The sequence below is a fragment of the Protomyctophum bolini genome (genome assembly GCF_963924005.1).
Source record: "Protomyctophum bolini genome assembly, chromosome: 3".
In the NCBI taxonomy this organism is placed as follows: Eukaryota; Metazoa; Chordata; class Actinopteri; order Myctophiformes; family Myctophidae; genus Protomyctophum; species Protomyctophum bolini.
Genome location: NC_137864.1, coordinates 47,912,292 through 47,983,614, shown reverse-complemented (window position 1 = coordinate 47,983,614; position 71,323 = coordinate 47,912,292). Strand labels below are relative to the sequence as shown.

Below are 71,323 nucleotides of genomic sequence, written 5' to 3'. Positions count from 1 at the left end.
AAATGACAAAAACGATGGGTTATAGCCCATGTTTTTTGAAATTTTGAAAAAAAAAGTTAGCCTCGTTTCTCATCATTTTGGACCGTGGGCTATAGCCCATATCGTACGGCATACTATAGCGCGCAGTTTTTCATCATTTTTGAGGATTTGAAAAAAATGACGAAATGACAAAAACAAAAGGTTATAGCCCATGTTTTTTGAAATTTTGAAAAAAAAAGTTAGCCTCGTTTCTCATCATTTTGGACCGTGGGCTATAGCCCATATCGTACGGCATACTATAGCGCGCAGTTTTTCATCATTTTTGAGGATTTGAAAAAAATGACGAAATGACAAAAACGATGGGTTATAGCCCATGTTTTTTGAAATTTTGAAAAAAAAAGTTATCCTCGTTTCTCATCATTTTGGACCGTGGGCTATAGCCCATATCGTACGGCATACTATAGCGCGCAGTTTTTCATCATTTTTGAAGATTTGAAAAAAATGACGAAATGACAAAAACAAAAGGTTATAGCCCATGTTTTTTGAAATTTTGGAAAAAAAAGTTAGCCTCGTTTCTCATCATTTTGGACCGTGGGCTATAGCCCATATCGTACGGCATACTATAGCGTGCCGTTTTTCATCATTTTTGAGGATTTGAAAAAAATGACGAAATGACAAAAACGATGGGTTATAGCCCATGTTTTTTGAAATTTTGAAAAAAAAAGTTAGCCTCGTTTCTCATCATTTTGGACCATGGGCTATAGCCCATATCGTACGGCATACTATAGCGTGCCGTTTTTCATCATTTTTGAGGATTTGAAAAAAATGACGAAATGACAAAAACGATGGGTTATAGCCCATGTTTTTTGAAATTTTGAAAAAAAAAGTTAGCCTCGTTTCTCATCATTTTGGACCGTGGGCTATAGCCCATATCGTACGGCATACTATAGCGCGCAGTTTTTCATCATTTTTGAAGATTTGAAAAAAATGACGAAATGACAAAAACGATGGGTTATAGCCCATGTTTTTTGAAATTTTGAAAAAAAAAGTTATCCTCGTTTCTCATCATTTTGGACCATGGGCTATAGCCCATATCGTACGGCATACTATAGCGTGCCATTTCATCATTTTTGAGGATTTGAAAAAAATGACGAAATGACAAAAACGATGGGTTATAGCCCATGTTTTTTGAAATTTTGAAAAAAAAAGTTAGCCTCGTTTCTCATCATTTTGGACCATGGGCTATAGCCCATATCGTACGGCATACTATAGCGTGCCGTTTTTCATCATTTTTGAGGATTTGAAAAAAATGACGAAATGACAAAAACGATGGGTTATAGCCCATGTTTTTTGAAATTTTGAAAAAAAAAGTTAGCCTCGTTTCTCATCATTTTGGACCGTGGGCTATAGCCCATATCGTACGGCATACTATAGCGCGCAGTTTTTCATCATTTTTGAAGATTTGAAAAAAATGACGAAATGACAAAAACGATGGGTTATAGCCCATGTTTTTTGAAATTTTGAAAAAAAAAGTTATCCTCGTTTCTCATCATTTTGGACCATGGGCTATAGCCCATATCGTACGGCATACTATAGCGTGCCGTTTTTCATCATTTTTGAGGATTTGAAAAAAATGACGAAATGACAAAAACAAAAGGTTATAGCCCATGTTTTTTGAAATTTTGAAAAAAAAAGTTAGCCTCGTTTCTCATCATTTTGGACCGTGGGCTATAGCCCATATCGTACGGCATACTATAGCGCGCAGTTTTTCATCATTTTTGAGGATTTGAAAAAAATTACGAAATGACAAAAACGATGGGTTATAGCCCATGTTTTTTGAAATTTTGAAAAAAAAAGTTATCCTCGTTTCTCATCATTTTGGACCATGGGCTATAGCCCATATCGTACGGCATACTATAGCGTGCCGTTTTTCATCATTTTTGAGGATTTGAAAAAAATGATGAAATGACAAAAACGATGGGTTATAGCCCATGTTTTTTGAAATTTTGAAAAAAAAAGTTAGCCTCGTTTCTCATCATTTTGGACCGTGGGCTATAGCCCATATCGTACGGCATACTATAGCGCGCAGTTTTTCATCATTTTTGAGGATTTGAAAAAAATGACGAAATGACAAAAACGATGGGTTATAGCCCATGTTTTTTGAAATTTTGGAAAAAAAAGTTATCCTCGTTTCTCATCATTTTGGACCATGGGCTATAGCCCATATCGTACGGCATACTATAGCGTGCCGTTTTTCATCATTTTTGAGGATTTGAAAAAAATGACGAAATGACAAAAACGATGGGTTATAGCCCATGTTTTTTGAAATTTTGAAAAAAAAAGTTAGCCTCGTTTCTCATCATTTTGGACCGTGGGCCATAGCCCATATCGTACGGCATACTATAGCGCGCAGTTTTTCATAATTTTTGAAGATTTGAAAAAAATGACGAAATGACAAAAACAAAAGGTTATAGCCCATGTTTTTTGAAATTTTGAAAAAAAAAGTTATCCTCGTTTCTCATCATTTTGGACCGTGGGCTATAGCCCATATCGTACGGCATACTATAGCGCGCAGTTTTTCATCATTTTTGAGGATTTGAAAAAAATGACGAAATGACAAAAACAAAAGGTTATAGCCCATGTTTTTTGAAATTTTGAAAAAAAAAGTTAGCCTCGTTTCTCATCATTTTGGACCGTGGGCTATAGCCCATATCGTACGGCATACTATAGCGCGCAGTTTTTCATCATTTTTGAGGATTTGAAAAAAATTACGAAATGACAAAAACGATGGGTTATAGCCCATGTTTTTTGAAATTTTGAAAAAAAAAGTTATCCTCGTTTCTCATCATTTTGGACCATGGGCTATAGCCCATATCGTACGGCATACTATAGCGTGCCGTTTTTCATCATTTTTGAGGATTTGAAAAAAATGATGAAATGACAAAAACGATGGGTTATAGCCCATGTTTTTTGAAATTTTGAAAAAAAAAGTTAGCCTCGTTTCTCATCATTTTGGACCGTGGGCTATAGCCCATATCGTACGGCATACTATAGCGCGCAGTTTTTCATCATTTTTGAGGATTTGAAAAAAATGACGAAATGACAAAAACGATGGGTTATAGCCCATGTTTTTTGAAATTTTGAAAAAAAAAGTTATCCTCGTTTCTCATCATTTTGGACCATGGGCTATAGCCCATATCGTACGGCATACTATAGCGTGCCGTTTTTCATCATTTTTGAGGATTTGAAAAAAATGACGAAATGACAAAAACGATGGGTTATAGCCCATGTTTTTTGAAATTTTGAAAAAAAAAGTTAGCCTCGTTTCTCATCATTTTGGACCGTGGGCCATAGCCCATATCGTACGGCATACTATAGCGCGCAGTTTTTCATCATTTTTGAAGATTTGAAAAAAATGACGAAATGACAAAAACAAACGGTTATAGCCCATGTTTTTTGAAATTTTGAAAAAAAAAGTTATCCTCGTTTCTCATCATTTTGGACCGTGGGCTATAGCCCATATCGTACGGCATACTATAGCGCGCAGTTTTTCATCATTTTTGAGGATTTGAAAAAAATGACGAAATGACAAAAACGATGGGTTATAGCCCATGTTTTTTGAAATTTTGAAAAAAAAAGTTATCCTCGTTTCTCATCATTTTGGACCGTGGGCTATAGCCCATATCGTACGGCATACTATAGCGCGCAGTTTTTCATCATTTTTGAAGATTTGAAAAAAATGACGAAATGACAAAAACAAAAGGTTATAGCCCATGTTTTTTGAAATTTTGGAAAAAAAAGTTAGCCTCGTTTCTCATCATTTTGGACCGTGGGCTATAGCCCATATCGTACGGCATACTATAGCGTGCCGTTTTTCATCATTTTTGAGGATTTGAAAAAAATGACGAAATGACAAAAACGATGGGTTATAGCCCATGTTTTTTGAAATTTTGAAAAAAAAAGTTAGCCTCGTTTCTCATCATTTTGGACCATGGGCTATAGCCCATATCGTACGGCATACTATAGCGTGCCGTTTTTCATCATTTTTGAGGATTTGAAAAAAATGACGAAATGACAAAAACGATGGGTTATAGCCCATGTTTTTTGAAATTTTGAAAAAAAAAGTTAGCCTCGTTTCTCATCATTTTGGACCGTGGGCTATAGCCCATATCGTACGGCATACTATAGCACGCAGTTTTTCATCATTTTTGAAGATTTGAAAAAAATGACGAAATGACAAAAACGATGGGTTATAGCCCATGTTTTTTGAAATTTTGAAAAAAAAAGTTATCCTCGTTTCTCATCATTTTGGACCATGGGCTATAGCCCATATCGTACGGCATACTATAGCGTGCCGTTTTTCATCATTTTTGAGGATTTGAAAAAAATGACGAAATGACAAAAACGATGGGTTATAGCCCATGTTTTTTGAAATTTTGAAAAAAAAAGTTAGCCTCGTTTCTCATCATTTTGGACCATGGGCTATAGCCCATATCGTACGGCATACTATAGCGTGCCGTTTTTCATCATTTTTGAGGATTTGAAAAAAATGACGAAATGACAAAAACGATGGGTTATAGCCCATGTTTTTTGAAATTTTGAAAAAAAAAGTTAGCCTCGTTTCTCATCATTTTGGACCGTGGGCTATAGCCCATATCGTACGGCATACTATAGCGCGCAGTTTTTCATCATTTTTGAAGATTTGAAAAAAATGACGAAATGACAAAAACGATGGGTTATAGCCCATGTTTTTTGAAATTTTGAAAAAAAAAGTTATCCTCGTTTCTCATCATTTTGGACCATGGGCTATAGCCCATATCGTACGGCATACTATAGCGTGCCGTTTTTCATCATTTTTGAGGATTTGAAAAAAATGACGAAATGACAAAAACAAAAGGTTATAGCCCATGTTTTTTGAAATTTTGAAAAAAAAAGTTAGCCTCGTTTCTCATAATTTTGGACCGTGGGCTATAGCCCATATCGTACGGCATACTATAGCGCGCAGTTTTTCATCATTTTTGAGGATTTGAAAAAAATGACGAAATGACAAAAACAAAAGGTTATAGCCCATGTTTTTTGAAATTTTGAAAAAAAAAGTTAGCCTCGTTTCTCATCATTTTGGACCGTGGGCTATAGCCCATATCGTACGGCATACTATAGCGCGCAGTTTTTCATCATTTTTGAGGATTTGAAAAAAATTACGAAATGACAAAAACGATGGGTTATAGCCCATGTTTTTTGAAATTTTGAAAAAAAAAGTTATCCTCGTTTCTCATCATTTTGGACCATGGGCTATAGCCCATATCGTACGGCATACTATAGCGTGCCGTTTTTCATCATTTTTGAGGATTTGAAAAAAATGATGAAATGACAAAAACGATGGGTTATAGCCCATGTTTTTTGAAATTTTGAAAAAAAAAGTTAGCCTCGTTTCTCATCATTTTGGACCGTGGGCTATAGCCCATATCGTACGGCATACTATAGCGCGCAGTTTTTCATCATTTTTGAGGATTTGAAAAAAATGACGAAATGACAAAAACGATGGGTTATAGCCCATGTTTTTTGAAATTTTGAAAAAAAAAGTTAGCCTCGTTTCTCATCATTTTGGACCGTGGGCCATAGCCCATATCGTACGGCATACTATAGCGCGCAGTTTTTCATCATTTTTGAAGATTTGAAAAAAATGACGAAATGACAAAAACAAAAGGTTATAGCCCATGTTTTTTGAAATTTTGAAAAAAAAAGTTATCCTCGTTTCTCATCATTTTGGACCGTGGGCTATAGCCCATATCGTACGGCATACTATAGCGCGCAGTTTTTCATCATTTTTGAGGATTTGAAAAAAATGACGAAATGACAAAAACAAAAGGTTATAGCCCATGTTTTTTGAAATTTTGAAAAAAAAAGTTAGCCTCGTTTCTCATCATTTTGGACCGTGGGCTATAGCCCATATCGTACGGCATACTATAGCGCGCAGTTTTTCATCATTTTTGAGGATTTGAAAAAAATTACGAAATGACAAAAACGATGGGTTATAGCCCATGTTTTTTGAAATTTTGAAAAAAAAAGTTATCCTCGTTTCTCATCATTTTGGACCATGGGCTATAGCCCATATCGTACGGCATACTATAGCGTGCCGTTTTTCATCATTTTTGAGGATTTGAAAAAAATGATGAAATGACAAAAACGATGGGTTATAGCCCATGTTTTTTGAAATTTTGAAAAAAAAAGTTAGCCTCGTTTCTCATCATTTTGGACCGTGGGCTATAGCCCATATCGTACGGCATACTATAGCGCGCAGTTTTTCATCATTTTTGAGGATTTGAAAAAAATTACGAAATGACAAAAACGATGGGTTATAGCCCATGTTTTTTGAAATTTTGAAAAAAAAAGTTATCCTCGTTTCTCATCATTTTGGACCATGGGCTATAGCCCATATCGTACGGCATACTATAGCGTGCCGTTTTTCATCATTTTTGAGGATTTGAAAAAAATGATGAAATGACAAAAACGATGGGTTATAGCCCATGTTTTTTGAAATTTTGAAAAAAAAAGTTAGCCTCGTTTCTCATCATTTTGGACCGTGGGCTATAGCCCATATCGTACGGCATACTATAGCGCGCAGTTTTTCATCATTTTTGAGGATTTGAAAAAAATGACGAAATGACAAAAACGATGGGTTATAGCCCATGTTTTTTGAAATTTTGAAAAAAAAAGTTATCCTCGTTTCTCATCATTTTGGACCATGGGCTATAGCCCATATCGTACGGCATACTATAGCGTGCCGTTTTTCATCATTTTTGAGGATTTGAAAAAAATGACGAAATGACAAAAACGATGGGTTATAGCCCATGTTTTTTGAAATTTTGAAAAAAAAAGTTAGCCTCGTTTCTCATCATTTTGGACCGTGGGCCATAGCCCATATCGTACGGCATACTATAGCGCGCAGTTTTTCATCATTTTTGAAGATTTGAAAAAAATGACGAAATGACAAAAACAAAAGGTTATAGCCCATGTTTTTTGAAATTTTGAAAAAAAAAGTTATCCTCGTTTCTCATCATTTTGGACCGTGGGCTATAGCCCATATCGTACGGCATACTATAGCGCGCAGTTTTTCATCATTTTTGAGGATTTGAAAAAAATGACGAAATGACAAAAACAAAAGGTTATAGCCCATGTTTTTTGAAATTTTGAAAAAAAAAGTTAGCCTCGTTTCTCATCATTTTGGACCGTGGGCTATAGCCCATATCGTACGGCATACTATAGCGCGCAGTTTTTCATCATTTTTGAGGATTTGAAAAAAATGACGAAATTACAAAAACGATGGGTTATAGCCCATGTTTTTTGAAATTTTGAAAAAAAAAGTTATCCTCGTTTCTCATCATTTTGGACCGTGGGCTATAGCCCATATCGTACGGCATACTATAGCGCGCAGTTTTTCATCATTTTTGAAGATTTGAAAAAAATGACGAAATGACAAAAACAAAAGGTTATAGCCCATGTTTTTTGAAATTTTGAAAAAAAAAGTTAGCCTCGTTTCTCATCATTTTGGACCGTGGGCTATAGCCCATATCGTACGGCATACTATAGCGTGCCGTTTTTCATCATTTTTGAGGATTTGAAAAAAATGACGAAATTACAAAAACGATGGGTTATAGCCCATGTTTTTTGAAATTTTGAAAAAAAAAGTTATCCTCGTTTCTCATCATTTTGGACCGTGGGCTATAGCCCATATCGTACGGCATACTATAGCGCGCAGTTTTTCATCATTTTTTAAGATTTGAAAAAAATGACGAAATGACAAAAACAAAAGGTTATAGCCCATGTTTTTTGAAATTTTGAAAAAAAAAGTTAGCCTCGTTTCTCATCATTTTGGACCGTGGGCTATAGCCCATATCGTACGGCATACTATAGCGTGCCGTTTTTCATCATTTTTGAGGATTTGAAAAAAATGACGAAATGACAAAAACGATGGGTTATAGCCCATGTTTTTTGAAATTTTGAAAAAAAAAGTTAGCCTCGTTTCTCATCATTTTGGACCATGGGCTATAGCCCATATCGTACGGCATACTATAGCGTGCCGTTTTTCATCATTTTTGAGGATTTGAAAAAAATGACGAAATGACAAAAACGATGGGTTATAGCCCATGTTTTTTGAAATTTTGAAAAAATAAGTTAGCCTTGTTTCTCATCATTTTGGACCGTGGGCTATAGCCCATATCGTACGGCATACTATAGCGCGCAGTTTTTCATCATTTTTGAAGATTTGAAAAAAATGACGAAATGACAAAAACGATGGGTTATAGCCCATTTTTTTTTAAATTTTGAAAAAAAAAGTTATCCTCGTTTCTCATCATTTTGGACCATGGGCTATAGCCCATATCGTACGGCATACTATAGCGCGCAGTTTTTCATCATTTTTGAAGATTTGAAAAAAATTACGAAATGACAAAAACAAAAGGTTATAGCCCATGTTTTTTGAAATTTTGAAAAAAAAAGTTAGCCTCGTTTCTCATAATTTTGGACCGTGGGCTATAGCCCATATCGTACGGCATACTATAGCGCGCAGTTTTTCATCATTTTTGAGGATTTGAAAAAAATGACGACATGACAAAAACAAAAGGTTATAGCCCATGTTTTTTGAAATTTTGAAAAAAAAAGTTAGCCTCGTTTCTCATCATTTTGGACCGTGGGCTATAGCCCATATCGTACGGCATACTATAGCGTGCCGTTTTTCATCATTTTTGAGGATTTGAAAAAAATGATGAAATGACAAAAACGATGGGTTATAGCCCATGTTTTTTGAAATTTTGAAAAAAAAAGTTAGCCTCGTTTCTCATCATTTTGGACCGTGGGCTATAGCCCATATCGTACGGCATACTATAGCGCGCAGTTTTTCATCATTTGAAAAAAATGACAAAATGACAAAAACGATGGGTTATAGCCCATGTTTTTTGAAATTTTGAAAAAAAAAGTTATCCTCGTTTCTCATCATTTTGGACCATGGGCTATAGCCCATATCGTACGGCATACTATAGCGTGCCGTTTTTCATCATTTTTGAGGATTTAAAAAAAATGACGAAATGACAAAAACGATGGGTTATAGCCCATGTTTTTTGAAATTTTGAAAAAAAAAGTTAGCCTCGTTTCTCATCATTTTGGACCGTGGGCCATAGCCCATATCGTACGGCATACTATAGCGCGCAGTTTTTCATCATTTTTGAAGATTTGAAAAAAATGACGAAATGACAAAAACAAAAGGTTATAGCCCATGTTTTTTGAAATTTTGAAAAAAATAGTTATCCTCGTTTCTCATCATTTTGGACCGTGGGCTATAGCCCATATCGTACGGCATACTATAGCGCGCCGTTTTTCATCATTTTTGAGGATTTGAAAAAAATGACGAAATGACAAAAACAAAAGGTTATAGCCCATGTTTTTTGAAATTTTGGAAAAAAAAGTTAGCCTCGTTTCTCATCATTTTGGACCGTGGGCTATAGCCCATATCGTACGGCATACTATAGCGTGCCGTTTTTCATCATTTTTGAGGATTTGAAAAAAATGACGAAATGACAAAAACGATGGGTTATAGCCCATGTTTTTTGAAATTTTGAAAAAAAAAGTTAGCCTCGTTTCTCATCATTTTGGACCGTGGGCTATAGCCCATATCGTACGGCATACTATAGCACGCAGTTTTTCATCATTTTTGAAGATTTGAAAAAAATGACGAAATGACAAAAACGATGGGTTATAGCCCATGTTTTTTGAAATTTTGAAAAAAAAAGTTATCCTCGTTTCTCATCATTTTGGACCATGGGCTATAGCCCATATCGTACGGCATACTATAGCGTGCCGTTTTTCATCATTTTTGAGGATTTGAAAAAAATGACGAAATGACAAAAACGATGGGTTATAGCCCATGTTTTTTGAAATTTTGAAAAAAAAAGTTAGCCTCGTTTCTCATCATTTTGGACCATGGGCTATAGCCCATATCGTACGGCATACTATAGCGTGCCGTTTTTCATCATTTTTGAGGATTTGAAAAAAATGACGAAATGACAAAAACGATGGGTTATAGCCCATGTTTTTTGAAATTTTGAAAAAAAAAGTTAGCCTCGTTTCTCATCATTTTGGACCGTGGGCTATAGCCCATATCGTACGGCATACTATAGCGCGCAGTTTTTCATCATTTTTGAAGATTTGAAAAAAATGACGAAATGACAAAAACGATGGGTTATAGCCCATGTTTTTTGAAATTTTGAAAAAAAAAGTTATCCTCGTTTCTCATCATTTTGGACCATGGGCTATAGCCCATATCGTACGGCATACTATAGCGTGCCGTTTTTCATCATTTTTGAGGATTTGAAAAAAATGACGAAATGACAAAAACAAAAGGTTATAGCCCATGTTTTTTGAAATTTTGAAAAAAAAAGTTAGCCTCGTTTCTCATAATTTTGGACCGTGGGCTATAGCCCATATCGTACGGCATACTATAGCGCGCAGTTTTTCATCATTTTTGAGGATTTGAAAAAAATGACGAAATGACAAAAACAAAAGGTTATAGCCCATGTTTTTTGAAATTTTGAAAAAAAAAGTTAGCCTCGTTTCTCATCATTTTGGACCGTGGGCTATAGCCCATATCGTACGGCATACTATAGCGCGCAGTTTTTCATCATTTTTGAGGATTTGAAAAAAATTACGAAATGACAAAAACGATGGGTTATAGCCCATGTTTTTTGAAATTTTGAAAAAAAAAGTTATCCTCGTTTCTCATCATTTTGGACCATGGGCTATAGCCCATATCGTACGGCATACTATAGCGTGCCGTTTTTCATCATTTTTGAGGATTTGAAAAAAATGATGAAATGACAAAAACGATGGGTTATAGCCCATGTTTTTTGAAATTTTGAAAAAAAAAGTTAGCCTCGTTTCTCATCATTTTGGACCGTGGGCTATAGCCCATATCGTACGGCATACTATAGCGCGCAGTTTTTCATCATTTTTGAGGATTTGAAAAAAATGACGAAATGACAAAAACGATGGGTTATAGCCCATGTTTTTTGAAATTTTGGAAAAAAAAGTTATCCTCGTTTCTCATCATTTTGGACCATGGGCTATAGCCCATATCGTACGGCATACTATAGCGTGCCGTTTTTCATCATTTTTGAGGATTTGAAAAAAATGACGAAATGACAAAAACGATGGGTTATAGCCCATGTTTTTTGAAATTTTGAAAAAAAAAGTTAGCCTCGTTTCTCATCATTTTGGACCGTGGGCCATAGCCCATATCGTACGGCATACTATAGCGCGCAGTTTTTCATCATTTTTGAAGATTTGAAAAAAATGACGAAATGACAAAAACAAAAGGTTATAGCCCATGTTTTTTGAAATTTTGAAAAAAAAAGTTATCCTCGTTTCTCATCATTTTGGACCGTGGGCTATAGCCCATATCGTACGGCATACTATAGCGCGCAGTTTTTCATCATTTTTGAGGATTTGAAAAAAATGACGAAATGACAAAAACAAAAGGTTATAGCCCATGTTTTTTGAAATTTTGAAAAAAAAAGTTAGCCTCGTTTCTCATCATTTTGGACCGTGGGCTATAGCCCATATCGTACGGCATACTATAGCGCGCAGTTTTTCATCATTTTTGAGGATTTGAAAAAAATTACGAAATGACAAAAACGATGGGTTATAGCCCATGTTTTTTGAAATTTTGAAAAAAAAAGTTATCCTCGTTTCTCATCATTTTGGACCATGGGCTATAGCCCATATCGTACGGCATACTATAGCGTGCCGTTTTTCATCATTTTTGAGGATTTGAAAAAAATGATGAAATGACAAAAACGATGGGTTATAGCCCATGTTTTTTGAAATTTTGAAAAAAAAAGTTAGCCTCGTTTCTCATCATTTTGGACCGTGGGCTATAGCCCATATCGTACGGCATACTATAGCGCGCAGTTTTTCATCATTTTTGAGGATTTGAAAAAAATTACGAAATGACAAAAACGATGGGTTATAGCCCATGTTTTTTGAAATTTTGAAAAAAAAAGTTATCCTCGTTTCTCATCATTTTGGACCATGGGCTATAGCCCATATCGTACGGCATACTATAGCGTGCCGTTTTTCATCATTTTTGAGGATTTGAAAAAAATGATGAAATGACAAAAACGATGGGTTATAGCCCATGTTTTTTGAAATTTTGAAAAAAAAAGTTAGCCTCGTTTCTCATCATTTTGGACCGTGGGCTATAGCCCATATCGTACGGCATACTATAGCGCGCAGTTTTTCATCATTTTTGAGGATTTGAAAAAAATGACGAAATGACAAAAACGATGGGTTATAGCCCATGTTTTTTGAAATTTTGAAAAAAAAAGTTATCCTCGTTTCTCATCATTTTGGACCATGGGCTATAGCCCATATCGTACGGCATACTATAGCGTGCCGTTTTTCATCATTTTTGAGGATTTGAAAAAAATGACGAAATGACAAAAACGATGGGTTATAGCCCATGTTTTTTGAAATTTTGAAAAAAAAAGTTAGCCTCGTTTCTCATCATTTTGGACCGTGGGCCATAGCCCATATCGTACGGCATACTATAGCGCGCAGTTTTTCATCATTTTTGAAGATTTGAAAAAAATGACGAAATGACAAAAACAAAAGGTTATAGCCCATGTTTTTTGAAATTTTGAAAAAAAAAGTTATCCTCGTTTCTCATCATTTTGGACCGTGGGCTATAGCCCATATCGTACGGCATACTATAGCGCGCAGTTTTTCATCATTTTTGAGGATTTGAAAAAAATGACGAAATGACAAAAACAAAAGGTTATAGCCCATGTTTTTTGAAATTTTGAAAAAAAAAGTTAGCCTCGTTTCTCATCATTTTGGACCGTGGGCTATAGCCCATATCGTACGGCATACTATAGCGCGCAGTTTTTCATCATTTTTGAGGATTTGAAAAAAATGACGAAATTACAAAAACGATGGGTTATAGCCCATGTTTTTTGAAATTTTGAAAAAAAAAGTTATCCTCGTTTCTCATCATTTTGGACCGTGGGCTATAGCCCATATCGTACGGCATACTATAGCGCGCAGTTTTTCATCATTTTTGAAGATTTGAAAAAAATGACGAAATGACAAAAACAAAAGGTTATAGCCCATGTTTTTTGAAATTTTGAAAAAAAAAGTTAGCCTCGTTTCTCATCATTTTGGACCGTGGGCTATAGCCCATATCGTACGGCATACTATAGCGTGCCGTTTTTCATCATTTTTGAGGATTTGAAAAAAATGACAAAATGACAAAAACAAAAGGTTATAGCCCATGTTTTTTGAAATTTTGAAAAAAAAAGTTATCCTCGTTTCTCATCATTTTGGACCGTGGGCTATAGCCCATATCGTACGGCATACTATAGCGCGCAGTTTTTCATCATTTTTGAGGATTTGAAAAAAATGACGAAATGACAAAAACAAAAGGTTATAGCCCATGTTTTTTGAAATTTTGAAAAAAAAAGTTAGCCTCGTTTCTCATCATTTTGGACCGTGGGCTATAGCCCATATCGTACGGCATACTATAGCGCGCAGTTTTTCATCATTTTTGAGGATTTGAAAAAAATGACGAAATTACAAAAACGATGGGTTATAGCCCATGTTTTTTGAAATTTTGAAAAAAAAAGTTATCCTCGTTTCTCATCATTTTGGACCGTGGGCTATAGCCCATATCGTACGGCATACTATAGCGCGCAGTTTTTCATCATTTTTGAAGATTTGAAAAAAATGACGAAATGACAAAAACAAAAGGTTATAGCCCATGTTTTTTGAAATTTTGAAAAAAAAAGTTAGCCTCGTTTCTCATCATTTTGGACCGTGGGCTATAGCCCATATCGTACGGCATACTATAGCGTGCCGTTTTTCATCATTTTTGAGGATTTGAAAAAAATGACGAAATGACAAAAACGATGGGTTATAGCCCATGTTTTTTGAAATTTTGAAAAAAAAAGTTAGCCTCGTTTCTCATCATTTTGGACCATGGGCTATAGCCCATATCGTACGGCATACTATAGCGTGCCGTTTTTCATCATTTTTGAGGATTTGAAAAAAATGACGAAATGACAAAAACGATGGGTTATAGCCCATGTTTTTTGAAATTTTGAAAAAATAAGTTAGCCTTGTTTCTCATCATTTTGGACCGTGGGCTATAGCCCATATCGTACGGCATACTATAGCGCGCAGTTTTTCATCATTTTTGAAGATTTGAAAAAAATGACGAAATGACAAAAACGATGGGTTATAGCCCATTTTTTTTGAAATTTTGAAAAAAAAAGTTATCCTCGTTTCTCATCATTTTGGACCATGGGCTATAGCCCATATCGTACGGCATACTATAGCGCGCAGTTTTTCATCATTTTTGAAGATTTGAAAAAAATTACGAAATGACAAAAACAAAAGGTTATAGCCCATGTTTTTTGAAATTTTGAAAAAAAAAGTTAGCCTCGTTTCTCATAATTTTGGACCGTGGGCTATAGCCCATATCGTACGGCATACTATAGCGCGCAGTTTTTCATCATTTTTGAGGATTTGAAAAAAATGACGAAATGACAAAAACAAAAGGTTATAGCCCATGTTTTTTGAAATTTTGAAAAAAAAAGTTAGCCTCGTTTCTCATCATTTTGGACCGTGGGCTATAGCCCATATCGTACGGCATACTATAGCGTGCCGTTTTTCATCATTTTTGAGGATTTGAAAAAAATGATGAAATGACAAAAACGATGGGTTATAGCCCATGTTTTTTGAAATTTTGAAAAAAAAAGTTAGCCTCGTTTCTCATCATTTTGGACCGTGGGCTATAGCCCATATCGTACGGCATACTATAGCGCGCAGTTTTTCATCATTTGAAAAAAATGACAAAATGACAAAAACGATGGGTTATAGCCCATGTTTTTTGAAATTTTGAAAAAAAAAGTTATCCTCGTTTCTCATCATTTTGGACCATGGGCTATAGCCCATATCGTACGGCATACTATAGCGTGCCGTTTTTCATCATTTTTGAGGATTTAAAAAAAATGACGAAATGACAAAAACGATGGGTTATAGCCCATGTTTTTTGAAATTTTGAAAAAAAAAGTTAGCCTCGTTTCTCATCATTTTGGACCGTGGGCCATAGCCCATATCGTACGGCATACTATAGCGCGCAGTTTTTCATCATTTTTGAAGATTTGAAAAAAATGACGAAATGACAAAAACAAAAGGTTATAGCCCATGTTTTTTGAAATTTTGAAAAAAATAGTTATCCTCGTTTCTCATCATTTTTGACCGTGGGCTATAGCCCATATCGTACGGCATACTATAGCGCGCCGTTTTTCATCATTTTTGAGGATTTGAAAAAAATGACGAAATGACAAAAACGATGGGTTATAGCCCATGTTTTTTGAAATTTTGAAAAAAAAAGTTATCCTCGTTTCTCATCATTTTGGACCATGGGCTATAGCCCATATCGTACGGCATACTATAGCGTGCCGTTTTTCATCATTTTTGAAGATTTGAAAAAAATGATGAAATGACAAAAACGATGGGTTATAGCCCATGTTTTTTGAAATTTTGAAAAAAAAAGTTATCCTCGTTTCTCATCATTTTGGACCATGGGCTATAGCCCATATCGTACGGCATACTATAGCGTGCCGTTTTTCATCATTTTTGAGGATTTGAAAAAAATGACGAAATGACAAAAACGATGGGTTATAGCCCATGTTTTTTGAAATTTTGGAAAAAAAAGTTAGCCTCGTTTCTCATCATTTTGGACCGTGGGCTATAGCCCATATCGTACGGCATACTATAGCGCGCAGTTTTTCATCATTTTTGAGGATTTGAAAAAAATGACGAAATGACAAAAACGATGGGTTATAGCCCATGTTTTTTGAAATTTTGAAAAAAAACGTTATCCTCGTTTCTTATCATTTTGGACCGTGGGCTATAGCCCATATCGTACGGCATACTATAGCGCGCAGTTTTTCATCATTTTTGAGGATTTGAAAAAAATGACGAAATGACAAAAACAAAAGGTTATAGCCCATGTTTTTTGAAATTTTGAAAAAAAAAAGTTATCCTCGTTTCTCATCATTTTGGACGGTGGGCTATAGCCCATATCGTACGGCATACTATAGAGCGCCGTTTTTCATAATTTTTGAGGATTTGAAAAAAATGACAAAATGACAAAAACAAAAGGTTATAGCCCATGTTTTTTGAAATTTTGAAAAAAAAGGTTATCCTCGTTTCTCATCATTTTGGACCATGGGCTATAGCCCACATCGTACGGCATACTATAGCGTGCCGTTTTTCATCATTTTTGAGGATTTGAAAAAAATGACGAAATGACAAAAACGATGGGTTATATCCCATGTTTTTTGAAATTTTGAAAAAAAAAAGTTATCCTAACACTGATCAATTGTACAGAACATCAGACAGTGCAGACAATGCAACATTCAAAAATTAAAACCTCAAAATACACAATTTACAAAAAGAAAATCCTTTTACTTTTATATTGCAGAACAATAAAACCAGCATTCAGCTATCACAGATCCAAATTACAACTTTGCCTCATCATTGAAGTAATATTTTAAAACTCATTCATTCTATACGTTCTCTTTCCTCATAGTCATTTCCCACCGTGTTTCAGGCCATAGCAGCTGTAGCAGCTCCTCGTTTCCTTCCTCTCGCCCCCCCTCTAGCTGCTCCTCTCGCCCCCTGGCCCCTGGCCCGCCTCCGGGTGGGTTTGGAGCGGCCGGGTTTGGCCGTGGTAAAGGTGATGCACTGGGAGTCCAGGTAGTCCAGAAGCTTGGCGGCACCCAGGCGGATGCCGGCAGCCTTGAGCTGGGCCTGGAGCTGAGACAGGACCAGGGGCCGGTACTGCAGGATCTGGCTGTACAACGCCGGGTCAGACAGGATGAAGGAGCGCACTGCCTGGAGACTGTCTTGGTGGCGGGAGGAAGCCTGCGAGGCCGTCACATCGCTGTCCGAGTCGCCATCAGACGAGACACACAGCTCTGGGTTGGACCTGCAGAGCACAGAGGATATTGTCGCTATCAGCCCGGAAAACCTCCCATCTCCAAATTCTAACTTTGTTTTTTGCATACTTGATCATACTAACTTTTTCACAGGTAGCACTGGTGATACCTACCTTTTCAGTTGGTAGCGCCACCACAAATTAGGTAGCACCAACCTTTTTTTGTATAGCGCCGCAGCGCTGTATTAATACATGACCTTATCACCAAGGCTAGCAAAGGTTTTCTTGGCTGAAGCATAAATGCCTTAAATTAAGCACATAACATGTTATATTTCTCACTCACACATTCTATAGGAAATTATTATAATGAATTAACCTATAGTGCATTTTTCCATATCGTTATTATCATTTGGCTACTGTATATGAAACAGAATTAAATGACACACACCCCTTACCTTCTGCATGGGCATGTTCAACCTAATGGCCAATAAGGATATTTAACACTGAGGTGCCCACGTGCCCACTCTTCCTGCACCCTTTTGCAATGTGAAATGCCACCGAATTCATAATCTTTGCCCACTTTCCTCCTGTCTTTTCTTTATATGGAATGAACATTTGAAAGCTGATGTGCTTTTATTGTGAAGGGGAAAGTTTCTAAACGTCTCAGCCTGCATATTTCCATGTGCTGATCTACAAGCTCACAACGTGTGGTGGACGCGACGCGTTGTAAATCTGCTATTTTCAGCATGCAACACCACGTCGTACGACGAAGAATATACCAGGTTTCACGTGGGAGATGTATTTTGTTCGAGGCGACCATGTATGTAGCCTGGCCTGCATACAGTCTATGGCCTGCACACAGCGCTACTCGACGCAAAATAACAAGCTATTGGAAGCTATTTTTCAACAACAAGTTTACCGTGTTTGGGGTCGGAGACGAGGCGCAGTCCCCCATATTATGTTGTGTCTGCTGTCTCCGTGGATTCAGCGACAGCAATGCACAGCATGCATCATCATCACAGTTGTAAAAAAAAGTGTGCGCTCCAGGGAAACGTATGTAGCCTACAGCCGATGCTGAAATCAGTTTCGTTTTTTTCGGGGTTGATCAGTGAGCGCGCCGCCGCCGTTGAACTCATGCGTGTCGTGTGCAGACCGGTGCAGACAGACCGGCAGAGAGAGAGAGGGGGAGCGAGAAAGAGAGAGAGGAGGCGCGGAATGAGCGAGAATAAAGTAATATTTTATTATCGCGCTAACGCCCGTGCTTCATGGTTGAGGCTGGGAGTGAAAGCAATAAGTAGCACCGGTGCGACCTCGTTCAAATTTAACTCGCACATTAAGACATTAAGTCGCATATGCGACCTAATAGGTCGCACCTGGAGCCCTGCTACAGAACAAACACAAAATAATCAGAAATAGCAGATCTACAAGCTCGAAACACACCACGAAGCAATGCGTTAATGAGCTCATAAACTTGTGTGAATCCTGAAAATTAACAGTTTTGGACATATGAAGTTTCTACCTGGCAGGCGATAATGATACCGTCACTATGGGGGATAATGGGGCTGAGACCTTAGGTCCAATACGATAACCTTTCAGTCATGCCATTATCGGCAAAAACCTTCAGAAATTCAAAACGTTTAAAAAATAGCTGTTCTACAAGCTCACAACGGACATAGCTATTGTTAGCTACTTAATACTGTCACACAACAAAGTAGGGCATTAAGCTATCCATATAATTTTATATAAAACGTATATATATAGTCACAGCACAATCATGTGATCAACGTGTACTGTCTAACGATCATTTAGGTATAGCAATGAGACAACACGTGCATGCTCCAGTATAAAGCTTACCTCTCAGAATCTTCACTGGCAGCAGTTGAGGAGGTATTGGAACCTTGTGAGGCAGAGAGGGGTTCTGCATCTTCCTCATCATGAGAGACAGAGGGCTGTTTGAACGTCACTGCCTTGGCACTGCAGGAGCCAGGCCGAGTGCTGAGGCCAGCGCTGGTGGTGGCGACGCTGGGGAGGGACTTTGAGGGTGCTTCGTCTTCGGACTCTGAGCCAGCTATTTGGTGTGTGTACCGATGAATCTCCTTCAGCTTGAGGACCATCTGGCGTTTGGGTAAAGGACGCACACCAAACCTAATTGGAAGGGGAAGGAAAAAAGAAAACCCCACTTATTACACTGACAGAGAGCCAATATGAGCACATGGTGAGCACTAATTGAATGCTATATATATATATGGATATGGTCACTGTTGGGTGGAAACCTCATACGGTATGTCTAAAGCCGTTACTTTTCAGGATTAAGTTAAAACTAATTGTAGCAGATCTACAAGCTCAAAACACGTTTATTCATGCCGCGTTTTGAGCTTGTGGATCTGCTAGTTTTGAATGCTTTTGTGTGAAGCTGTAGACTAGAGTAATATGATCAGTAGGGCGTTAATTTACGAATATGGAGTTAGGAGGTTGTACTCCTGTCTTTATAGTGTCTGTCCCAACCTTGTGAACGTTACGTTAATAACGATATCCGACAATAATGAACTAATTACAAGTAGGTGGTCAGAAGTTATACCCTCCCAATTTCCCAAACATCTGTGTGCAAGGCTCATATCATCTTGTGGTATTTCCTCCAACCAGGTTTAGAGTCACTAAATGTAATCACGTAAAATTATGAATACACAGAATGAACTTGTAATTTGTCGAGATTGTTTTATGAAACCACGCCTCTGGTAAAAACCTAGCCTTGTGTAGCAATACTAATATCACTGCATGTGTATTAGTCTTTGACTTGTCCCTCTCAGTGTTCGATGTTTCTTTTCTCGCAATGTCCCACCCCATATTTGAATACTGGGCCCTGGTTGGTTATAGCCTGGTTCCAGACGAATCTGGTTGGCCGTCACCATTTCGGCCGTGAGATCCTCCCACAATTGAGAGGGGCCAGACTTCCCAGACTTCTGTCTGGGGCAATATGCATTGCAAAGGTTGAACATGGACCCACTGACGACTGACCTGTTGAGTTTGATCTTGAGGTCTGGTGTGTCCATGTCAGAGTACCCAGGCATGGGAGTGATGGGCACCAAGGAAGGTCGCTTTCTGCTGCGGGACGTCACTACAGAGGAGACAAACCACGGGAATATGTCATTAAATGTAATTAGATTTGCTTAACGTGGCAAATATGACAGAGATGCTACCTCATTGTAGTGCTGCAGTTACCTGGTGTTTTGAATGGGGATGCAGGGTTCACCCTCTGTGACAGAGTAAGCGCTTCCTCCTCTTCCTCCTCCCAGCTGTCCCATATCTTGGAATCCATGAGGCTGGCATTGACCTTGGCCGTGGTACTAGTGGCAGGGCTGATGTGTGGTGGGGGAGAAGGGGTAAAGGAAGGGCCAGCATGTGTAGGAGATGGAGATCTGGGTCTAGGGGAGCGTGTGGTGGTAGGAGTGGATGACCGCCCCAGCATTTCCCCTCCTCCTGAGCTGCGTTGAAGCGGGCTGGCACCGCCACTGTCCTCCAGCCTCAGACTGAAGCGGACGGCGGGGACGTCGTCTCCATCGGCCCCTGCATTGAGGCCCCAAGAGTCATCGAAAGCCATGGGAGGGTCGTCCATGGCCATGAAACTCTGCTGAAAACTGCATTCAGAAATGTCCGCCTGCTCCGTTTCTTCTTTCACCGACACAGCGGAATCATTCAGTCTCTCAGTGTCCACCTCTACTCCAGACACTCTCTCTCCTCCCTTGCTCCCCTCGGGTTTCTCTCCAGTCACCTCTGCTGCTTCGCTGCATTCATGGTAGTCAGACTGACTAGAGCGTCTAGTATGACTGGAGGACACACAGTCCCCGGGTGGACTTGGAGGACATCTGTGAAGGGATGAAGGTTGGGACATCGAGTTTTCAGCCCGGGAGAGATGAAGGCTCCCCAGAGCTCTCTTCTCCGGGCTCGGGGAGAGCACGCTCCATCGCCTTGCAGACGTTTCCCTGTCGTGGTCGCTGAGAAGCGGGGAGGCCACAGCGAGAGCCGAAGGCTGAGGCAGTAGATCCATACTCAGGGGTGTGCTGCTGTAAGGTGGACAGTGTTTGTGGAGAGGTGTGCCCTGTATAGAATCACCCTGCTGGAGAGGGAGGGGTTGGGAACGAGCAAAGCTGGAGTGTCTAAAGGGTGGAGAAGGAGGTACTGTACGTACAGGAGAGTTCCCGCCGCTGCCGTCTGACCGAGTAATGTGTTCAGGACCTCTGAGTGGACTGACGGAGGTACGAGGTCTGTTCTTTAACGACAGCGGACGAGAGGAGGAAGAGGACTGCGAGGACGACAAAGACGAAGAGCTGAATTTCGGGAAGAGCTGCGACCGTCGCATACTGCTGTGGGTCTGAGTAGAACTGGTGCTGGTGCTTCTGCTGCGGGGCTCTGGCGTGGCGGGGATGAGCCAGGACACTTCAGGAGAGCAGTCTATTGGACTGGGGTCCAAACCAGCAGAGCAGAGTCCGGCTTGATCCAGGTCTGGCACTGAAGATGATGGTGCGTTAGAGTTACACGACTCTTGACTGTTCTCTACGACAGATATTTTATGTTTCACATTTGACAGAGTTTTGATGTGGGTGTAGCTGTGGCCGTGTTGGCTTGGGTGAGGGGAAGGTGGAGAGGGACTCGGGGAACAGACGGCAGCAGGACCCGTCTCCATCTCCTCCTCAGAGTCAGACAAAACTACCAGTTCAGGCTCTTTACTACTTGGACGCGAAGCGGGAGTGTTGCCTGAGCGTATACTCAGACGGCCCTGGCTTTCTTGCTTTGGAGACACTCCTCCTACCCGAGGACGGACTTGATCGTTGAAGAACGCCTTGGGCACATCGAACATGTCAACATCTCTTCCTAAAGCCTCAGCTCCACTCGCTGCAGCAGGGGACAAACCAGGCACAGGAAGGTTGGACACACTGGAGGGGGGGCTCATGGATATGTCGATGAGTTCAATGGCTGAGACCGAGGACTGGAGGCAAGGTCTCTCACGTTTAGCTGCATCGTCCGAAGGGCAATGTTGTCGTTTTTGCGACGCAGCATTTTGTTTCTCGGGTTGTTGGGAGGAGTAGTCTTCCTCGTAGGCACTCCAGGATTCTGAGAAGAGACGGTTGTAGCTGCGATTAAGGCTAGTGTTCAGGTCACACTGGGGGCTTTTTCCCTGGGAATCTATTGATCCCCTTTGAGGTTCTGTGACGACTGGTCTGGTGATTTCATCATCTCTCTCCGTCTCAGAGTCCAGGTCTCCCTCCTGGCTCTCCTCCTCTCTCTTTCTCTGCGTGGCAGCAAACTCGTAGATCTCCTCGATCTCCTCCTCGTTCACGTGTTCATCTGGCATCTCTCCATCTCCAGATGTGACGCGGTCGGCGCGCCTGCCTTCGTCCAGTTCCCCATCTCCATCACTCTCTCCGTTTCCATCCTCGTGTTGGTCTTCTTCGGTCCACATGGAGCGAAGCAGATCCAGGAAGGCCTCCTCTGCCCCCGGCTGATTCTCCTGACCTGGGCCGTCTTCCCAGGACTCCCTCTCACCTGCTCCCTCGCCCTCGTTCTCCGTATGGCTCGAGTGCAGCTCGCACAGCTGTCGTAGATTCTCCAGATCAAATCTAAGAAAGGAGAACACAGATGGTGGAATGTTAACCACTTTCAACCTGGCGTCCGCATTTTGTGAATGTCACTAGGACCATATAACATTGTAAAATACCTTTGGGCATAACTGACGCCTGGGGCTCCATATAAAGACAATGACACCTCCTCAGATTAGTTCGTTCACTTACATCAACTACCTCTTAACCCATTCTGACCGGGAACCCATTTTGGTGTTTAGCATCATGTCATGCTTTAGCTATTGAAAAATAGCAGATCTACAAGCTCATAGCGCGCCACCGAGTGGCGCGCTACGAGCTTGTAGGTCTGCTATTTTTGAAAAATCGAAGAACGACTGACATTTTTAGAATCTGATCTCAGGTCAGAATGGGTTCATCAGACCCAGTGTGTGTCCAGTGGAAACCTCGTATGAATCTGATCTCAGGTCAGAATGGGTTAAGGGCCAAACCACACCAATGATTCGCCATGCAACTCCTTGCGAGTAGTTGCATGCAACGGTTTGCAACCATTATCCCCAATGGCAGTGGCAAGGACTTGGGCAGTTGTGAGTTGGTGTTGGTGTGACGCTTTTGTTGCAAGGAGTTAAGACTAGTTGCATTGGTGTGGTTTGGGACTAAGACAAGGCATCAATACCAATTCCACAGAGCCCTCTCAGCAATATTAGACATTCAACCCCAGCTATCTGACCGACTGTACAGGGGCACCTCGGTTCAAGTCCTACTTGGACACCATCTCAGTGGGTCTTGATCTAGGATCCTTAAATAGGGTAACTCGTGGCGGTATCCATAGTATGCTCCTGAAACGTTCTTTGCACTCATTAACGGCAGAGTTTCATTTTTAGAACAAGTTAGAACAATAGTGGGCTGTGCAGCTATACAGGCTCCACCTGGATGCTAGCTCCAGCACATGGGGCAGCAGGGAGGCTGTGAGCGGGCAGTGGCCAGTGTAGAGGTGTTGGAGCAGGAGGTAGACAGCCTGGCCTGGAACGTCGCCCAGCAACACCCTCTGGGCAGCGGGCGCATCCTCCTCCTTCACCCCAAATCCACTGTCATGCACCTTGGAAATTAGTGGATGGTGAAGGAACGAGAAATAAAGTTATAATGAACACCATATACATTTTGACATTAAACTATTTTTTTAAACAAATATATCAGGCCTGCGTTGGTTTCAATTCAATGTGTATTTTTCACCCAAATTCAAATACTGTACATGTTTCAGTACTTTGCCATTTTCTCAGTTTTAGTTTAGTTTATGTGATCATCTTCACAGTGCTTATAAGTAGGGTGGCCAGACGTTCGGAGTGTTGCCATGTCCGCTTAATTATAAGCGACTTTGGGCTTGTTTTATATAATAGGCTACTAAGCCTAGTCAGCCTTCTTTTGGGCTTGTTTTCATAGACATGGTTGCTTGGTTCTCTTCCAAAACCTGGCAACACTGCCAGTGGGATGGTCGGTTTGTTTGTTGAGCTCTCACAATCACTTTAGTATAGTTGATGCAGAGATAAATAAGCCAAATATGCCGAAATGAAAAACTACATTTAATGAGCAATGGAGCAAGGAACTCGACATCATAAAGAAAGGGAGGCTAAAGCACTGTGAACATATAGGCTACTGGCTTCATTCTATGTCCCACACCGATGACCATAAGACTGCATAAAAAAAACCACAAGAAAGAGATTAAACATAAAACATATCTAAACATGAAATAAAATAAATTGATTATAAAATGAAAGGCCTTTGTGGTACCCTATAATTTAAAAAGGTTAATTTAATTAGCAAATATATGTTCTCTGTGGACATAATGCTGGAGAGGATGGTGGTGAAAATCAGGTGCAATAGTAGTAGTAATAATATTAATATCTGGGGGGGGAATTAAAAGACTTCAGTGCACTGTGCCTATACATGTTGCGACCGCAGGTCGCAACATGTGTAGGCACAATGCAAGGAATAAATGCATTCGCCATGTATCCGAAGGAAGTCTGATCCAATCACTTTTAGATTTCTCCAGTTTAATCCTGAGTTTAAGTTTTGTAGTGTTCAAGATCTGATTTTAGGCATGTTTAAGCCTCCAGGAAAATCCGTGTTGAGGTTCTTAATCCACTGTTTTTCATTAAAACGTCTTTGTCCTACTGTCCAGTTAGGATTGTGTTGAAGTCCAGCGCATTTTAGAGCTTCAATGCCGTGCGCCATGAAATGTTGCACCAATCTTGTGGTTGTCTTTTTGGCATTGTTAATATTGTATCTGTGTCGTCCCAGCCTAGTACCTATTGTTTTACCTGTCTCTCCGACATATTGTAAACCACATTTTTCAAATGTGATTAAATAAATGCAGTTGCTGGTTCTGGCTGTTATTTGTTGTTTAATCTCTAAGACGCGTTTTGTGGTTCTATTTTTTACTAATTGTTTGGGTTTGAAGTATTCTGGTCCCTGGCGTGCTGGTGTGTTGATTTCTTTTAGCTTGCTGTGTACTAGATAATCTTTAAGGTTTTTATTATTTCTGTAGGCCGATATAATTTTATAATCTTTTAGAAGATCGTCCATAATCAATCCAAACAATTACCAGATTCAAAATACATAAATCAAATACCACACCCATGTTACTATAGAGATCCACCAGGATCCATAGAAGTTATTTTGCACTACAAAACCCAACCTTAAGAGTTAATAAATAAGTGAGAAGCTCTGACTTCACAATTGTCTGGTATGTCATGATAAAGTGCCGCAATGTTGTGGCTGCACTTGTCATGAGGTCTACACTACAGTATGTGCAGTGTAGGCATTTACCATTTGTACCAGCAGGGGGCAGCGAGCATAAAGCATGAATGAATGGGCAAAGTAGACCTCTCCTGTGTCAACTTGGAGCTGCACGTCACTGAGCTGAGGGTTGTTCACCATACAGTTCAGGTCTGATGCTAGTCTGGACAGAGGCTCCTGTGGAGAACAAACACAATGTATCAGTGAACAGTTCAGGTCTGATGCTAGTCTGGACAGAGGCTCCTGTGGAGAACAAACACAATGTATCAGTGAACAGTTCAGGTCTGATGCTAGTCTGGACAGAGGCTCCTGAGAAGGACAAACACAATGTATCAATGAACAGTTCAGGTCTGATGCTAGTCTGGACAGAGGCTCCTGTGGAGAACAAACACAATGTATCAGTGAACAGTTCAGGTCTGATGCTAGTCTGGACAGAGGCTCCTGTGGAGAACAAACACAATGTATCAGTGAACAGTTCAGGTCTGATGCTAGTCTGGACAGAGGCTCCTGAGAAGGACAAACACAATGCATCAGTGAACAGTTCAGGTCTGATGCTAGTCTGGACAGAGGCTCCTGTGGAGAACAAACACAATGTATCAGTGAACAGTTCAGGTCTGATGCTAGTCTGGACAGAGGCTCCTGAGAAGGACAAACACAATGTATCAGTGAACAGTTCAGGTCTGATGCTAGTCTGGACAGAGGCTCCTGTGGAGAACAAACACAATGTATCAGTGAACAGTTCAGGTCTGATGCTAGTCTGGACAGAGGCTCCTGAGAAGGACAAACACAATGTATCAGTGAACAGTTCAGGTCTGATGCTAGTCTGGACAAAGGCTCCTGTGGAGAACAAACACAATGTATCAGTGAACAGTTCAGGTCTGATGCTAGTCTGGACAGAGGCTCCTGAGAAGGACAAACACAATGTACCAGTAACAGTTCAGGTCTGATGCTAGTCTGGACAGAGGCTCCTGAGAAGGACAAACACAATGTATCAGTGAACAGTTCAGGTCTGATGCTAGTCTGGACAGAGGCTCCTGTGGAGAACAAACACAATGTATCAGTGAACAGTTCAGGTCTGATGCTAGTCTGGACAGAGGCTCCTGTGGAGAACAAACACAATGTATCAGTGAACAGTTCAGGTCTGATGCTAGTCTGGACAGAGGCTCCTGTGGAGAACAAACACAATGTATCAGTGAACAGTTCAGGTCTGATGCTAGTCTGGACAGAGGCTCCTGTGGAGAACAAACACAATGTATCAGTGAACAGTTCAGGTCTGATGCTAGTCTGGACAGAGGCTCCTGAGAAGGACAAACACAATGTATCAGTGAACAGTTCAGGTCTGATGCTAGTCTGGACAGAGGCTCCTGTGGAGAACAAACACAATGTATCAGTGAACAGTTCAGGTCTGATGCTAGTCTGGACAGAGGCTCCTGAGAAGGACAAACACAATGTATCAGTGAACAGTTCAGGTCTGATGCTAGTCTGGACAGAGGCTCCTGTGGAGAACAAACACAATGTATCAGTGAACAGTTCAGGTCTGATGCTAGTCTGGACAGAGGCTCCTGTGGAGAACAAACACAATGTATCAGTGAACAGTTCAGGTCTGATGCTAGTCTGGACAGAGGCTCCTGAGAAGGACAAACACAATGTACCAGTAACAGTTCAGGTCTGATGCTAGTCTGGACAGAGGCTCCTGTGGAGAACAAACACAATGTATCAGTGAACAGTTCAGGTCTGATGCTAGTCTGGACAGAGGCTCCTGAGAAGTATCGGTAAAGGTTCGTTCAGACTTGAATTGTTAGAGCGGTGCGATTTCATACCAAGTCAATGCAAAGACGAGAACGGGCGCAGCGCTACCTGGCGCAGTACAAACAGGACGAACAGAGGCGAATATATATATATATATATTCAGATTTCAGGTCTGAACACAGCTTAACAGTTCAGTGCACTATTATGTCTCACACATAGCCCACTGGTTGTAATGTTATTTGAGTTGGCAGCAGGTTTGGGTAGGGACTAGCGACCATAAGATACACAGTCAAGCAGGAAGTATTGACTCGTATTTCATGGTGTAAGTGTAAACAGTGTCAAAATCACACTTATAGCACATGCACATAAACAAATCAGATTTGTCAATCTGTAGATTTTTGTGATATTTCCCCACATACGCTGTTAAGTACCAGAACTTGATACACATTGGCAATAGTTTTTTACTTCAGAAAGACTGTCTTTGGCCCATGTAGTGGGGAAATCAGTTCAGTCAAAATCAAACATTCTCTAGAAGCTTTGCAGTGTTTAAAATCATCCACAATCTCTGGCTAAAATCAGAATAAATGTGTCACCATCAATAATTGCGTTGTATTATTTATTTATTACATTTGTCACATTGCTTATTTGATCTCAATGGACTGTTATATATTGTGCTGGTTTTAGTGTGTAATTTACATGTTATGTAGTTGTTTTTGTCTAACTGCCCAGGAAGGGACAACAGAGGCAAATTAGCTGCTAGATATATGGTGCCTGTATGGTCCCTGTAATAATCAAATAATAAAAACAAACAGAGGCCTTACCGATCGGCGAGTGCATTTTTCCGTCTGTCCTCCTGTCTGTCTGGCGCTCCTAGGTGCATGGCTGTGGGTGGTGGGTGGTTTTTCTGGTAAGAAACCACTGAGATGCAGGTCATCCTGCTCTTCTGGCTCTTCAGGCACAAAACCACTGACTTGAAGATCTGGCACTGGGGAAACAAATTGGGTGCGTTTAATACCTGTGGTACTGTATTTGGACACATGTTGTGGGTGGTTGTGTCACAAATGAGGGACTCGATTACAATTGTTACTTGGATGTCACTGGTGTCATCAGATCACATATGGACACTTTAAATGTGCAAAGAAAAGAAACATTCCTACAGAGATCAAAAGATGTGAAAACCATATTACTCATTGCCCTTTCCATTTCAATTTAGGTGACACTGTAACTATATATTAATAGACCGTAGGTATTCCTGAGAGTGAGAATGTTACTCGTCTTGTACTGCATATTCACATCATCATACTATAGCGGGTGGGGAAATCCCACCCCAGCTGTGGGGTGGCCTGGGTGAGGTAAGGTTTGCCACCCTCCCAGCATGACAGAAGAGCATAACGGCTGCTACTGTATGTGAATATGTTTAATTAGTTAGATAGATACTGTGTAAGTACAGGTTCCCCACCTTTTGCAGGCCTTATGGAAGTGTAGCCCCACTGGCTGAGTGTCATGCCCTCATCGGCCAAATCAATCAGATCACGGAGGACTTGGCTTCCCACCGGGAGGTGACCTGTCCCTGGGGTGGACACTGTCTGGGACGAGGAGGGGAGAGTGGAGCGCTCAGCCACGCTGAGCGAGGTTCCATCTCTAGCAGGCGGGCAGACAAACGATTCAGGGTTGTCCTTGTTGGAAAATATCTCTGTCTAGAAAGTAAAAAAAACAAAAAACAAAAGGGGGATTAGAAAGATGTCATCATGTACAAACAAACATACATACATACATACATACATACATACTTTCTTGGTTAAAAGAAAAAATAAATGGGCACTAGCATGCAAATAAGAACAATATGACAGCCATCATAGGCTTCCATGATCAATGATCATGGACGATCTACACTGCCCTACAAAGTGCAGTAACTACTGGAAAATAATTAACCAAGTTTAAAGTTGTTTCAACTTGTTAGCCAAATGAGATATCGTCATATAAATGATATTACACTAATTGTGTAACTGTTCTTGGGGTCATTGTTTATCCCCAAAAAATCACAGTCGCTGTTTCCAAAAAACAAAGTTAGTGCACTTTGGCGTTGTAGGTCTACCCCACTTGATTTCAGAAAGTGACCAATGGTCTGTATGACCACCTGTGCTCTGAAGACCATGACCATTTCGACATGAAACTATTTTGAAATACATATTGGTATACATCAAGCCTGGGTGGGTTCCCTTTCAATTCCATCATGATTCCATGTACGTAGGTGCATTTTCATCTTGTACAAACAAGAACAATGTGACAGCTATCGTAGGCTTCCATGATCATGCACAATCTACTACAGACTACCCCACTTGATTTCAGAAAAGTGATAAGTCACAGAGGTTGGTGTGTAAAAACTAAAAACAGAAAAAGCTAGCAGAGCTTTCAGAGGAATAGTGAAAACTTTGCATTTTCCTCATGGACGACTCACTCTAACCCCTGCTGCAACAATGACAACTCATCTTAACCCATTCTGGGCGGGCACCCATTTTGGTGTTAGCACTATGTTATGCTTTAGCTATTGAAAAATAGCAGATCTACAAGCTCATAGCGCGCCACCGAGTGGCGCGCTACGAGCTTGTAGGTCTGCTATTTTTGAAAAATCGAAGAACGACTGACATTTTTAGAATCTGATCTCAGGTCAGAATGGGTTAATCAGACCAGTGCGTGTCCAGTGGAAACCTCGTATGAATCTGATCTCAGGTCAGAATGGGTTAACTCGCCTCTGCGGATTTCCAAGCCACAATGAACTCCCCGAGCTCTGGTGTGTAGAACTCCGACAGACGGCCGGGCCCTTTGTCACGCAGCTGGCTCTTGTGCCACAGCGGGGCGGCATCGCTGCTCCTTGCAGACAGGCCACTGGGGCAGCGGGGAGGGGTGGGAGGAGGTGCAGAGGCCAAGCCACGCAGCAGGAGGACAGCCACACGCTCCTGGAGCTTCATCAGAGCCGTCTCAGCATCCTGAACCAGGAGCAGTGGAGGAGGGGGGCGAGGAACGCCACCCTTTCTCCTCTTCCCACGGCCTTTACCTGTGACGAGGACGAAGAGGTTGAGATGCTACCCCCCACTCATTGTTACGATATCAGTTTGTATAGTCAGCGACAGACAGCGAGAGGTGTAGTGCTCTCCTCGCTCTCCCCCACTGCAGCATTCAGTATCTAATTAAATCATCTACTTGTAGATTGCTATTTTCCAAAAACATTGCCTCTTATTTGACAAGTTTTTGCCATGTGCGTCAAAAGCAGCCTGGACTACAAATGCTACTTTTCTACTAGACCGTAAACACGACCTTATTGGACACTTTTTTATGATTTACTGCCTCTTGGCCACTGGGAGACTACGTTGCGGCGTTCAGCCATAGTCTGAACGCCGCAACGTGAAGCCACATGGTCCCCAGATGACAGAAATGTGAAAATGTAAGGACCTTTTAAATGCCTTAAAAGAAGTTGAGGGGGGGGGGGGCGCATACGTTGGTCCGACAGGCTTTAGTCTGACACATGCGTGGCCGGGCTTCCTGTGAGGTTAGGGTTTTGGGTAGGGTGTCGGACTAATGCCTGTACGTGCACCCCCAGATCAGCCCAATGTAGGCAGGGTCAGTGAGAGGTGTCATGCTCTCCTCTCCACCACTGCAGCATTCAGACAATTTATATATGAATGATAAATTATGATTCCCTCACTAAACAACTTTGAGGGCAAAACAACATGGATCTGATGCACATGAGCTTAATTATATATTTATTTATTTATCGACTAAAACTATGACGAAGAATGTTTGTCGACTACCTTTTTCCACCGACCAAAACGAAATAAAAACTAAGCCATGATGACTAAAACAGTGACTAAATAAATATACTGATAATTTCGTCAACAACTAGACTAAAATGTTAGGGAGGGACTGGAAGAGATCCAGTAGAACTAAAAGACAAGTCATTGTATGCTTGGTTGCATGCTGAAAATAGCAGATCTACAAGCTTGCAACGCATCGGGCTGTGACGCGTTGTGAGCTTGCAGATCGGCTATTTTCAGCATGCAACCAAGTTTAAAATCAGACATTGCGAGTGCGACGCCATCAAGTCCCACCAAAATAAATAAACAGTAGATTTGTAGATTTAGTCATCTGAAATCGTATGATATTTACTCAAAAACCAAAGCAGCAACTAAAGTAGCTTTACCTTTATCAGGTCTCCACCCTAGCAGTGGAGGTACTGAGGAGTGAGGAGGAGCAGCGGTCTGCCTTTGTATCTCTCTCTCCCTCTGTTCTTCCTTCATTCTCTCCATGAGGGAAGAGGAGAGAGCCAGGGCAACCATGGTCTCCTCATCCATGGGCTGGGCCTTCTTTTGGGCTTTTCTTCGCTTCTTGGCTGGCAAATCAGGATCTGTTGGTCCTTTCCTCTTAGAGCTTCCGGTCTGCCCACTAAAAGTAGAAGAACAGATCACTGTAACAGACATAGTTTGATTAAAGACAGGTCTCCACAAACCAATCACACTGTGTATACTACGGAAGGGATTCTGTAATGACTCATGAAAATAAATACAAAGATCAAGGCAAGCCGTTTACTCATTTGAGCCAAACGCATGAACCACATTTAACCTGGTGTCCCTAGTTTGGACATGTCATCATACTGTAGGTATGTAGGTAATGTTCAAAGATGATCATTCATTTTCTCCAATAATCTGCTTTCTTATAGATCCCGTTTTTGCTTTTCGTCTCGAGTAGAGGGTTCAAGTGGTTAAAAGTCCAGTCCAACGCCCAGTAATGAGGTTCATCAGTCTAGTAGGATGTGCATCAGCAGTGCTTGTGACTGTAAAAATGCACCAAGACAACAAGGGGGCAGACTCACGCTTGGTTAGCGGCACCGCCATCGATGTGATCCTCGGTGGCCTGTCTCTGCAGAACCTGCAGCAGCACGGCTGGAGACACACCCATGTCTGAGGAGCAGCGCTTCAGGTGGACGGATCGACTCTTCTGGGACTTGAACCTCTTTCCACAGATGGGACACCCTGGGACACTCGGGGCAGGGGCAGGTGCAGGTGCTGGTGCGCCGTCTTCAATTACGTCCAAACACCTTGCAGAGAAATATGGTAGCAAGAACATTCAGAGGCACAAGTTGATGGAGGAGGATGCATAATCATACATTTCACCTAAACCAACCACTGTGAGCTGGTTGGTGGGCTTTTTCGTCGCGCTACACAATCATACGATTAAGCATAAAAATAGGGCTTTAGTGGTTATCCCCTTCTCCCTCGGTCTGATCAGTTTTGTGGATATTGAAAATAAAATTATTTTAAAGCATAGGTAAATAAGGTAAATAAGGCATATAGGTAAATAAGGAAAGGACTGCATTTGCACAAAGTGTATTTGGTCTCAGTCCAGTGGATAAAACCAGCCAATAATTAAACATGATTGATTCACAAGATCAGTGATTGACCATTTAAAATGTTCATTTGTACCAGATATGTCAGTCTATTGGCTCTCAATATTATCATAGCCATGTACAGTACTACAAGGTCATCAGTCTGCTCACACATTTGGATTGAAATGAATTAATATTATCAACGTCAATTTGTCATGACTTTTAGGTTGATGCTAGAGTTGTGAAGTTTCTAAAGTCACTTTCAAACTCACACATTTTGGACTAGTTCATCGGTTAGTTTTGCAGTACAACACCATTGTATGATGAAGTAAATATATAAATATGGCTTAAGTGGTTGATCCCCAGACCTGTTGAGATGTTGTGTGCGTCCCTCTGCTGTCATGTGGGATAGATCTCTGTTACAGAGCTGACAGAAAAACAGGCCTCTGTCCTCCAGGTCCACAGCTTGAGCATCTGCTGCCTCTCTGTCCAGCTCCTGCTGCAGCCTCAGGGCCAGGGCCTCATCGCTGTCCTGGGACCCACAGGACGACGGCCCGGGCTGCAGCCTCAGGGCCTCATCGCTGTCCTGGGGCCCACAGGACGAGGTCCCGGGCTGCAGCCTCAGGGCCTCATCGCTGTCCTGGGGCGCACAGGACGAGGGCCCGGGCTGCAGCCTCAGGGCCAGGGCCTCATCGCTGTCCTGCAGCCCACAGGATGAGGGCCCGGGGGTGTCTGAACACACAGAGTACATGAAGATAAAAGTTAGTGGCACGCTGATGTTAACAATTGCGTTCATAATTAGATAACACTGAAGAGAAACAACTGTGCACAACATGATACAAGGAGAAAACAGCATGTGCAAGCTGAACTGAGAAATGCGTGTAAAAAAGATAAAACATTATCCACCTCCTGTGAATCACAAGAACCACAACCACAATAAGTGAGATCACGTTTCTCACACGATTCTCCACTTTTCCATAAAAGTATATTGTCTTTAGTCTGTAGTTGCTGAACATCACTACATTCACAATGTAGCACCTGGCGCCAACTACTATGGCTTTAACCCATTCTGACCTGAGATCAGATTCATACGAGGTTTCCACTGGACACACACTGGTCTGATTAACCCATTCTGACCCGAGATCAGATTATAAAAATGTCAGTCGTTCTTCGATTTTTCAAAAAATAGCAGACCTACAAGCTCGTAGCGCGCCACTCGGTGGAGCTTGTAGATCTGCTGTTTTTCAATAGCTAAAGCATAACATGATGCTAAACACCAAAATGGGTTCCCGTTCAGAATGGGTTGAACATCAAAGTGCTTGACTTCAACCTCTCTTAAAGTCTCTCTCATAGCAAAAGTAAATCAAATGAATTGGACGGTTCTCTCTCAAATTTAGAAATGAGATTGCATAGGTGTCTGAATCTACACCACAACCTTTTGTGATTAATTGTGCAGCACTACCTCCATTCACTATGGAGAGGCGTGACACTGTGTAGTGCAGATGTGGTCAGCGAGTGTCTGTGCACTGTAATCCTAGAATGGCTGATATAGTGACATGCACTGGACTGGATCATGTATTCTATTTACAGCCATAGTTCAATTTTGTGGAGGGATTAAACTCAGCAGCATTCTAATGTGTAGGGCTCAGTGTACTCATCCAATAATTAACTGCTGTGCTGTAACCTGGGATCAGCCTTTGTCATCTAGCATCATCAATTAGAAAGTCAGAAAACGTGTATTAAGTAGTAAGTAAAGTACACATTGCCACGTTTCCACCAGATTCACACAGATCATTGGTGAAGAGTCAGTTGTATATGTCCCTAGACCTAGAATGCCTGTGATCATTTAATTATACTTCGTAAATTTTCATGTATCTCAGGCATAGATGGCTTGCACTGGGTCCTGGTAGAACTTTAACATTATGCGGCATAAATATGATAAATGCTCCGTTTGTACTCACCCATTAAATAATTCCAAAGACGTGGTGTGAAAAATGGTCCTCTAGTTTTATATCCATGTGAAAGTTCTGTCACAAAATGCGTATTTAGTGAATTATCTCCACTTTTTCAAGAGATGCACACAGACATCTTTCTCTCTGGGCGAAGGGGGCCGGAACAATCGATGAACTGATTTTACAAATACGTCCTGTTTACCGCAGACGTCATCACCGTTTTGTGACAGAACTTTCACATGGATATAAAACTAGAGGACCATTTTTCACACCACGTCTTTGGAATTATTTAATGGGTGAGTACAAACGGAGCATTTATCACATTTAGGCCGCCCATTTTGAACCCGAACAGAAATTAACCTGGGTGTTCTATGGCTCTGTATGTGAAATACTGTACTTACTGTATGTAACAACAAGAGCCGTTCTAGGGCTAGTATGTCCCATACCCTGCCACATACAGATAATGTGGTGAATAAAAGTGGAGATATTTTACTAAATACATGTTTTCTGAATGAATTTCAAATTGATATGATACCCAAATGACAAAAGCTGACCCAAATTTATCATTGGGTCACACAGTGTCTACAAATTAAAATACCATGGAGATGCTTCCCATCATGAAAATGCATGGAGTGTTCTATGATTGTATTATAATGCATGCAATATGGTATACCATTCTAGGCTAAAGTGTACTGCAGAAGTGTGTGTTACCTTTCTGTACTGACTGACGAGGAGTGATGTCCTGCTCAGTCCCTCTTGAAGGGTCCTTCTCTTTGTGCATCATCTTCTGTGGGCTGACTCTCTTAAACTGCTGCATTCTGAGGAGCACTTTCTCTTTGGCCCCTGCAGCCTTCTTAGTAATGTCGATTGTTGCCTTGGACTCGCCAGCAGAAACAGGCAGCCCCATGGGGGCTTCTCCAGCACTTCTAGTGACATCTGGCTGTTTAGCTTCAAGTTCTTCGTTAGGAAGCGCCTTGTTGGAACTGGCAGCAGCAGATCCAGTGGAGGATTCGACATCTCTCTTAATTCTCTTTCGTTTGTTGGTGTCTCTGGGCTGAGTTGAGGTGGAGGGCTGCTGAGGCTGGGTGTTTCTCGGTGGTGCCGCCGCGGTGGTGTCGTTTGGTTTCCTGCGAACTCGTTTCAGCAGCTTGAAGTTGGAACATAGATCCACGAAGTCCTGGTCAGAGTCGTCCATGATGTTACTGTTGAATTGTTGTTGTTAGTTAGCTCATGATGCTAACCTGTAACGAGCATCTGGACGTTCTCTCCAGAGATGAAATGCATGTACCTTTCCCGTGAAGGTACAGATAATAATTCACCATCGCAGTGCTCGTTTAGCTAGCTGCTACACAAACGAGTTATTTTATCATGATATAATATTAATATAAACTGGCATGTTAGTTTGTTTACTCACAAATCAACCGCTACATCTTGAACTTCTTCCTGTCACGTGTAGTGGTGTCCTGCTTTTCCACGTGACGTGATGATGACGAAGGCTCGAATAAAGCCTATTGTGAAAGGTCAACACTAAAGTTAGTAAATATAATACAATTTGATATAAAGTATATTATGTGTTAATAACTCCCTGTCCAAATATCAACTCAGCAATAACCTCTTAAATGTAGAACTTTAAGAGGTGGTTCCCAAAGTGGGGTCCGGGGACCCCCAGGGGTCCTTGAGGGAGTTCAAGGGGGTCCCCAGCTAAATTATAGTTTGGAACCAAATGGTGTGTACAAATGTTGTCCATTTGGTTGATTATGTGCAAAGTTTCCTTCTTGTTCAAGATAGGTCTTGTCTTTGTCTTGAAATTGTATGATATAAAACATATAGCTTTATCCCTTAAGCCTGGGACCGAGGCTATCCCTCCATGGAGTATTACGAGATGTCTTGAAGTATTATTGGCTGTTGGCTTTGAGCAAAGCAGACAGTATTTCATCTTATCTGTATCACAACATTTATTCAAATGTGATTGTGAGCTGTGGCAAATTCTGCAATAGAGGGTATGATGCGCATGCATAAAGTGAGTGGCAAAGTGAGTTTAACGTTGTTTAAAGGCGTTTAATACAATCAGATAGGACTTTTCTGTTTGGATGTATGGGTTGTCAAGGCCAGAAAGTAGCTTAGTTCTTGACTCAGTAGGCGTTCCCACATAACTTCCGGGTATGATGATGATACGCTCATACCCTCTATATGTGCACAGCTATAGTGCAGCATCACTTATTCACTTCTGATGATGCTGCTGCTGCAAGACTTTCTCACATTGCTACAGGTGGCTGAGGAACGCTTCCAAGATTGCCAGAGACATGCTGTGGCTGGATTCATCTTTAATCTGTGTATAGTCACTGTATGTTTTGGTCATCTTCCAGGGGTTGACACTATAGGTCTCAGACACACTTGCCCAACGGGAAACTACAGGTCACTGTTCTACTTGCCCAAAGGTCAGGCCCACTTGCCCCGAAAAGTAAATTGTCGATTATTAATGATAGGGAAAATGTACACTTGTGGACAAATAAATAAATCCAATCGATAACTACCTTTTCAGTAATTAAGTAAGCAAATTAACAATAATTTAAATCTCGAGAGCGTAACATGAAACCAAATGGACCTATAAGGGTCCATTTGGTTGCAAACTCTCCATCATTTAGGTGGGGACCAACTGGAACCTCCCCAAGGACCACTGGTGGTCCCCGGACCACTGCTCTAGGGGGCCACCTGCTGGTGTAGCTTGGCTTTGCTGGTCATTCTAGCCAGCCAGCTGGACGACCAGCTTGACCAGCAGGATCTAACTTAGCCTGAGTGTGTGACCAGCTGACCAACTATACTGCCAAACCAGCAACACCTGCCTGACCGATTTCACCAGCCTGGAAATCCAGTTAAGACCAGCTAAATCCAGCGACCATCATAAGCTGTTTTTTTTCAGCTAGGTATATGAGAATAGCCTACAAGCTTGTAGATCAGACATTTTCAAATAGCCAAATATATATTGGGCAGGGCTGAAGTGGTTAATGTAGTAATGTAATGTAGTACTGGTTTCCTAGGCTAGTGTAGTACTAGTAACTAGAAAGTCAATTTCAGAGAAGTTAAGTGTGCCTGCTGCTCATCAAGTCTGATATATGCTACCTTTTACCTACCTGCTACCATGCTACCTTTAATCACTTTTAACATAACTTTAAGCATACTTAATAGAACTATTTAGGCCATTATTATTGTGCAGGTGTTTCCCTGCGAAAAAACATCCCTCTGGCTGTATTTTGGTTTTGTTCTGCGGTTTATGTTGACATTCATCCCTGTGCAGGGATGTACTTAAGTTACACTCCACCATTGCAATTGATTGACGCTGTGAACCAAAACAGGCTCAAAATAAATTTCCGCACACAGAGAGCTCTTGAAAAACATTTTACTTTTTGTTTTTGCATTTTCAAATGTTTTATATCCAAAGATCAGCCACGAAATACATACTTCAACTGACCACATATGAGGCAGGAGGAAGGTTCTTAAAAAAAAATCCACGATTATCTTCATCTTCCATCCATCAGGCTATTCGGGTACAGAGAGGAGTAATAAGGGAAAATTAGCAATATGTGTGGCAAATCTGAAAAAAAAATAAAAAAAGGTTACCACTAGCTTTGTTCACAAATGTGTTCATAAAGATGTCCACTATAGGTGGCTGCCTTACTACTTGCCTATCGGGCCATGGCTCTTTAGCCGATTGATAACGTACAAGGCTTGTTGATACGAGGTCACCTCCCGGCCGAGGCCACATTGTCCGCTGGCAGAGACGGGTTCTCTTGCGCCACCTCAGCTTTCTCTAAACGAGCTCGTTTGGCTAGCTCGTTTCTTTCCCCGTCGAGCTTCGGGATGGCTTTCTTCTGAGGAGAAACGAAATAACTCGTGCCTGCTTTGGTCTCTACATATTGGATTGGCAACCAGTAAACACAGGAACGGGCTGCTGTGTGAATCATGAACGGTTCTGAGGAAACGTTCTGAGGAACTTCCTCTGAGGTAGAGCAGTGTGAGATCTAGGGCTGGGACTGCACCTTTCTCAGTCAGCCACTGGCGGTGCCTCCCAGCCAGAACAACCAAGACCTCTCGTTTGAGCTCCACAGCAGAGTCATATCACTGAGGGAGGGCCAGAAACAAGGAGTGGTCGTCGCTGAACCATTCATGATTCACACAGCAGCCCGTTTCCTGTGTTTACTGGTTGCCAATCCAATATGTAGAGACCAAAGCAGGCACAAGTTATTTAGTTCCTCCTCAGAAGAAAGCCATTCCGAAGCCCAACAGGGGAAGAAACGAGCTTGCCAAAAAATGGCAAGTGGCTATGGCCGAATTAAGGAGTGTTTTCTGTGCAAAACTATTGCTTGCAATGGATTCAGAATCATGAAAACCCCCCCCTGACACGTCACTTGCTACTTAAAGCATAATGAAATGTTGCCCAAGGGAGTTGGTAGATGTGATGATAGTAGACACCTTTATGAACACATTTGTGAAGAAAGCCAACGGTAAAGCTTTTTTTTTGTTGCAGATTTGCCACACATTTCACCAACTTTCTCTAACTAGAGTCCTTCTTAGCAGTGCAACATCAAGTCATCACTGTCAGAGTTCATAAACAGGTGCTTGTTGCGAACGGGGTGGTTTTGCGTGTTGCACACCCAGCGCGCTGCAGTAGGATGAAGCACGATTGAGCAGAGCGTCCAATCACAGCAGGTGCTCAGGCTCTACGCAAATCCGAGTGCGTCATACTGCAGCTCCTGGAGACAGATTCATGTCCATACAGCCACAGTCTTCACGTAGTCAGCGGCAGGGCATCCACCTGGCCATGCCTCCCCTAGGCCTTCCTCCTGGTCCCCAGCAGAAGAATCATGCAGTCAGGACAAGTTTGCAATGTTGGCGAGGAAACGCTGGGCCCACCATTCCTCCAGATCGATGGGCACAAAGTCTGTGTGGAAGGGAGTCAGACAGAATTTGATTTAAATAGAGTACAGTAAACAAACAGGTGAATAAGAATCATCTTTGCTGCCACAGGGGGTCACCAAGGCATAACATGCATTGGTGACTGCAGGTCTTATTACTGCAGCTAGGCTGATACTGAGAAACTGGAAGAGCTCTGCTACGCCAGAGATCACAGATTGGACCCAACTTATGACTGAAACTGCATCTTTTGAATACTCAATTGCCAGGAGGAATAACGTGAAAGGGAAGTTCCATGAGATATGAGACTACTTTTATTTATATATCAAAGGATTGCTGTAGTAACATTTTGTACATTACATAATCACGAATCAACAACAGAGTGTGGAGGGGTGTTGTCCAGGGGTTTTTCTTTTTTTTTGACTGCTAGTTGTGTTTTGTTTGTCGTTTGTTTTTGTTTTTCTTTTGTGTAAGTCATGTGCATTTTGTATGCTTTATGGAAAAATCTTTAAAAAACTTTAAAGACAAAAAAAAAGAATCATCTTTGTCACGTCACAGATTTACAGGTGTAAAGAAGAGGGTTACTTTCCAGAGTGCGCTCCATTTGTAGTTTTTTGTCCTTTCTAACTGTAAATAGCTCTGGATTAAGCATGTCTGCTAAATGCCCTAAATTGTAAATGTAGTTTTGATTGGGATCCCCCAGGGCTCTATACTAGAAGCATCAACCTCTCAAATTTGTAGATCAGCTGGCCTATTTCTGACCAGAGCAGGGATGCTATAGGGTTCACAGTATATGTGGTTAAGAGAGCTTCGAAGGAGACAGGTTTGGGTGAGGGACGTGACATGAGGCTGTTGAATCAACAACTAGAGAAGGTCAAACTAAGGCTAGAGGAGTTGGACATTAAAAGATTACTAAATACTTACTAAAAACTGTTACATTTTATCTACAGATAAGACTGCCAAAACGTGAAGAGCACAGCAGCAAAAAGGAAATCTGGGTATAAGGTTCCCCTTCATGGGGTCTTGAAAGTGCCCCCAAAATTAAAGATCTTAACCACTAGACTATATTGGGCATGTCATTAGCAAAGGTTTACAAAACTATTACTCACATTTTCAACATAATTTCCACCGTGTTGGGAAATAGGGCTTAAGTACGGTAGTTAAAAGGTAGTTTTTTCACATGGTTTTTACATTATGGACAAAACCGAATAGTTTCTCAATGTAGATCAACAGGTATATTTGTGTATTAGGCTACACATTATTACAATAGGACAGTGGTTTTCAACCATTTTCATTTCAAGACCCATTATTCAGCATTTGAGCCACACATTTGATGAGATTTAGCCTCTCAGACCTAAAACTTTTAATATTTTTTTCTTTGAATAAGATTTTGTCCACAATTCCATGCTGTATTGATGTTGGTACCAGTAGGAGAGATATACAGGCAAACGATCAAAATAACAATTCTTCTACATTCTGTATTCAGATTTCTTTACCAATAATTTAACTTTTGAGAGCGTAAAGTGAAACCAACTTTCCATCATTTAGCTGGGGACCACCTGGAATCACCTCAAGGAACACTGGTGGTCCCCAGACCACTGGTTGAAAACCACTGCAATAAGCAAATGTAAGAATAACTTTAGAGTTTAGACCTACAGCAATGGAAAATAATTGTAATTATTTTGCCAAAGCACCAGGGCAGCTACTGTAAAGGTTCTTAAAGAGCTGCAGGATGCCTAGCGCTGTTAGGGCAACAGTGAGAGAGACACATTAGTGTTGACTTTGTGTACACAACTTACTCTTCATTACAGGGTTGGGGGTCTTCTCTGCATACTGAACAGCCCCTTGGCCAGGCGCAGGCTCCCCACGGACCCCAGCACCATCTCCCAGGCTCTGCTCCACTTCCTGCCAGGCTGCATACACACACAAACATACAAAATGGTGTTGTGATGTACAGGTACAGAAGAGAATGCATACAAAAAACAGCCAAGGTATCATAAGATACCTTTATCCCTAAACTTCTTTATCATATTTTACTATCTTGAAAAACATTAGTTCAACTAGCCGATTTACATAGACAGGTTGTGAGCTTGTAGATCGGCTATTTGAACCATGTTAAAATGTTTTTCAAAATAGTAAAAAATGGCAAATAAATAGGTTTAGGGATATAGCATGCAAGATATAGCACTTAACCTAAATCCAGGCAGTCAATTAAGGATACATTGCCAGGATTTTCATCCAGGATAACTGCTTTGGAATCTAGTAAAAGTAACCTCATTCACAAGTGTAATGTGTACAGCCTATACTGCAGTTGTTTGGTTGGCCATAGCTGGATGGGTAGAGATGCCACCTGGCAAACAAAAGGTCCCAGGTTAAATTTGAAGTGGATATGGCCGAATTTAGCCCAAGGGGTGTTTTTCATGCAAAACAAATGCTTTGAATGGATTTAGAATCATGGAAACCCCCTAGTTCGACACGTCACATGCTACTTAAAGCATAATGAAACTTAGAAATGTTTGCCTTATATAGGTGGTTAATGGTCGAATGGACGAATTTACACGAAATCCCCCTATGGCAATGTTACAATGTATTTTTGCAAGTAGTTCCAGTCCCTGGCCACAGGTAGCAGACGGGGGGGGGGGGGGGGGGGGACGGGGGGGGGGAATACTCAAACTTTGTCTCTCTTGAATTAGCAACCCTGCTACCAAACTTTGTTAATAACAGGCCTGTAGCTCAGGCTTTTTAAAGGGAAACCTGACATGTTACTTCTCAGACCAGTCTGCAAATGACTGACCTAATACAGCAGAAACATTATCACACTGCTTATCAAGTATGCACCTCCAAAAGTACATTACATACTGCAATTACAGAAACAATGAGATGCAGAGTGCACACAGGAGAAGGCAGCCAGGGGTGGCAAAGTGAGCAGTGACAACGGTGATAAATCCCAGCACAATCTTCAAGTCAAAGCAAGTTTTACAGGTACATGCAGAGGACAGAGTTTAAGCAGAGGACAAGCAGAAAGGACTCTTTAGCTCAATGTGTGTACAGTAGGTTTTTGTAGCGAATGTGGTCATAATGAAAGATTGGAAAGCTCTCGGCTAGATTGTGGCATTCTCAAAGTTGGTCAGGGGTCCTTCTGGGGAGGGTGGGGGTTACCAGGGGGTCACCATGCAGCTAAAATAGTTAATATAGCCTATAGCGTCACAATCATTTTAACTATATTTTTTACTTTGGTTATTCAAAAAAATAGCAGATATACATTTTCTTTGAAAGAAAACTTGGAAATTTGCGCAATCAATATAACTCAAGTCTTTGTCATAAAATATTGTTTCAACCCGATTCGACTCACTTCCTTAAAGTAGTACTCAACTTTGGACAATCCAAGCCTCATTGTTTAATATATTATGAAAATATATATTTTTTTAAAGTAAAAAAAGTGGAGGACATATTGCTGCTGTTGAAACCTCTTATTTCCATATTTTTTTACTTTGTGTGTTTTTTTTGGCAAATGAATGCCCTACTACTTGATCCTACTAACTACAGAGTCACACAAAAGCATCAAAAGTAGCAGATCCACAAGTCCGAAGCGTGGGACAAAGCCACGCATTTAGAGCTTGTTGCGAACGCAATGAGCACTTACTATGAGACCTAGTACAGTAGATCTGCTACAGTACCTTTGCCATTTGAATTTGAAACAGTTTTGGACTTCCAACCCAACAAAGATGATATGTGAACAATCATTATTGATTAGTGGGATCCTCTTTGCTTGCCACTTCAAGAAGGCGGTCGCATTACACATGTCTCTACACACAGCCGCCTTCCACCCTTTGATGTTGCAAGAAAGATGCATTGGCTCTGCTCTGCGGCGACATGGGCATAAGGGCTACGCTTGCATGCGGGCCCTTTGTCTAAGACAAACGTCTTCCTAGGAAGACTAATAATAAAGAACCTTGAACCTTGAACCTTGATTCTATGTTTGTATGTTAGCCTACTAGTAGTGACAGTGTGTGCACAAGAGGTTTGGCGCTGATCGGTCCAGCGGTTCTTTATCTTTATGAGATTAGCTTCGTACAAACACAGACCCTCTTAGATGGCTTAATCTCTTTCAGGGTCATGTCATAAAAACTCACAGAAATGTACTGAAAATTACATAAAACATTCATACTACATTACACTGTCAAAAAAGGTTGAACTACTGTTGCCTTGATGATGAAAAAAGGGGGAAAAGGCTATACTATACTACGTCTCCAAAATGTTTATACTACTTGTACTGTATGTTTACAAAATGGTCTTGTTTTTAAGTACAGTACAATGGAGTAATTTCCCTTATTTACTGGGGGGGGGGGGGGGGGGTCTTTCTGTTCATCAATAGACCAATAACACCCTTAACCAGGCATTCGTACTAGTTGCTCAAGGTTATCCAGCCAAGGCTTGTTGTGGTTTGATACAGCCTAGCAGCCTTAACCGAGGTGGGGTAACAAATAAATGATTACCTGTCATCCTTGGTTGCCCTCGTTATCCAAACTCTGATGACAAATGCCCAGATAATGATCTATCTATACTCATCACCAGTATATATTATTTTTAGTGGCAATATTACCAGTGGTGGAAAAAGTACCGGGTACTCACAATTTTTACTTAAGTAGTAGAGTAAAATAAACGCACCTCAAAATGTTACTGAAGTACAGTACTCGAGTAAATGTACTTTACTGAATGCCCTAGTAGTACACAGATGAATTAACTCCTACTTGGAGCTCAGTAGAGTAAATAAAACATTAACATCCTGTGGCCCTCACCTTCATAGACAAATTTGACATTCTCTTCGTGGGCAGGTGTGAAGCCTTCAGCGGAGCCGTCTGACTTTTGTGCTGCTGCTGCTGTGCTGTAGCGTTTCCCGTTGAGACGATTGAACACTATCTTAGGGGGCGGAGAGCTGGAGAATTCAGACAAAACAATGTAAGAAGAATGCATTAGATCAAAGAAGTTTGGGTGGTCCCAAAATGAGGCACACGTGTCTCTTATTAAAGTTAATTAGACTTGCATATCTGTAATATTAGCATTTTCTGACACAAATTACTTTAGTGTGACGTTGGGAATTCTCCACTGACATGTACAGAATTATACAGCAGACGAGACATGAGAGAGAGAGAGAGAGAGAGAGAGTCATATATGTGTATGTACATACCATGGCTGTCTGTGAGAGTGTGTGCATGCCTGCTTGGGAGTATGTACAGTGCACAGTAAAATGATGAAAGTGTTACCTCCGAGAATGGCACAACGGGCCCAACTTTGTACACTAAAAATAAAAAACACTGTCTATCTCTCGACAGTCGACAGCATAGCCTATTGTTAGTTTTATATACTGAATCCATGCACCTACAATCCAATATCAACCGTCCTTGCTGGCTTCATTATTTGTGCCATTCTGTCAATATTCCAGTATCAGTAATCTATCCAGTAACAGATTCCAGCTGTTCATTGATCCGCTCTCTGCACTCTATATGTCAACTGGAAGATGATAAATGCTGTACAGTATTTTGTGTGTGTGGTAACTTGGGAGGGAGGGGGACTATACTTAGCCGCAATTTGCAACACTAGATTGTTTTATAATGGGATAAAGCTAGAGTTGCAATACCCTCCATTGACAGCCCATTGATCCAAATCAAATTTCCAATCTGCTTGTATTAAAACGACGTTAAACTCACCAACATTTCAGCTGTAGGGCAAGCTTGAATGATCCTCTTTCAATCTGCAAAGTGATTGTTTCATAAAAATCCACTGTAGACATGTTATGACTATGAGCTACTTTCTGCTAAGAAATTCTGTGCAGTGTTTGGAAGCACTCGTTTTGATTAACGGGTCGTGCTGCTGACTCCTGCATTATGTGCACATTCGAAACAGGTGGTACGCAGGGCCGTGCGTTCAGTGACTTCGAAGAGCGCATCCAAACTCCAACACTTGAACGTACTAAAACTTTACTTTACTTAAAAATAATCACCTGCACAGAATTTCCTGGCAGAAAGTAGCTCATTACATGTCTACAGTGGATTTCTATATGTATAAAAAAAAGCTTTGCAGATTGAAAGAGGATAATTCAAGCATGCCCTGCCCCTACAGCTGCAAGCCTGCAATGGAGGGTATTGCAACTCTAGATTAGTCCCATTTAAAACAATCTAGTGTTGCAAATTGCAGCTAGGCTATAGGCCTACTTTGTACTGTATATGCATGCTTTTGTTGTCCTTAAACACTAGCATGACAGGTCATTTTGACCTATTTTTTGAGATTTTGAAGTTGAAGATTAACTTTGCCCATGAAGCTTTCAGGAAGTTCCCCTTCCATGACCATCATCATTCCATCATCTCAGAAATTTGACATCTGAAACATTTTTGTAAATATGAATTTAAGCATATGCTACTTCTGTCACATTATGATTTTAGTTCAGTCATGCTAGTGTTTAAAAGGTGCAACATGTTAACCAATATGGTAGATTAGCCTACGTTAACAACATCTGCAGGAGGTGGTCTCCCTGCTCTTCCACTTAGAATTTTAGACCAATGTCCTGGTGTCAGGTAGGAGTAGGACGACACCTACTGGTTGACAAGTATTACTGCCTCAAGCTCATAAATGCAATATCTCCCCCAGACAAGTGGGGATTCCGTCTGGTTCCCATTCGGGAGACCCGGTTTTTAATCATCTTATTGTAGCACATTCAACTTGTGGATTCTTGCAGCTTTAATGTTGGCTAAAGCACGGGTTTTTAGGCTAATGTTTGTTTTACCAAAGTATAGCCAAGCCCAAAGAACAATTTTAAAAGCAACACAAATATAAACGGCAACATTCATTCAACATGGGAAATATTTATCATTCGAATAGCCTAGGCAGGCTACATACATAGCACATAGGAAACCAAACGAGAGACGTATGTATGTTGAATGTATTGTTGGCCCACTTTGCCGACACCGACAGACAGTCACAGACAAGCGCTTATTTTCCCGTGCCAAACAAGCACAGCTGCACAGCCACAGGCTAGTCGAGTCGCCTCGCAAATCTGCGTCCTGCGGGTGACAAACAGCAGTGCCCGTAAACAACGAAGCCACCCGCAGGGACAGTCACTGTCTCTGTCAGTGGTCACATCGATTAAAACAACTGACAGTCTACACGTAAACACACAGGTAGCGTTCATCAGACGACAGACAAGCTATAACCTTGCAAGGTCATAGTTATGGACGATACTGTCTGGTTACAAGTCATTTGTTGATTTCAACGATTCCTACACGACAGTCACCCAGTCACTACATGATCTGCCGATTCTCAACTTGTCACTGATATAAATTATGTACGTAGCATAGCCAAGTCGTATCATACAGTCAACCGGGGCTGAGCACACGTGCTGTGCAATTTTTGGAATGTTTTCGGCCCATGCTTTGCGCTGCATATAGCTAACGGAATGGCCTACTTTGCAAAAATAAATGTTTTACTTACTTTGACGTTAACCAAGAGGTCTGGTTAAGCTTCAAGTCCTTGTTTTTACTCTCAATTTGTTGTGTGGGCCCTATATAGTGAGACAATTCCAAAGATTATACAGTGATCAGCCCATATAGTCCAGTTATTCTAGCAATATATTGTGATAAGCCACTTTAATGTCAAAGTGTATTAGTTCTCCCAATATCTTGCAAATAATTATTGATTTATTTTTGGAATGCTTTGCTCACCTGTCCTCCGTTGTGTAGCAAGTTTACTGGGACCTCTAGTAATTGTGTACATCATGTGATCGCCTTCCCCAATAACTTCAGCGTTGCATAAAATTAATATCCTGGGGAACTGGCGCGTCCCCTGGGCTGACAGTGGCTCTTTATTGCCTGTCAACTGTTCAACAACCCCCCTGTTCTGTGGAATCCTCTCGATGACGCAGCCACCGTGGAAAAATATTGCAGCTTTTCCCCCAAGTCAGCTGGTCAGGTGTATGTCGGCCAGACGCCTGCTAGCTACTGCCAAACTAAACCGAACCCGGGGCTGGCTGCAGCGCAAACGTGGTGTCACTTGGTCTTTAAAGCGCCGCCTGTCTGCTATAATGCTCCTGCAAAGGTGTCCTGTAATAGGTCATTCAAGGTGAAACGTTTCCACGTGATTGTGATCTTTGAAACGATGTTGTGTGTGTCCTTCCTTCTGTTCCGATCGTATACTCTCTCAGATGGAAATGATTCAGGTTCAGTTCAGGTTGTTTCACCTTGTTCCAAGACTGTATCTCTGCGGGAGAGAGAGAGGAGCAGCGCGCGCCGGTTGTGCAAGTGGATTATTATACAAGGAGGAGGGGGGTTACGCAGCAGACGCACGGCGCGTCGATTTCATCAGAACCCACATGGGATGAGTAGTGACGCGGGGGTACTCCCCCTTCAGTGGCGTCACTGGGGGCGTTCTTCAAAAATACTACAGTTCACCTTTCACCTATTAATTCCTACCTATATAGGCTGAATCATGAATTCAGGAATACAATAAATAAGTAGTAGAAATGCATTTATATTAATTTATATATTACCCATTTAAAATATATATATTACCCATATATTACCCACAGGCCACACAGGCTTAGTTAACCAGTGTAGCCTACATTTTAGTGCCAGCTCCTGAGTTATTTGTTGGCTAAATTAAACTTAAAGTAAATGTTTGGGTCTCATTTGGTAAGGAATTAACCTAGTTCACACAAGTTCAAAACGTTGTCTTGTCATAATCTGCAGCAAGTGTGCTGACAGAAAAGCAGCTTGGACTGGCTAATCCAGGGTGATGCTTGTGATCTGTATCTTATGAATATTATATAAATCCATGCAGCCAACAACACCTGACATATCCAAACCAAGACCCATTGTGATCAACACTGCCACCCTAATTGAATTTGAGCCACTTGATAATGTGTAAACTTAACTAATTAAGAAAAAGGTTAGTTAACAGACTGGCCCATTTTGATTAGGTGCAATGAAACAAATGTGTTTATAGGAGCAGCTGAAATTAAGTTAATTATTTTACGAGACCACCATATATTTTGACCAGTGGTCAGAATGAAAATGTATACGGTAATAAACTTTCTTTTAGTATCCTTTCCCAATGAGCATCAACTCCAATGTCCAGCCATACTGTCAAAATAAGTGGGTGAGGAATTTGTTTTAATAATTAATTTACATTTTATATGTTTAGATTTAGAGATGCTGACATGAGTCAGGGGTCTAAAAAAAACACATGTGGGTGTGGGGCCCTTTGACACCACACCACACACTAACTAAATGAATGACAAGCTTTGTGTCCATCGTTTCAACATGCATTTAATGCTTTCTTTTTTTCATTTATTTATCCTGGCCCAATGTATGTACAGTATGTTGTATGCCTTGCAATATTACCTTACATTATGAGCTTCCGCTATCATGTATGGCTTGTTACTAAGCAATGAAGCATGTCGTTATTCCAACTCTGGGTCAATGTGGCAGTCCAATGCAATTCCTGTTATTCCTATAGTTTTATTGTAGGCCTATAATTTTATTATAGTATTTTTTACAGGTATTATAGTAATATACTAGTACTACTATTGGTGACGTTACTGTGACTGTCCCTTTCAATGTTCAACTGAATGATAATAAAAAGCAGAGTCCATTATGGTTATTAGGCTGGATCATTTAAAAATAGCATACACAGATTAACTCCTCTATTAATGGATAAAATACATTAGATATGTTTAGTATTTGATTCCTGGTTTGCAGACCACAACCACAGGTCAAAATATGTAGTTCAGTCTGTTAGAATACAAGCAAAGTAGCATTCTCAGGTTGAGAGACAATGAAATGTTCTGAAAATATAAGCTTAAAACTATTACACTTTGGTCAATTACACTTTGGTAGAGGTTTTTGTTGTACATTAGAGGTTTTTGTTGTACATTAGAGGTTTTTGTTGTACATTACCATAATGTACCTCCAAATATTGCCAAGATAGCTTCACTTCTACAGTTGCTCCATTGATTAATGGTCAATTGGCTTGCATGTATCAAAGTCACACTTTTAGCCCACAAATGAATGTGAACAACATTCTGCCAATGTATAAAATGATGCCCTAGTTCTTTCATGCACAATAACTTCCCCCCATAGTAATTGTCCGCTGTGAGCTGTCATGTCAGCATTTAGCCCAGGTGGAGGCTTTCTAATCCAAATAGCAAAATCAACAGAAGTAAACATTTTTATACATTGGAAGAATCCAAAGTGTAATGTCTTTTGTTGTGTGTACTGTACACACACTTGTAGCGCCATGCTAATGTCAATAATGAGGATCACAATCTTCCAGTAGGCTGTCGGTAATATAGTTGATTTGCAACAGGTCCTGGTAGTACTGCTTCTCCACTGCTGTGTTGACTGTCCACGCTACCAAATCTACGTCCCTCTGGGCCCAGTATTGGACATAGTCCCTGTTAACAGAAGAAATAGGGTGTAAAAACGCTCCTGAACAACCCAACAGACACCTCAGGTCGATACACTCACAACATTTTGTGTTTAAGTTGTTTGACTAATCTAACCAACATATGTTTCATTAATCATTTACTCAACATAAAAAAACAATATGTACACATAACACATTAGATGTTGCATAACAGCATAATTATGGAACACAACCACTTCCAAAATTGCTTGTAGGATTGAATATGACATTGTGCTGTTTGGAGAGACTTTTGGTTTTAGTTGGTTTAGCTGCCGACTCACGGTGAGACAAAGTTCTTCTGCACCAGGAAGGCACTGATTCCACAGAACTTCCACAGCAGGTGATGGTGTGCCCAGTCAAGCAGCACATCCATAAGGGTTGTCCAGTGGTGTTCCCATAGTGACGAGAAGCGTGGCTTGCCGTCTCCCAAGCGACTCAGACTCCACGGCCTGTGGGTCAGTGCTGTGACCACGTCCGGGTCGGCCTGCCTCATCTGAGCCAGGAGTCAACCAGAGACAAAATGTTGCTGTGAGACCCATTCAGAGATTATGTTTTTAAACATTCAATGACTCCAACAACCTAGTAATCATTACGATTGATATGTATTGTAGCCACAATGTACATTCCTATAGAGGGTCGCAGTCCCGCCCCCTGTCATGACGACGCCCAGGAAATGATTCCCAATGCATTTTTCCCATAGACATTTCAAAAAGTATTTATTTAAAGACGGTTCGGCCAACTCGAGTAGTGACAAATCATGACAATAAACACAATATTTTGGACCAAACAAATAATTACAAAGAAGAAAAACAACAAAAAAACTTCTTTCTAATTCTTTGTTCAGCCCAAAAGAAATGTGTTTGTCGTCATGATTTGTCACGACAAGAGTTGGCTTTGTACGAGGCCTTTAAATAAATACTTTTTGAAAAGTCTATGAGGAAAATGAACGGAGAATCATTTCCTGGGCCTTGGTAGGGTAGGGGGCGGGACTGCGACGCTCTATAGCCTGTTTTCCAGCCTGATTCCCTGCGTTCCGTGGTTTGTTTTGTCGAATCAGACTGGAAACCAGGCTAACATTCCTATACTACTGTGTAAATGTGTAAAATTAAATGTAAAGATCTTATAGCACTGCCCACTTACCCTGTAAATTACTTTGGGCTCAAAGGAACAGACAACGCTGGTGTTGTAAAGAACTGGGTGTTTCTTATACAACTCTTTAAGAGCTGCTGCTGCCTAGGAGAGGAGAACAAGCACATTTGCTGTATGATGTGATACTTGTTTGCAGTATGTGTGTTCCTCACAGACATGCAGGTGGGCTGACCACTGCATGTGTATCATGTCTGTAGGATAACCGCTCTGGCTCTGCTCTGACCGGCTGAAACAACAACCCCATCTACGATACAGGGAGCCCAGCATTCCTTTGCTTTACCAAAGATGTAGCTTAAATTAAGTTCTCAACCATTCCCACATACAAAATGATTAATTGAGCTAGGTTAGTTGGGATGAAATACTTGACAGAGCATAGCCATCATAATGCAACTGGTGGAGTGGAGAACTTAAAGGCATACTTTGTTGAATTTGAACCTAAATCTCATACCTAAAATAAAATAAATAAAATAATTCCATATTTTGTGGAGAAAGACACAAACTATATTCATAGTACGGTACATCAAGCCCAAAGGACCGGAATAGAATGGCTGGTTGACAAGTGGCCAAACTTTACTACCAGAGGCGGATTTACTGTAGGCAAACAGTACTGTAGCCTTACATGGTTACGTTTCTGCCTCCTGTCCAACAAAATTAATTATTATTAAATTATATCGCCTATAGGCTGCCGCCTAGCCGCTACTCAAGGCCGACAGACATTGTATCAGACAGAAGATAAGAATACACATATCTATTCTCTCTGTGTACTGCCGCGTGTGTGAAACATGCACCTGCCAGGTGCATGCCTGCATGGCATCCCCCCATTCACAGAACCGGTTTTCACGTGACGACATATAAACACCACACACACGTCCCGTCTTCATTTGATTATTGAGAAAGCAGAGCAGAGACACAGCAATAGCTTGTCTAGGGCAAACCTATTTTCGACGCGAGGACGTCTAAACCTGTAGGGTATGCTACCACCAACTTAAGGCACTGCTTACAGCGGCTGGCCAGCAATCACACGAGCCCCGCTCAGCACCACCACCCACGCTGGGGGAGAGAACAAGAGGCCTGTTGCTGCTTTTGCATCCGTTGGACTGTCGGTCTCTACAGAGACAATCGGGATTCTATCTGTATCAGCTATCGAGGAGCTACCAACACAGCTAACAAAATTCCTAGATACTGAAATCAATGGGAAATTACGTGCACAACAGCAGCTGGTATCCTGGCTTCAATATAGCAAAAGAAATGTGACTCTATTTTGACACTGACATTTGAAAGAGAACTAATAGGCAGAGATTATGACGCTATTATAGGCCTATTATATGACGCTTCTTTCCCTTATTCTCTCATGTAGGCTCCATTATATCTGACTGGTGCTGCTACACAAATAAAAGTGTAGGCTAAAAGTGTCGTTGTCAATCGTGTCAAGGTTAATCATTTACCAATCTAACTATTGTAGCATATAACAAAATACAACATAAATATACATTGTATTTTTGAAACTTCTGTCTATCAATCTGCGTCGACCCCTACCTCGTATTGGCTATGCCTTACTCATAAAGAATTCCTGGCTCCGCGCCTGTTTACTACAGTATTGAAACATATGTACGAGTTAACACACATAAAGGACACTAATGTTCTATGTCCTCAAATTCCAGAAGGAGGGATTTTCTTCAAGGAATTCAGCCTTACATCCAGACTATGTCCTCAAATTCCAGAAGGAGAGGGATTTTCTTCAAGGAATTCAGCCTCACATCCAGACTTCAGGCTATATTGCCTTGATATCCTGTACCTGGTCTGGGTGGCCTTTAACATCAAAGTAGATGGTGAGCTGCAGTTTGATGCATTCCTCCACTGCCTCCTGCAGCGTTGGGATCTTCTCAGCACCAAATGTGTCCCTGAAAGGCCACAACAACAACAAGCAAACTGATAAGACAAGATAAAAATAAAGGAAAACATTCCATTCATCGCTTGTGTTTTAGTGATAAATTGCTGTTTTGGAAGCCCTTTCTCCCCATTGTTTGTCTAGTCTTGGATGATCATTACTCCTGTACATACCGAGATGTTTTATCTGACTTGCTTTTACAGAGAAGCCTATGAATGCAACAGCAGAATCATTAACTGCACGCCAACATGATAAATTGTCAACGTGAAAGAGTGCACATAATATAATATACACATAAATCAGCATTTGTACATTGTGGTGGCGAAAATGCATATAAACACTATGGTATTGATTAATTTAATGTAGCCTACTGTAAGAGCCATTTGAGCCACCATATTGTTTAAGTTTTCATTGTCATTTGTCAATCAAGTTTAGGTTGCCATGAAGGTTGGAAGGGTATTTAATCAGATCTCAATCAAGCAGCAGGTGTTCATACTGTGTTTAGGAGGCTGTTTGGATCATTTACATTTATTGCATTTATTTATATGTATGCTGTAGTGACTAGGCCTGCAGAAACAGATAATAAATCCTCATTATACCAACTCTACGTCCACACGTTTGGACATCACTTCCTGGAGCACACGTCTTAACTACCGGTACAACCCGACTGTCGGCAACCAGTAGTGCCACAAATTTAGGATTTGGGCGCTACACCTACTAGTAGATGATACTTAACACTCTAATTACCACCTGTTCTTCACTGACAAACTCATTAGAGACTGCCGACTCATGTAAACCTATTTCAAACTGTGTGAGTTAACTATAGAATAGAGTCCATTTAAGGAATGACCATCTCTTGTTACTCCTGAAACTCTGTACACTGCTGAAAGTATAGAATATGTGTGGGACATGTGTGTAGGCGTGCTAGGGGAAGCTCTGGAGGGAGACACTAGTCTCTCTCCGGTGTGAACATGTGTGTAGGCGTGCTAGGGGAAGCTCTGGAGGGAGACACTAGTCTCTCTCCGGTGTGATGTGTGTAGGCGTGCTAGGGGAAGCTCTGGAGGGAGACACTAGTCTCTCTCCGGTGTGAGGCGTGCTAGGGGAAGCTCTGGAGGGAGACACTAGTCTCTCTCCGGTGTGAGGCGTGCTAGGGGAAGCTCTGGAGGGAGACACTAGTCTCTCTCCGGTGTGAACATGTGTGTAGGCGTGCTAGGGGAAGCTCTGGAGGGAGACACTAGTCTCTCTCCGGTGTGAGGCGTGCTAGGGGAAGCTCTGGAGGGAGACACTAGTCTCTCTCCGGTGTGAACATGTGTGTAGGCGTGCTAGGGGAAGCTCTGGAGGGAGACACTAGTCTCTCTCCGGTGTGAACATGTGTGTAGGCGTGCTAGGGGAAGCTCTGGAGGGAGACACTAGTCTCTCTCCGGTGTGGGACATGTGTGTAGGCGTGCTAGGGGAAGCTCTGGAGGGAGACACTAGTCTCTCTCCGGTGTGATGACATATACAATGAAATAATGGAGTTTGAATCCTGATGGTTGAGTCCTGCTTCTTCCTGATGTTGTTTACTTACTAATAGTAATATCAAAATCTGCCAGAACAATATTCATGATCACAAATGCATGCGATGAATTTCATGACCCTCCCCCCACACTATTCTAACTCAAGTTGATGGCGGCGTCCACACCACAATAGTGGTGAACGATATTCCAGACTCCAGAGAGATTAATGAACAATAGCTATTACGGACAACCAATCTCAAACAATGCAGGGCATCGTTCAAAACATCACTCACGTTCCACATGTTTACAGAACGCTATTGTCCATCAGTGTGGATTTGCTCACATCATTAGTTATCTTTATAATAAACATTATCGGTGTGTCTGTGGACAGGCCTAAAGACGCTTCTTATCTGCCTCTATGTTTAGGTGAGGCCAGACAGATGCCAGCTCTCTCCCTCTCACCTGAGCCGATGTTTGGCAGCTGCATCGAGTTTAGCCAGCTCAGAGAAGCTCATCTGGCAGAGTGCTCCTGACCCGTTGGTCGTGCGGTCCACCGTGTCATCGTGCATCAAAATAGGGACGCCATCTGATGAGAACTCTAGGTCCAACTCCACACCTGATGCACCATTCTTACTGGCCTAACAGCAGAAGAATATCATGAGAGAATCATAGATTTTTGCCAAGAGAAAGAAAACAATATTCTAATTAATTTTAACTTCATATCAATGGAGACCATCAAATCAATCAGTCAATCAGACTATTATTTTGGGTAGGGAGACATTAGCTCTGGACCAGAGCTAGGGAGACATTATAATCATTCAATCAGACTGTATTATTTTGGGTAGGACTACTAGGGAGACACAAATAATGAGTATACAATACATGCACTACTAGTGATTTCCGGGTAAGAAATTATTTAAGGTTTTATTAATTAATATCCCCGCATGGACATACTGTAGGTTGTAAACTAAAGCAATGTGTGCTGCTCCACGCAAAAAAGGACACATCTGGAGCCCAGTGTTCTGGGCAGTTATCATTTTGGGTAAAGAAAGACCCTCGGCCTTCTCCCAAAATAATGGGTGTTCTACTTTAGATTAGACCCCTCACCTCTCGTATAGCTGCCATGGTGTTCTCCGGCGCATCATGTCCACCACCACGGTGGGCGATCGCGGACACCGCTTTGGCAGGCCGCAGCACCTGCCGTGCGCGGCTTGGTGGCACCTGAGGGAACCGGAACGCCAGCAAGAAGACGTACAGGGTAGCCGTGAGGCCAGTGGACCACAGCGGACTCCTGGTCCCCAGCAGAACCACAACGAACACAAGGGAGTAAAGAGTCACATCATCTCCGAGCTGCAACATGATGTCTGCACAGGCTGCATGTGTCTGTCCACACAGCAGTGTGCAGGGTCGGGTGTCTCTCTGTGACTCTGATTTAACTGCTTGTTCCTTCTTCTTTCAAGTTCTGGAAAAGGTCATGTTCCGACTTTGTGTCTCGGTTTGAGAACGACACAACATAAATGTCCACGACTCAGCAACATGTACATTTAGTGAAACACGCAGGGCTGGGTTGAGCTGGTGATAACCTATAGCATATGAGCATATGACATAAGAGTCATATGCTCATGCAACTTGCAAGTCAGCAAGTATGACAGCTGTCACAGCTCTGCAGGTCATTTACGCACGCTTACGCATCACGTTACTGTACGTCAAATGACTGGGGATCAGGGGGTCCATTCAGTGTAGTCTGAATATCCGATTTAGAGCGGATACGGTCTACGCTTATGTCTGTGTTTGTGAAAATGACCGGATACAGTAGGCGGGCTCTGGATCGGATCCTCCGAAAGAAACAATTATTTCTATTCACAAACTACATCCGGGTTGAAGCTTAGACATGGCGACTTTCATGCAGTTGTATTGTTTTTATTGACATCTGGTTGTACTTGTAACAAGCTTGCTGTCCGTCATGGTAAGACTTTTGTTATTTTTCCTCAGTTTGGTTTTGATTCGCATGACATGAGATGACATGCATGCGGTATGGAAAAGTAAACACAAACTAACGTTAGATTCTGATTATTCATTTGTAACCTAAGGTAGTTATAGCTAGCTATACCGGTATACCATTTTCTAATATAATGCAGATGACATATGTATAATGTAGTCAAGATGTATACTATACATTACATACACACATCTGTTTATATATATTTATTTTGTTAATTTAAATTCCTTTAATCTTTATATCTGACAGCTTAGGTCAACAGCAGCAGTCCTCCCCAGGCTAACTTCACAACTCTCCTGTGCCAGAGGATCATCATGTGTACTGAGAAGTTCAGGTGTACAGCTCCATTTGGCTACACATGGAAGACTAATGGCACCCTTTCAGCATTGTTCGCCCCAAGTCATCACCCTGTCTAAATACTGTGACCTGTCCACACAGAAGTACAGCGTGATCTACAAACTACCACACATAAAGCTCCTCGGTGGACTCTCTAGGCTCAAACTGCTTCAGACAGCAATCACCCTGGTCATTCTGCCTCCCGTCTATTACCTCTATCTCCAAGGAGACGTGTCCTCCTTCCTGGTTAGTTATAGCACCGGTATAGCGCTGTTCGCCGGCGTCATGTTGTACACCGCAAGTCATTTCCTCAGGAGAGTGGTGGGGATGATGTACCTGGATTCCTCCCAGACCACCCTCAAAATCTCTCACCTCACCTTCTGGGGCAAGCGCCATGATATGTACATGCCCCTGTCGGACATCATGACCATCGGGGATGCAGGGGACGCCGTGGGTGAACCCATTTTGAAGCTGAAGAGGTTCAGTACGTCACAGACCCTGTATTTCTCTGTGCGGTTCGGACAAGTGGTCGACAAACGTGCATTTGAAAAAGTGTTTGGGTCTTTAATATGATGTTAAAGACAGACTTTAAATATTTGTGTACTGTACATTGTTGAATATTTCATTTTGTGCATAGAATATGTTCTTTGCCGTTTGAACTCACCTTTAAAGTGAATAAAAACATTCAGTTTTTTCAGTTTCAGTATTTAATGCATGATATTAATAAAATATTGCAACCAAGAAATTAAACGGAGACACGCCTGTTCACATGATTTCTCAAATTATGTAACAATGTTTTGGCCATAAATATGCATTTCATATGTATTTTGAATACTATTTTAAAGTGCAATGAATCTCCTCTACAGTTATTGCACATGGTACATAATACAGAGTGGAGTGCTGTACATTTCAGCAAATTACAAACCCTATGAAGCCTTGAATTCATGGAGGTTTTTTTGTCACATTCCTGAGACAATAATTTGGCTATCACATATCACATGATGTACCAGGCAGCCAGTCCAGCAAAGGTAGCCACCCAAGAGGCCAGCAACAACTGGCAGGTAGGGTGTCTAAGAATTGTCAGGGCTAACTGACATGCATAGGTGGGATTTCCACTGGCAGCTGTGGCGAGTCAAAATGAAGAAAGGAAAGAAGACAAGAGGTATGAATGAATGTGATTCATTTGATCATTGACAGTCAAATATGGAAATAACATTAATTTAACAAGAAAAGACTTACCCATTTTAGCAGCATAATACGGACACTTGTTGATGTTGTTTTCTCCCTGCATAGTCTCTGCATGACTGTGTCCAAAGCCTGCATCTTGGACCTCCTCTTCAATGGTCTTCCCAATCTCTTCAAGTTCTATGAATACCTGTGGATTCAATAAATATAGACAAAATAAGGTTACGTTTAAACGTCAATTATCTATAGTATTGTTTGTTGTTGCCTATGGGGCTTGTTTATTTTGTGGCTATATACTGTATATAGTCTACTAATTTAGACAGAATAACTGCCTCTGTTGCATAACGATGAAATGCATTTTCATTCAACAAGGAGAAAGACTATTTTGAGACTTAAGTATCAGTAACTCTATGGCAGATACACATTTCCACCGATGCCACAACCCACAAGCACTCCATTTCCCTCACCATCATGTTGAAGCCAAAGGCCCGATTGGACTCTGCCACAATCCTCTCCTTGGTCTCAATATCCATGTCTATCTCGTTAATCCTGCTCCGGTACAGCTGCTTAAAGCCATTGTGACTGTGCATCCCCTCAAACTGGTAGAAGTTGAGACCCTCGCCTGTGGAAGGGAGTTTCAGTGCTCGCTGCGCCACCTTCTTCAGGATCTGTCCTCCAGAAAGGTCTCCCATGTAGCGGGTGTAGGAGTGAGCCACGAGCAGAACTGGATCCTTCTCTCCCACCTCGTGAATTCGGTCAACATAAGGCTTTGTACCCGGGGAGAGGCTGATCTGTTGGGACATGGTGAAACAACATGAAAACTGCCGTCTGACTGCCATAATGCTGCTATAATATTGAATCATTGTGTTTTAATAAACACAGAGGTCATCAGAAGTCACTAGAGCAGGTGTGTCAAATTGATACATACATTGTGTGGCGATCTGAAGCCTATTTAATTCTCTGTAGTATGATCTTGTCAATTAATTACAGAAAGATCCGTATGCACAGGCTCAAGCAACAGACAGTTCTGCCGCTGAAAGATAAAACATCCACCACATACACAGTGACAACCATCACAATCAACTCTGATCTGGTGCCAAGTGCACTATCAAGGCTCTAGTCTACATGACCCTGCTGACCTGTTTCTCCCAGTCTTCTCCGTAGAAATACTCCAGGTCTCGGGCAAGAGCCTCACTCCGATTTAGCTCAGTGGGGAAATAGATGGGTGCAAACTGGTGGTGGTCATTATTCTTCTCGATCGCCTCTTCCAAGGCTGAGTACACAAAGTAGAGTGCTTCCGTGCCCCTCTGGTCAAGGATAAGGACAGAGAGAGGGAGACTTGTACAGTACATGTACATACAGTTAACAATACCTCGTATACTGTAGGCTAGGCTCATACCTCAATATGGCGTACATACTAAATAAAGCAAATAAAGTTTTTGCCACTCACTTTATGCATGCACATACACTCTATAGATACTGTAAAGAGAAGGATATCAATGACAAATTCATAGAAACAGCTTACCCAGTATTGGACAGATACATAATGCAGAACAACATAATGCAGAATCCATGCAAATACACTCACTGGCGACCAGAAAACAAACCTTGAAAAGCTCTCGTTTGATGCGCCCTCTAAGGAAGTCTTTGACAAACTGACAGTTCTCCGCCTTGTCATGAGACTCCTTGGTCCCCTCAGCTAACAGCTCAGACAGGTCAGTTGGACTGATGGTGGGTGGAGGGAGATGATGGAAGACAAGAAGTGCAAAGCTGTCATGCTGTATTATGGTTATCAATCACTACTGTATGCAAGATATGTTTCGATTACTAATAATTATGACAAATTTGTTTAAAACTTCTACTGACAACCTATTTTAACTTCATATTGTCTATATAACAATACCATATTCCCAGAGCAGCTGCTAGTGGTAGTGATTTCATGATCTCTCATAAAGAAATGTATTAAAAGATGACTTGATTTGATTTTAACAAAACAAAACATACCTTAAAACCTCATCATCATCCTGGACAACAATCCTTGCTCCTCCATTTGATACACCATTGGATTTTGATTCTTTCATGACCTCAGCAGTCATGTTTTACTTGTATACTGCATCAAGTAAGGATGTTGGTAGGATAGAGAGAAAGAGAGAAGCATTGTTTATCAGCATTCATTCAGCCGTATAACCTACAAGTTACAAGTTAGTAAGTACACCAGATCACATTATAAATACAACCAAGGAAAATGTGGACTCATAATAACATTATTAGTACATTACTAGACTGAAAGTATTTGTTGTGGTTATGTCAGAAGAAAGCAGTGGGATATCATATCTGTGCTCACTGCTAGTTGCACTACTAATGCATCGCCACTGCCACCAACTGAGCACTGTTGCATAAAATAAAACAGACAGTAACAGATGTCATAATATCATGCCTAGCGTGCCTTTGTGTGTGACACTTCTGCAACCACAACGACCTTGTTGTTCTGTGTAGCAACACAGATATGCAGCTTAATTTAACAGCAGCAGCATACCCTGGTTGGCAAGTTTGGCAACCATTTAAAAAAAATGTGTAAGTGTTATCAGGCATTTAAATGAATCGAATGATTACTGTAAAAACACTCAACATTCTTACCTCTATAGTTTGTGTATAATGCTCCTTAATTGCTCAGAGCTCTTTCCCAGTATCAGTGTAGAATATTTTACAGCTAGCCTACAATGACAGTCGCAGATGGCTTTATGGAGAGGACATTAAAGTTTAATACAAAACTTTGACATTTAAACTAACGTAGCCCCAGCTACAATAGTACAATTCGTGCGTTCAGTGACATGCAAGCACTTTACAACTTTATATGCAGGCAAACAAGACGTACGTGACTAAAATTAGTAAAAAAGCAAGCATATAAAATTATAAATTGACCAACGTAAATGTTATTTATTTTTGAACATTTGTTTGTTTACCTCATTCGGGAACTGATTGCAGGCAGCCACACATGGAGGCTTTCCTCCAATATAAGGAGCCAATCAGAGTTAATTTCACACAATGTGGGCGGAGATATGGCGCTGCCCCCCAGAGCCTTCCTACCCCGTGCGGGGACTCCCTATAAGGCCTATATATTCTTTCTAATTCTATCAATTATCATATGACAGCTTCAGTTATTTTAGCTAGATTTTATTTGATTTTATACAAAACATACATTAGAACCAGAATTAGTCTATGGTTGCATTCTTCTGGACCCTGGCCTGCACTGACTGACTGACTGCACAACAGTGACAGACACAAATATACCATGGGAAGTTCAAGATGAGCATGCTTAACGGTGTACTGCAGAAAGCTCATTTGACCGCTAGATGCCAGCACACTCCATCTATAATGATCGAGCCGCTCATTTTACAAGTCTTGACCTTATGTCAGTACCATGCAGAGTGGCCTAGTCTGTAGTATTTCCACATAATTATTACGGTGGGCCTTATTTTAGCAGTCATTTTTGCACAGCATGTGAGTTCCTGTTGTTCTTGCACCATACAGTATCAGTAAGTGACTATAATTAGTCATATCCTATGATGTAATTGTGTCCCTGTCACCAAAAACATGCCTCTTTATAGACTTAGGCTTAAATGTCTACATTCATACTGTATGTAATTCAGATTCTAATGTGATTTTATCTTGTTTTAATCCTCAACAATGACGGCATTGTCATTATGTTATGTCTATTGTCCACAGTCCACATATTATTTGTTTTTGCACTCTGCCACTGTTGCAAATGTGTCCTCCTGTGGCACAACAGACAATGCAAGGGAACTGCACAGTTTACATGTTACTGTCCTGAATTATTTATGGTATGTTGACATGGCTTTCTGCTAATCTATCTATACATCTTCTGGATCTAAACATGTGTGATAGCAGATAGAGACTAAACTTCAGTGTTATTGTACAGCCACAGTCACACCCTTAATAAAATTCCCTTAAATGCACCTATGGGCTCCCAGAGCAACACTTGAGAACACTAACAAAGGAACAAAGCTTCTGGATCGCTGCTTTTCCTCTGCAAAATCTCCAGGTATTGAAAGTGATTCTGGCAGCTCCAAGAACCTCTTTCATGTCTCGAAGGGCCACGGCGAGCCCCCTCCACTGTAGGAAAACCCCACTTCTATTTGTTGGTGTCCACCCATAGACCCACCTCTGTTTGTTTTTGTCATTGTTAATAGCCAGGACGAGTTTCCTATGATCAACAATATTACATTGACCTCAACTCCATTGCTGCCAAAGATGTCTTTAAATATTCACTGTAATTTCCTGTGTTTATGAACCTTTTGGCTGCTTTACTGTGAATCATTAGTAATGAACAATGTGTAGGAAACCGTATACTATTTGAGAGCTGATGTGTAATGCACTTGAATATGTCCCACTACATAATTGTCCCAATGGAGGCATTTCTCAACGAGCCGCCTGGATATCCACGTGTTTTCTATCCCTCCCTAACTGTTAAACAGAGTCATTGCTCCCTAGGGATATGACTGACCGACTAATGTTGTGATCAATAGTCCTGGTATGCCAGAGCCACATAATCAACAGATTTGTCATAAAGGTACAGCAGTTTGTCCCCATGTGCTGTTTACTCCATCTCAGATTGTTTTTGGCACACTTTATGTCTTTATTACACAAAAGGGAAACCTTCCTGTCTGTGAAGCATTTCCTTTTGTTTTCAGTAATGAAAGGTTCGAGCTAAAATAACCCAATGCTGGATTCATTCTGTTTTTGTTTTAGTTGGGTGAGATAATAAAATGTTTCTTAAGATGAATGAGAAATGTTTACCTAGGGACAGCAATGGTAGCTCTTTGAAGGTTTTGTGCTTTAGTCCGGTTCAATAAGCCCTACTACGGCATATAGGCTACTTCACCAATCTGCACATCACTGTTGTTTTATGTTGTTTTATATTTTTTGATTTATATTTATATTTATATTTTTTTGTTTTTATTGTTCTGTAAAGCACTTCGTTCATATCATGAAAGGTGCTGTATAAATAAAGTTTATCATCATTATTATTATCACGATACGATGTATGAATAAATATAATTTTAAAGTGTTTATGTGTTGGACACATTAACGCCTCAGAAGACATAAAAAGCTCACCTTTTATGGTATTTACACATTTAAACAAAGGATCGTGCCAGTGTCAGTGCATGCCTGGCAAGTAAAATACTTCTTCACAGTTCACACGTATTAGTGAAACTTGACTGTGAATTTGGATATAGACTTGAACGTGGACTGGACATTTGACCTTTAACACACAACCGTGATGAAGCAAAAAATCACACTTGTGTGATTTTGTGAGCGGTGCAATTTATGATGATGTATGATAATGATGATGTATAGACACAGTAACCGTGCTGCTACCGACTAATAGAGTAGACACCCACCGAATAATAGATACCCATGCACAAAATCACACGTTTGAGCAGTTAGCACCGCTCAAAAATATATAGTTATCAGGCCGAGTGAGTGACATTATGGGAGTGAATGTAACAAGTGCATCCAATCTCAACACCAACAGGTCTATTTATCCACCTCCATAACAATGCTATCAGGGTCACATGCACACACACGTACTGCTGGGCCAAGCTTGTCTAATTTACAGCCATAGAAAGTGAAGTCTTCTGCGTCTCTGCTACATTTGGAGTGGAGGTGTGGAACTTTGTGCCATAAATCTTATAGGGCTATTCCACTAGTGGCTGCAGTGGCCTGCGGAGACCAGAGAGTGTGTCTCAGACCTATTCACATTTATAATTAGAAACACGTCTTGCTGTGTTTCTGGCAGGAAACTGTGTGCGTGTGCACGTGTGTGTGTGTGTGTGTGTGTGTGTGTGTGTGTGTGCGTGCGTGTGTCCATGGTCGGCTAACAAAGGGAGGAAAGTGTGCACACAGGGCAGGCATGCACTGGAATTGCTGTCTGGTATGCTGGCTCTGTGATCAGCTTGTTAGAAATGTGCAGGTGTATGGGAGGGTTGATTGGAGGCATTGAATGAGGGGCTACCGGTCTTGTTGCAGTCACTGCATTGAGCCATAGTTATGCCCAATTTATGCTCCATTGTATGATTGTGTCGCACAATGAAAATAGGTGCTCTGCAAGCTAACAATGCAAGGCAAACCGATGCGTTGTGAGTTTGTAGATCTGCTGTGTTTGGCGTGCGACTAAGTTTAACTACACACTTTTCTTTCATACAGCTGTGTAGGTTGAGTCATCAGCATATCACAAAGGGACACGCGTTTGATTGTTATGTATTGTTTAGAATTCCATCATCATGACTGTATATGCGTTATGTTATGTGACTATGACTATGTTATTATGACTAATCTCACTTAAAATAGGGTTCTAATGGGTTTGGGACTAATAAGGTTATAATAAATTAATTAAAAATAATAATAATTATTATTAATTTGTTTATTTGCAGAACAACAGATTATAGGTTACATAATATTATTTGAAAAATATTTCAAATATGTTTCTTCTTTGAACATGTTGGACAGGAGTGCTTGTAATACTACAGTATGCATTTATTATGTATCAGTAAGTTAGTACAGTGCTATTAGTACAACAAGTAAGTACACTTATTTGCAAACTATGCTTAATCATTGTGAACTTATTCCATTAAGGTGTTTTCCTTTCCAGGCTATATACACACTGACTGACTGTCAATAGTGTCAGTGTGTGTTTTCTCTTTTCCCCCTAATGCACTGTCTCTCAAGGGAAATTGGAAACATATGGTGTGCAGATGTCTGATTAGAAACCTTATATATCATTGATTAAAATAGGGGGGAGGAGGAGTGGGGGGCAAACAATTAACATTGGGGAAAAGTATACGAAAAGGGGCGTGAGGTCAGCAGATCATCTCTAATGCCATCTCCATATAGTCATGTAACTGTGCTGTGTGACTTGACTCTTAGTCAAGTAACATAGTCCAGCCAGAAATATTTCTTGTTCAAGACTTTAAGTTTCACCTACACATATGTGTACTGTGCAGTGAAATGTTGGTGCGGCAGACTCTAACAGACTGTGATCTGTTAGGTTGGTAACATAGACAGTATATCTATGGTATTATACATATTATATACACTAAGTAATACATCAGTATACACAGACATTGGTGTAAGTGATCATAACCCAGGATATTAGAATTGCTCGTTCACTGGGGCTCATTCACTGAGGTACATAGAAAATATACAGAATTTACAAACAAAAAGAAAGAATGTATGAAGAAAGTAACACTCAGGGTAGGGATAGTTGAAGAATTGCACCTTCCCTGGGTTATAATTGAGGAAGTGTGTCTAAAACTCTAAATGCCAAAAAATTAAATACAGAATATAGAATGTAGCCTACAGAAGATAAATGGATGAATTAATTGAAGATATACAGAATATACATTCATGCAACAGAAGGATGAATAATCTATTAACAAATAGCAATCAGTGTGGTGAACTGTAACAGTGGTGAATTGTGATCTAGACCTAGAAAAAAAAACATGCTATTTATGTAAGGATGTATTTGCTCGGGTTAAGGCGGTTGACCTGGCAGGTGGGTCCTTGTTCGATGCTCAAATAGCTGTTTTTGTGTCTCTGTTGTGACTTGTGACTTGTGACAGACAGCACAGGTGTTTGCCTAACTGTGGCACAAATAGTCCATTTGTGAACCATTTGTGAACACAGTCAATTTGTGTAATGCAATCCAATTTGTGAGAGTGAAATTCAATAGAGGGTTAGTTAGATGCCAAATCTTCAACAAAACCACAGTCATTTGGTAACCTGGTAACATTGCATCTATTAAAATAGTAAAGGATGTTTGGGAGCAAAACAGAGCTATTGTGAGTAGTATCAAATCAAAGGTCAAGGTTTTTACTCTAGCAAAAACAAAATGGCCACCATGGATAACACCAGATTCTTTAACTTTGACTAAGCCCAGTGCCAAAACCACCCATGGTTTCAACAAGTCGCCAGGATTAAAGAGAGGCCATAAGAAATGTTATGGAAATAAAAGAAAGGAGGGAAAAGAGGAGAGATGGATGGAGAGGTGTTGTTCTGTATGGTCCCAGTAGTTTGGGATGGCATGTTCTTGGACACGCTTCACGCCATCTTCTGTTTAATCAGTCCCACCACCCTGGCAACGCAGGCCAAACCCAAACAAAGTGTTCACTAGTGGTTCTGTTTGGAAACAAATGGAGTGAGAGATTCTCTGGTTCTCCCAATGTTTTTTTTCCAGTAATAGTAGAAGGGATGTGTTTAGGGGTAACACCTAGTGTGGAGGCTATCTTTTATTCTTATTTTTAACAGTACAACATTTTCACTGGAGAATCCAGATCGAGAAAGAATTCTAAGATTCTATTTTTGAATACTGACTGAAGGGGCAAGAAGTGCTTTTATTCCAAGAGCAAAACATGTAAGCAAAAAGAGGCCAGAGGTTCAATCCATATAGGCACTGAGGGAACACTGACAAAACGGCCCAACATTGCTTGTTTCCTACTGACAGCATTCACATTTTCAAATACATTCCAGCAAAGCTTAGAGGTTAATGTATACACTCAAAATGTGTGCTCTACACATTTTAAGCCACAGGTGGCATTTTCCCTAATTTCATTAGAGCCTTGAGGACAGTTTTAAAACCTCAAAACATTAGTGCTTCAAGATCCGCCTGCATAACCCGTTCTCACAGCGAAAGCATTTTATTTAAAGCCTTTGCGTCCAGGCCACGCTATACATTTGAATTCCTTTGGAGCGAGGCACCCCTCTCCCAGCAGGGGTTCCCACTGAAAGACCACACAGCCTGGCCGCAGCTATGTGAATAGAACACAGCAGACCAATAACAACACAGCATGGAGCGTGGAAGTCTGCTCCGCTCCCAACGCTAAACTGTCCCTAGAGTTCCCCATGCGGGCCCAGTCCCATCCCCAATCCCATTGGTGAGAGCCAATCAGCCACTTCCTCATAGGTGGGCATGGGCACGAGTCCGATTGATTGGCTGATTAGCAGTATTTACCTTGGCCCTGTTCTTCAGACCATCAGTCTGCGTGGGATTTCCTCAAGGTCGATACCATTAATATTCAACAATGCCACATGGCTGCAGGAGGGCGTCAGGGCGGGGAGGGAGAATAGGGAACCCCCGCGTGTTAAGTGATATTGTCTGTTGAGTTATTGTAGTGGAGTCTCCCAAGAGAATGTTTTAAGTATACCTTGAATGCAAGCACAATGAACTGGGCAGGAAGGCATTGTTGTAACTTGTGGTGTATATCAACAGTTGGCAGGTTCATGGTTTAATGGTTACACTATTGAGTGGTTCATTGTGCATTATTTACGGTAGGGTATGAAATGTTAAGTGCAGCCATGCCAATCTAGATGTAGGAGATAACTTAGAAACTAGTGAGAATTCAAACACCATATGTTGTTATGTGGTTGGTTTACTAACCACCTCGCAGCATCACAACTTTTATGTTAAAGCTGCTCTATGTAACTTTTGTCTTCTACCCTGGATTTGAAGTTGACCCAGTTTCCTGTACAAGTGCTGACATTTTTACCATGGGGATAAATAGATATCTATCCGCTCAAGGGATAGGGAATGGATAAATTGAATCTTGACCATCAGGTAAAAATCCGTGTCAGATGTCTAGGTGAGACATGACCTTTTAGGCTTTTACACGATCTAAATGTTTCTACCATACAGATTGGACAGAATTAAAATGTATTCATAAAATAAAAGTTACATGATGCCGCTTTAATGTTAAGCATGTGTGGCCTGCACAGGAATCAAACCCCTGCGGCGGCGGCAGTGCCATATTAAACAAACGGAGCTGTTCAGGACCACTGCGACGGAGAAAATTATAACAGACACATGGTCAGTGAGCTAGTGCTGATTGCTGAGAGATGTAGAATACAATTTAAATTCTTATAAACAAATTAATATCTCATTCTCGTTAATGAGTGATTCCGCATGACTACATACAGTAGATGGCAGGTCTTTGTTTCTGTTGTGCTCTGTGTAGACCAGAGGAAGATGGAGAAGAAATGTATACATACAAGAAATGTATACATTCATTTTTCAACTGTTAATAATGTCTCCAGAGAATGGACATATGAAAGGTAACAGGAAACTATATCAATGATTAATGAATGTCTATAGCATCCCCTCAAAAAGATTCAAGATGGATTAAGGCAACGTTTGTGTTCAATTTATGGCAAAATGTAGAAAATAGCTGTGTCATTTATCACTTTATAGACAACAGTCCAGTTTCATCTGAATGAATTTATCAATAATGAGAACAGTCACTCTTTAAAAGAGATTTCTCTTTGTACTAAAATTATAACAAACTGACAGGGCGGAAAGTAACCACCTTGAGTAGCTTATCTTTCTATGAAGAAAAAATTTAATCAAAAGATGTACTGTAAGTAATCTGTGCAAGTGGAAAACCTGGCTTAGGGGTGACAATATACTGTAGTGCCACCAGCCATCAAAGTCAGTAGGCTTCAACCTCCAGAAGAATGAAGGTGCACAGCAAATTCCATGGCGATCCAGTTTTTTTGCAGTTTTGTTGTCAGATCAGCAGATACCTACTGATACCTACAGTACTATCACCCTAAATACTGTTACGGAGTTATTAAAGAGGAGGCTTTATCGGAGGCATATGAGGTGAACAAGATCATCAACGTATCCTAAAATATCTCTGCCTCATTCTCAGCAACTATGTGGCGCTCTCAGCTTTTCCCTTAGGGATGGCTGTGGGATACATACCAGTCCAGTACACAATCAGTGTGTCACACTCACATTTTTGGTCATAGAGTCTCAAGGCTCTGCAGGTCCGTCTCGGTGGCAGAATGGAGGGTTCCTGTGTTTGTGCATGTTCCTGTCTCCTGCTGTCACTGGAGAGAGGTGCGTCGCCATTGTTTCCGCTGTGAGCGACCGGGGGTCGGGGCGTGCATGTCCGACCTCGCTGCTCAGTAGAAGGAAGGACAAGGGAGGATGGAGAAGGGAGGAGGAGAGTGGAAGGGAGGGCAGAAGTTAGTGAGGGAGGGAGGCGAGGTGACCGGTCAAACGGAGCAGCTCAACACCTAGAAAGGAGAAGGGCATGAATACACGTCCACACACATTATCTTCATGTCTACATGGACACGCGCTCGTGCACATGCACATCAACCTTTTATTGTTCTGAAGAAAAATCTTCTTCTGTTTACATATCATTCCCCAAAACAACACAGTGATCAAGCTACAGTAGTCTCAGGGGGGGGGGGGGGGGCGTTGTTCCCAGAACTTGACTGGTAAACACACATCCAGTCCAGGTAAACAGCAGACTCTCAGTCTGGCACAAAGAGACGGGGAAGTACCAAGAGGTGGAAATCTCACTGTTGTTTTGTCTGTTGAGTGCTCCTGACTCCTGAGTCTTGGCAACCCTGCAGGATTAAAGATGGACAACTTTATATGGCCTCTTGGCATCAAAACAAATTAGAATAAGGGCAATTTCGCATGTCAAAATACCATGACATTTGTACTGGCATTTGCATAATATTCCAGTATTTTCATTTATTCTTCTACCGTTCCTCCTCCTTTTCCTGTGAGAATTGCTTCACATTATTCAGTGACAGAATGTGATGGATCACACAATATATTGTTTTCCTAGCAATCGTCAATATTGCTGTGTTAATGGGCTGTTAAGAACCATCATTAGCACAGAGTTCATTCCAATCTCTGCTATGTATCATTGGGATGGCATTGTAAGATTGAGGGATGTGGATGTTGGATGTGGAAAAAAAATCTTTCACTTCACCACAAATCTTAGTTATCCAGGGATCATCTTTGTTAAACATACTTTCCCAGATATGTCCACTTTCATATAGGCTATGTAATGCTACTTTAAGACAGGCTTGTTTTTTGTTTAATAGCAATTTTGACAGTCATTAGGGTAGTTTTCATTTATTAAGTGAAATATGAATTTTCCCATTGTGTTTTAGGCAATGCTCCGTACAGTAGTTGCAACATTCTGCGCAACAAAATCCATGCCTTGACAAATAACCAATGAATGGACAAAAACCTCTGTATTGACTGATTAGCAGCCATAGAAGATATAGCTATTGTGCAGTTTTATGCATTAATGTGCGCTTTGCAAATAAAGTCTGTAACAGGATGAGTAGTTGTGGCCTAAAGACTCAGTTATATTGACAGATTTACTGCAACAGCATAATTATGAAGAAATATATATATGACTAATGTCCAGTCAGTCCAATCACTTTCTATGCAAACGCTAAACATAAATGCTCTCCATTTACTTCCACATCACACCATTTTCTGTCTTGTGGTCCTCTACTTGCCTCCTGGGGTGTTATTTGCTCAGCTGGCAGCAGAGTTTGCTAGCCTCCACACGGGCCCCTCTGCTTTTCAATATGCTGTGCTGATGAACACCTCTGTGGTTCTCCACGGTACCCCACCTAAGCATGCTTAATATTTTCCTTTGCACCTCCAAAACACATTAGGCTCATTGCACCTCACCAAATGGCACCTTCTTTCACAGCTTAGCGCGCCCGTGTGTTTATACAGTGTCTGAATGGGGATTTTGAATTTTCAGGGTCAGATAACTTCATTCGAAATGGCCCCGGAGGTCATTAATAACACTAAAAAGAAATGCCGTAGGGGATGAATACCTTTTCTAATTGCATGACACGATGATTAGACTGATTAGACATCGGCTTAAGAGCATCTGTATCCCATTGTCATCAATAGCAGCAGGTAGTCAATTCCTTTAAGACTGTGAAATCTGGCATTTTCCAGCTGAGATCAAGCTGTTTAATATTAGTATGATGCCATCTGGATCTGATGTGGGAAGTGAAACACTCTTGTGCTGTCTGCTGAAGCATGTTATTCTGCCGATAAAGGGGTGTGAGTTAACCGAGTTTTGCTAAATGTACACATTTTGTTTGTAATAGATTCCAATCTCGATTGGGTAGAAGAGTGTTACATTAACACATCAGATTCTGATCTTAGAGCAAATAATTCCTAAGCACTAATATGTCATCTTGTCATAAGGCCATTATACTCTATATCATCTTTAATGAGTAGAAGTTACTTGACTAATATGGCATTGAAATATTTCTCATGTCAAAAATCCGTCCTTCTCTCACAGTTGCAATTTACGATTTATAGTTTAAATAGGCAGTGGCACCAGCTATATATGTCTTCTACCCCTGAGATGCCAACATTTTTCATAGGAAAAACTTGATTTACTGCCATGCTCATATCAACATAAATCAATGACCCAGAACAATATCATGAAATAATTATACATTATTGCTTTTCTTGCTTTTTTTGTTTTTGCTTTTTTCTTGCATCAAACTTCCTAGCCTGGCATTGCTCTGGCAGATTCGTCTGGTTTCCAGGCTACTTGTTTCCTTGCAGGGAGTGGGACCCACTTGAGGGTGTAAAAACCACCTATAGTGTAGAGTGGA

General features: G+C 41.1%; 5 protein-coding genes across 7 annotated transcripts; 1 reads left to right on the top strand and 4 right to left on the bottom strand.

Annotated features, from left to right (window-relative positions):
• Window positions 1-16,482: 16,482 nt before the first annotated feature.
• On the bottom strand, window positions 16,483-35,862 carry slx4 (SLX4 structure-specific endonuclease subunit homolog). The gene is made up of 13 exons (XM_080760158.1): window positions 35,137-35,862; window positions 32,842-33,205; window positions 31,961-32,185; window positions 31,292-31,533; window positions 29,840-30,148; window positions 28,553-28,786; window positions 27,915-28,078; window positions 25,375-25,521; window positions 23,478-23,647; window positions 20,195-22,590; window positions 19,991-20,090; window positions 18,830-19,120; window positions 16,483-17,026 (listed from the first exon to the last, which is right to left on the bottom strand). Exons 1-13 carry the CDS (start codon window positions 35,618-35,620, stop codon window positions 16,645-16,647), a joined length of 5,508 nt encoding a protein of 1,835 aa, XP_080616284.1. The 5' UTR covers window positions 35,621-35,862; the 3' UTR covers window positions 16,483-16,644.
• Window positions 35,863-37,805: 1,943 nt separating this feature from the next.
• On the bottom strand, window positions 37,806-47,613 carry mcrip2 (MAPK regulated corepressor interacting protein 2). Its single transcript, XM_080759316.1, has 5 exons — window positions 47,052-47,613; window positions 46,822-46,891; window positions 44,136-44,272; window positions 41,136-41,249; window positions 37,806-39,364 (listed from the first exon to the last, which is right to left on the bottom strand). The coding sequence occupies exons 1-5, from the start codon at window positions 47,104-47,106 to the stop codon at window positions 39,294-39,296; spliced, it is 447 nt and encodes a 148-aa protein (XP_080615442.1). The 5' UTR covers window positions 47,107-47,613; the 3' UTR covers window positions 37,806-39,293.
• Window positions 47,614-48,722: 1,109 nt separating this feature from the next.
• gde1 (glycerophosphodiester phosphodiesterase 1) lies at window positions 48,723-55,970 on the bottom strand. The gene is made up of 6 exons (XM_080794091.1): window positions 55,432-55,970; window positions 54,787-54,962; window positions 52,736-52,841; window positions 50,932-51,024; window positions 50,073-50,284; window positions 48,723-49,780 (listed from the first exon to the last, which is right to left on the bottom strand). Exons 1-6 carry the CDS (start codon window positions 55,681-55,683, stop codon window positions 49,633-49,635), a joined length of 987 nt encoding a protein of 328 aa, XP_080650217.1. The 5' UTR covers window positions 55,684-55,970; the 3' UTR covers window positions 48,723-49,632.
• Window positions 55,971-56,203: 233 nt separating this feature from the next.
• On the top strand, window positions 56,204-57,233 carry tmem186 (transmembrane protein 186). The gene is made up of 2 exons (XM_080757845.1): window positions 56,204-56,290; window positions 56,573-57,233. Exons 1-2 carry the CDS (start codon window positions 56,288-56,290, stop codon window positions 57,230-57,232), a joined length of 663 nt encoding a protein of 220 aa, XP_080613971.1. The 5' UTR covers window positions 56,204-56,287; the 3' UTR covers window position 57,233.
• A 410-nt stretch (window positions 57,234-57,643) lies between these two features.
• On the bottom strand, window positions 57,644-60,847 carry hmox2a (heme oxygenase 2a). 3 transcript variants are annotated; one of them, XM_080757812.1, is made up of 8 exons: window positions 60,808-60,847; window positions 60,482-60,559; window positions 59,849-59,954; window positions 59,452-59,569; window positions 58,984-59,151; window positions 58,312-58,635; window positions 57,899-58,034; window positions 57,644-57,781 (listed from the first exon to the last, which is right to left on the bottom strand). In XM_080757812.1, exons 3-8 carry the CDS (start codon window positions 59,938-59,940, stop codon window positions 57,654-57,656), a joined length of 966 nt encoding a protein of 321 aa, XP_080613938.1. In that variant the 5' UTR covers window positions 59,941-59,954; window positions 60,482-60,559; window positions 60,808-60,847; the 3' UTR covers window positions 57,644-57,653. The 3 variants fall into 3 exon arrangements, with proteins under 3 accessions (XP_080613938.1, XP_080613940.1, XP_080613939.1); XM_080757814.1 differs by having other exon boundaries at window positions 59,849-59,946; window positions 60,808-60,829; XM_080757813.1 differs by lacking the exon at window positions 60,808-60,847 and having other exon boundaries at window positions 60,482-60,580.
• Between the last annotated feature and the right edge of the window lie 10,476 nt (window positions 60,848-71,323).

Bases quoted from the DNA above. Each gene is read 5' to 3' on its own strand.
- slx4 (XM_080760158.1), bottom strand. From the start codon at position 35,620: ATGGACGACTCTGACCAGGACTTCGTGGATCTATGTTCCAACTTCAAG. The intron at 32,186-32,841 runs GTCTGGGGATCA...TTTCTCTGCAAG, and splicing joins CGCACACAACATCTCAACAG to GTGTTTGGACGTAATTGAAG. The intron at 20,091-20,194 runs GTAACTGCAGCA...TCTCCTCTGTAG, and splicing joins ATCCCCATTCAAAACACCAG to TGACGTCCCGCAGCAGAAAG.
- mcrip2 (XM_080759316.1), bottom strand. From the start codon at position 47,106: ATGATGTACACAATTACTAGAGGTCCCAGTAAACTTGCTACACAACGG. The intron at 46,892-47,051 runs GTGAGCAAAGCA...CTCACTATATAG, and splicing joins TGCTACACAACGGAGGACAG to GGCCCACACAACAAATTGAG. The intron at 41,250-44,135 runs GTGAGGGCCACA...GTGTGTATGCAG, and splicing joins TGTCAAATTTGTCTATGAAG to CCTGGCAGGAAGTGGAGCAG.
- gde1 (XM_080794091.1), bottom strand. From the start codon at position 55,683: ATGTTGCAGCTCGGAGATGATGTGACTCTTTACTCCCTTGTGTTCGTT. The intron at 54,963-55,431 runs GTGAGGGGTCTA...TTCTGCTGTTAG, and splicing joins CCATGGCAGCTATACGAGAG to GCCAGTAAGAATGGTGCATC. The intron at 50,285-50,931 runs GTAAGTGGGCAG...CTCCTGGCTCAG, and splicing joins AGCCCAAAGTAATTTACAGG to ATGAGGCAGGCCGACCCGGA.
- hmox2a (XM_080757812.1), bottom strand. From the start codon at position 59,940: ATGACTGCTGAGGTCATGAAAGAATCAAAATCCAATGGTGTATCAAAT. The intron at 58,636-58,983 runs GTCAGCAGGGTC...ATGTCCCAACAG, and splicing joins GAGAAGACTGGGAGAAACAG to ATCAGCCTCTCCCCGGGTAC. The intron at 57,782-57,898 runs GTAAGTCTTTTC...GACTCGCCACAG, and splicing joins GTATTATGCTGCTAAAATGG to CTGCCAGTGGAAATCCCACC.